Below are 62,444 nucleotides of genomic sequence, written 5' to 3' on the forward strand. Positions count from 1 at the left end.
GCTGCCAGTCCATGAGGGAGGCCAACCTGAAACCGAGACCCTGCCAGGGTGAACGGACATCAGCCAGGCACGGTCGTCACCTGTGCAGGCACCGCTCCTGCGGCCTCGATGGGCTCGGCAGTCCCGGGAACGGCTGGGGAGAGGCAAGCGGGCTCCCACTGCCTCCCCACCACCCCTCTGCCGTCCTGCTGGAGCGTTATCAGTGCCTGAAAAGAGCTGAACTTCAATTATTCCAGGGGGAAAAAAAAAAAAAAACCCACCACAAAACCTTGCCTTCAGATTAATCCCCAGACCTCCACCCTGAAAAGACCCTTTCTGCAGCCCCCCGCTGCCGAGCCCAGCTCCGGCACCTGGGCCCTGGCCCTCCCGCACAAGCTGCCCTCGGGGCTTGTCCAAGGGGCTCCGCAGCCCTCTGCAGAGCTTGGACACAGCCGAGGGGAATAAATAACATAGCCCCAACATGTGAAAAATAGGCTTTTCTTACAAAGCAAAGTCTCAAATAATAAGTGAAGGCAAAGGAAAGGGGGAACATGCCTGAGCAATCCCTCCTAACCACCTCCAGCGCAGCACAGCGTCATTCAGCCAAGCAGGGTGCACGGCAAATAATACCCTCTCTGCTGTCGCCCCCGCCCCAGCACTGAGACCCCACACACCAGGGAATGCAGGGGAACAGATGGATTTTCCATGGGAAGGAGCTGTGACTGCTCCTTCCAGTCAAACACATCAGCCCCGCAGAGCCATGTGTGCAAAACATTAAACCCACTGCCTCTGCCAGGACGGCAGTGCCGGGAGAGCGCTTCTGGGGCTGGAGAGTGGGAAATGCCCCCCAGCCTGGCACCGGGCAAACCAGCAGCAGTTCACAGGGGCCAACAGCTGGAGCCTGAGCCCATCGTTTCTACGTACCCAAACAACCAGGTTTTTCCTCTTCCAGGTGCTTCTTGTCGATGAGATGGAGCAATGGTAAAATATTAAATGGCATTGAAGCAGCAGTAATCTCTCAACACAATGGGCTGCCTTCACTAGGGCTTGTAAGCAAGAGCCTTGATAAGGTGTATCAAGCTTACAAGGCAAACACATTTAGGAGGTTATTCACACACAGTGCGAGCCACTGGGGTTATTTCAGGCCGAAACCCGGGTGAGCGTTGTGCTAGACACAGGGAGATCTCAGAGCTGAGGGTATCAGCCATTAATTAGGGAAACTGGCAATTCCTAATCGCACTGCATCAAGAATAAGGAACCTTGAGTGTCCATGAATTGAGATTGTTTGATTTAATTACAAATATAATACACGTCTCTCTCTCTTTATTAACCTTGGAAATTTAAATAGTTTAAAACAGACTGAAAAGCAGCCCCTGCTGCATCTGCTCACAGTGCTGCTGGGAGAGAAGGCCACAGCAGACATGGAATTTGTTTATAAGGGATTTCAGGCTTGAACTGTTGACCATTTCCCCAGTATCGCTGCAGAGCCACCAGCAGAGCAGATGAGGAGCACAGCAAGAAGCCTGAGGCTGTACCCAGGGGTACAGGCACTGCTGCAACATAAATCCAGCATCTCCCAGCCCCACCATGACACGGGGGAGCCAAGATCTCCCTGACCCCAAATGCTCACGCCCCAAACAGCCTTGTCACACTGCTGGTCCTCCCTGCAACGAGGCCGGCTTCTCTGGAGCTGCAGGGGTAGCTCTCATACACGTGGGCCTGCAGCTTGCAGGAAAGGATTGCTCATCCCTTGTTCTTCTCCCCAGGAAGGTTCAGCCACATCTGTGCTCTGCCAGTGTCCCATGCAGAATACCTGGGCTTATTGCTGAGGGACAGGGGTCACTTGCCTTGGGCATGAGCTGCTCTGTGAGAGGCTTGGAGTTACCTCTCAGGAGATGGGCAGCCTCGTGCAACAACAGCCTGAGAAAGGCACAGCATTATTACTAGCAGGCAGCGGGAATCTGAGACAAACTCATGATTTTTCTGGGTTTCATCCCAAAATGCATTTCTTTGGGCTGAGTGATACTCTGAGTTGCTTGGCAGACCAAGACTTGGGAGCACAAGCAGAATTCAGACCATTTAGAAATGTAAATATTCTAATAAACAACCCAGAAGACCTTCCTAGTATGAGAGGGAGGCATCTTGGGGGATAGGTCTCCACAAAAGCAAAATGTTTCCTGAGCAGGCTTTCCACTCAGACACAAGAAGAACAAACAAGGTTTCAAAGCCTAAAACACTGCAAGAGGTGCAACTCACACTGTGGCCATAGCGCAGGTGCCTCTCCAATGCCTCCCTCCAACACCAGCGTGCTGCGGCGCACGGTGCAGCTGGCTGGGACGGCGACTGTGGCCGGGTGGCCACTCTCAGGGTGACTTGGAGGCACAGCAGGTGTAAATTGGGGTGCAGGGGGTGCAGGGCTGGCCTGCATGCGGCGGCTAATGGCCCAGCTCACCTCCTGCCCCACTGCGACGGCTGAGAAGGAACACAGCTCTTCCGTGCAAATGCGTTGGACAGATGAATGAGAGGAAGAGCAGACACCCAAGTGGAAGGGTGCAGGAGCACATGGCCGCCAGCTTGCCCAGGCAGGGAGCAGCACTGCTGGCACCAGCAAGGCAGGGATCAGAGCACCCTCCAGCAGCAGCAGGGACACCAGCCTGGCTCCCCGCGCCATGCTTGCAGCGACGCCGAGGCCTGTGCGTGCGGGAGGCGGCACAGAGAGCGCAAACCCCGCCGGCCCCTCTCTGCCACACACACACGCAGCGTCGGAGCAGCGCCCGCGCAGCTCGGAGTCTGCCCGAGGTTAAACGGCCCCTTGCGAAGGAGCGAACTCCGCTCTGCGGGATGCGACACGGCAGGGAGGGATGTGTCGGTGCTGTGGCAGCGCCGGCCGCCCGCCTGGTGCCCCGCACAGGTTATCACAAGGGTCCCACATGTGTTCACGCCTCCAAGCATCCCCGCACGCCCCATAGTACCCATGCCGAGCATGTCCAGCTTTGTTGTTTTAGCCATACTGTAGAGACGCCTATTTACTTGGGAATCATATGTTTTCTGCCCTGGTCCTCACTGTATTCAGAACGGTTACTTAGCTTCAATAAGCCCCTTGTTAAAGCCTTTTCCCTTCTGTAATCTCATCAAACTAACCAAAAGGAGTTTGTTCTGAAATAGAGTCCCATTTTGTAACCTGGTTTCCTATAGGAGATCTCCCCATGCGCGCTCGGCCCCTCCGCCACAAAAGGGCTCTGCTTGTCCTAGCGCGCTAACAAAACACTGCGTCTGTTTGGGTTAGTCAGCAGGGGGTTAATGAAAAGCCCGGCCCTGGGGACTCCCACCTTATCTGCAATCATGAATTTATTGAAGAATGTGTTAATGTGCTGGATTTTATTCATCAGGGGTCAGGGCTTTTCAAATTCTTCCTCCCAGCTCCCCCTCTCTCCATCCCTCCCCAGCAAGCTCACAATGCTGTTTAAACAAAGGACTCCCAACACAAAGAGCAAATTTACACAGTAAAGTTTTCTTGCAAGCCCAGAGCAGAGTCTGGAAGAATTCCAGCTTTATAAAGAGAAAAGGGGGTGGGGGGGAGAAGGGGGGAAGGGAGAGGGGCATTTTGCAGAGGATAAAAGGAAATCGAGAAAAGTTCCCACCTCCTGAAGCCCAGCACTGAATATTCTCTACCAGTTAACCCCGCTGCATTACAAACCCTCGAGGATGTTTCAGCGGGACATGAGTGCTCATAGCACCAAACTTTTCAGCCTTCTTCAAGAAGGAGGCTGAAATCAATGTTTTAACATCAAATTTAGAGTGACATTTCAACAGCTTCTTTATCTGTGGACTAATAACATTAGAAGGACACAGCAAACATTAACCAGGGCTCACAGTTTTCCCCTTGTGCAGTTTTACAGGTGGGGATATAAGCACAATCCAACAAGAAATAATGAGTCCAAGCGAGGGCTTAGAGGCCTCACGGTGGCCATGTGGCCAAGGCCAAGTGGGCAGGTGAAGGAGCCCCTGTTCCCACCTCCCGCATCCGTCCCGGGGACGGAGGCTGGTGGGGCTCCGTGGGGAGCTCCCCTGTGCACCCCCTGCATGGGCTCTGCGGAGGCACAGACCCGCCACTGCCTGCAAGCAGTAGGAAAAGGTGGTGTAACTCCAACACCACCTGTGCGGCTGGCAGGCGCTTCTCCCCTTCCCTCACCTCCAACACTATCCCCACTCCACAGCTGGGGATAAAGAGTTTGTTGGTTGGTTGATTTTTTGTAACTAAAAGGTTAAGACCCCCCCACTGCTCTGTCAATTTTCGTTGTGCTGGTCAGAGCTCTGGGAATTAGAGGACAGGGAGCAATCCTGCACTAATTAACCAAAGATGACCTAAATGATTTTCTTCAGGTCTTGTCACCTCCACTTTCTGCACTATCATTAATAAGCTCTGGCAACGTCTCAGAAAGAAGGAGAGCTCAGAACAGCTATCACCTCTATTTACACCTCCACCCAGCAGGCACAGCGTTATGGAGTTCACCTGAGCAAAGAGTTTTCAGACATTTTACAAGCAAAGTATGTGTGATGTTATTGGCCATAAATCTAAAACTGCTGGGGAGGCTACAACCTCTGGCCACCAATCAGGAAAGTAACCGCTTCAGGCATGTAGCCTGGAGACTTTTGGAAATACTCAATTAATATTAAAAGAAACCCATCATAATTCCATTTTCTAACAAGTTTCTCAGCCCAAAGGATGTTGTTGACCCAAATTTTCATTCCCGTGTTTATTCACTTTGGTTTGTGGGGAAAACGATGCCGTCTGCCATGCTCCTGTAAAAGCAGCAGCAGTCTGTAAGCAGCTAGCACAGCCAACCATGCGGGAAAAGGGGGTTTAAAGGACTCTGGAGTCACACACAGAAGCCCACAAGCAGTGTTTCTGTCCACCTTTGCCACACGCGGCTCTGCCCCGGCTTGGACACATGTGTTCCTGCTGAGAGGGTGGGCAGGGAGGCTCCGTGGGCAAACGGCTTGTAATGCCCAAAGCCATCTGAGAGCCGTGCCCAGCTCTCCACCGCGCCCGCAGCTACCCCGCGGAACGCCGCGACGCCAGGGCAGAGCTGCCCAGATGCTCACGGCTGCTCCGTGTCCCGGTGTTGGCACGGCGGAGGGGCCGGGCAGATCTCGGGACACAGGATCCAGCTGTGCTGCCGATGGATCCCTGACTTCTGGACATACAATACATATTTATAGGGTCTCCTCCGTGACAGGAATGCCTAAGCCTCGTGCAGAAAATAACTCAAAGGACATAATTAAATCAGTTAAATGGCTTGGGAAAAGAGACACGGCTACAGCCAGATTTCAACTCTCGGCACAGTCTCAGGGCACAGGGAACAACGATTAGGGGAGCAAGAACTATAAAAGCTCTCTGACCAACTCCTTGCTTTTCTTTAGTTAATAAACTATAATCCCTGCTTAACACTGACACAGACCAGAAACGCGCCTCTGAGCACAGAGCACCGGGACGAAGGCAAGTGTTCAGGGTAAGCAAGCTCCGTGCCAGCAGCACCAGAGGTCACGAATGTTACCAGACGACAAGGGAAGGCAGCACAAAGAGTAGGAAATCAAAGATCAGTCCGTTTATTTTCATCTGTTAACGTGATGCACAGCGAACTGCGAGCTCCCACCGGCTCCTCGGAGCCAGGAGCTGCTGGCAGGAGCGAAAGGAGCCTTTGCACAGAAAATCTGGCTGTCGGGACACCGCCATCGCGCACCAGAGGAGCCGCGTGAACCCAACTATTAACAGAGGTGATGGCCAGCTTTACTGGAACAGCCAACGCAGTAAAAGGAGCCATGCTGTGACACCAGGGTGCCGGGCAGCACCAAGGCGGCTCCAGCCACGAGGGCCCGTTCCCTCCGGACACGCTCCAGAGCCAGAGGTGACCAGAGAACAGGGAGAGGGCACAGCGCGGCGAGCAGGGCAGCCTGGAGAATCCCAGGTTTGGGCAAAGCCCGACTGAAGCTGCACCGAACGTCTGAAATCCCCCGCAGCTGAGAGGGGCCTCCCAGGGGTCACCATGCCGCAAGCGTCTCTGGGGACGGGCTGGAGGAGGGGTGGGAGCCAGCAGCGGGAATGCGGAACACCAGGAGCTCCCGGCTGCTGCGCCGGGCCCTGGGCCCGCAGGGCACCGGCGGAGAGGGGAAGGTCTCATCTTCTGTGGGTTTCCACTGTGAAGAAGACACTGCACAGCTGCCACAAATGCTGCTTGTATTTCTCTCTCAGGATCAAAAAGAAGTCCAAGCTTAAAAACCACTGATACCGGAAAAGTCATTTCAATAATTTCAATGGCTTTGAGCTGAAAGTTGGGGAAAAACATGCACACTACTTACACAGCAAGGAGCAAAAAGCTGTGAAAATAGATTTATTTCTCAGAAGGGTTGCATACACAAAAAAGTAAAGAAGTTATTTACTTTTAAAGCTAGAGTTACAAAGTATCTAACATATAATTACCAGATTTAATAAGAGAGAATGTGTCAAAACAAAACAGCTTTTTATAGCCAAAGTTAACAAATTTCTGTCTGCTACCTCTATACCCAGCCGACATAACAAGAGGTGAGCTCAGAGATTACGCTTCTCTTCCATAGTTTTGTCCCTTCAGGAGTATTAAAAGCATGGCTTGAAAATTAAGCAAAGCTTTCTCCCTCAACGGACTTGAAACGGCTCTCAAAAGTTTCATTTCTCCATTTGTGCTTTCAACGTTGCAAAAATATGCAGAGGGATCAGATGGAATACAGTGTCTGGGTACTTTATTTACCTTTCAGTGCGTTACCTGTGAAGTTCCCAGCTGAGCTCACAGAAGTGCTGGCGGAGGCGGGTGCAGCACGGGGAGGCGCCGCGGCTCACCCTGCTGCCCTGCACCCCGGCAGGGGCGATGCAGCGCCGCCAGCGCCGCGCAGCTTCCCGCACCTCAGCGCACGCCGAACAGATGGGAAAAACACGTGAGGCTGAGCAGCGCTTCTGTGCTTCCCGCGTGTGAAAGATACGGAGGGTTGTTTCGTCAGTTCAAAAACAACGTGTTTGAACGTTGCCTGGGCTATTGCGCTTTTTTTGCTTTGGAAAATACCCTGCGACATTTCTCCTTGGAAAACTCGCAGGAACATGAAAGGAGTAAGAGTTTGAAATTGGAGTAACAGAGATGAAGGGGTTTTTAAGAATCTTCGTTAAGAGCTCTAACCTGTTTACTTCTTATTCATAGAATTCAGCTCAAAAATCTTGCCAGAAGTTCTGTGGCAGATCCAGCACTCTGGCTTACAACAAGGGCAGGAGGAACCTCCTCTTGTACCAGGGATCCCCCGAGCCCGGGAAGGAGCCTCCTCCAAATTCAGACGCGCTGCTGCTCCCGGGGGGGTTTGTCTTTCCTCCCCAAGCCCCGTTTACTGCAGACGGGGTGGCTCAGAAAACCTCATGGGTGTGCTGCCTGTGATAGCAGAGGAGAAATGACTTCACTAAGAAGATGTTTCCGATCGCTCCGCTTAGCTCCAACCTTGGCGATCTCCGTGTCGGTCCCTGTCGGAACCGGGGGCAAGGGGCTGGCTCTGGCTGCGGGGCTGCCTCCCCGGGAACCGGCAGAGCCGAGGAGTGCCAGGAACAAACCGCGTCCCCAGGCCTGCCCCGAGTCACCCGGCTCCGCGCCACAGCCCTGGCAGCGGGGAAGCCCGTTGTGGGTGAGGAGTTCCCCAGACAACCGGCAAAATCTGTCCCGATCCTCACGAGGCCCCGGGCTTACCTGTACATGGAGAGCATCATTTTGCTTCTTCACATCTTAGGGGGAAAAGGACTTGCTACAAAAATTAACAAACATGGTATGAAATATACAATAGCCACCATTAACATCATATTTATTGTTATTTAGTTGCTCAGTAAAACATATACAGATATGTACAATATGCATGAATACAGAAGACTGCACTTTACATATTTAAAAAAAAGAAAGAAAAATAACACTCAATTTCATGAGCTATTGTCACAGTCTTCCAACCAAGCATTTAAGAAATGAATTTAACAAGAATCAAAAAAAAAAAAAAAAGGATTACAGGATTGCCTAACACACAGCAGAGTCAAGTTTTCATATTTTACATGTGCAATAACATTTTTCAGAAGAGTTTGCTATGCAGTACGGATTACCAGTGTTTTGAATTTTTTTTCTTTTCCATGAACCAAATTTAGTACAAAGAAATAACATCCTTTTGCTTAAGGCTGTTTTAAAGCTGTAATATTCTTGGGTAGTGAATAGTGATAAAGTTATAACTGCCGGAAATCACAGCCTGCAGTTTCATCAGTCAGAATCTATGAGCGGATGGACTCAAACCAACAATTTTAATAGAGAATTTCTAAGACAAAATTAGACTATTTCCTCCATTAGCCTTAAGCAATAAAGGAGAAACAATTCTATAAAAATGGGTTATGCTCTTACACACCATCCATTGAACAGCTGTGAATCTAGTAGTTGAGAAAACCTTACACTGCAGCTTAACAAAAATAATCAAAATTTACCAGTTTTGTTTCTGTCTGCATTCCCCACCCCCCCACGTCCTCCCGCCCTCCCAGCAGCCGGCCCGTCGCACTGACCTGCGCTTGCCTTACCCCTTCCCTCCCCGCGAAAGCTGTGAACGTTTTGCCTTCCTGGTGGTGCCTGGAAGCCCGACACTGCCCCTGGTTTGGGAAGGCCAGCCAGCCTCGGAGTGACCGCCTAGACATACAGTCTCTGAAACAGTTCCCTCAACGACCCAGATGACAGATTTCTGATGCTCATTCCCTTCCACCCTAACCACACAATGAAATCCTTACCTATTTGATGAAAGTCACCATAACTAAATAAAAATGAGTCTAAACCCTCTCTCACTGATGCTCTAACAACCGAGCTAGAATAGCAGAGAACTAGTAACCCTAGGGAAAAGTGATCTGGAGAAAATTCGCAAGAGTATTTAATAAATAAGGCCTATTCTTTCCTTTTTTTGGCAAAGAAATGTTTTATCACTCCTCCCAAGTTAAATGCAAGAGAGATTTTGCTCACTTTGCTACTACATTTTGACTTGAAGACCAAGCACAGTTTCTTTTAACAGCTACAAAGGGAGCCAGTGAGCTGGGCCAGGAGGTCGGTGTCAGCCAGGCTCCCCCTCACCTGGCACCTGGGGCACGGGGCTGCCTGCGAGAGCCGAAAACACCCGGCGAAGCCGCGATGCGGCTGCTGTTCACAATACACAGCAAAGATTGTGCACCTCTTAACGGCACACTCACCACGGTACAACGTCCCCCCTCGGAAGCCCTGTAGTACAAGCAGGGGCGAGTTCACCTTATTCTGGCTTTGCCCGGTCATTCGGGGAACACATAGCTCATAACATTTCACCCTCTGGGGCACCAGCTCACCGTCCGAAGGAAGCGAGCCTTGAGCCGTGCAGCTCAGCAACAAGGGCTGCGAGCAGAGCTCAGGCCCCGGGGACAGCTCAGCTCTGCCACCGACGTGCCTTTGACCCCGCTCGGGGTGACGCTGCCCGTGCCTCAGTTTCCCTCTCCACAATGAGTGCAACTTACCTCTTGTACAACAGGCTTTTACCTACAGCTCTCAAACACGCTTCAGCTGGAATTATTTTTATTCAGAAAATCAAATCATTTCAGTTCTTACCACATAGGGCTATGCTGGTATTTTACCTACGTTAAAAAATAATCAGTGCATTCAGTGTCAAATTAATGGAGAAGATGAGTACAATGAAATTACTGCAGGCAACACAAGCTTTGCGACAAAGCTCTAGCCTTCTGCATACGCTGTCAGTACCAAACACACCAGGTGATGAGCATGAAGTGATGCTTCTCCTGGTCAGTCACATATACCATTCCTGTTCTGATCTTTGGCAAAAAGCAAAGAAACCATAAAAGCGCGGGCTGGTCCTGGCATTGCTAACAGCTGCCCCGAGTAGAGCTCGCAACGTCTCCTTCTGCTCAGTTGATGATGTCACTTAAATTAAGCAAGATCGAATGGATAGGAGGTTAGCAAAGGGATTGCCTGTGACCATATTATTCAGCAAAGCTACATGGACAACAAGGCCCAGAAGCCAGGCAACCACTGTTTTTAACTCCTCGATACCTAAAAATCCCGTCCTGCCACTGCACCCACCTTGGGGCCAGGTGGGAGCAGCCCCAGCAACGGCTGCAGCTCCCCACCACTGCTGAGGACACGTCCCCTGGCTTCAGTACAGCCCGGCCCCCTCATTTCATGGCATTTAAAACTGTTGGGATTCCATTGGTTTTCAAGGAATTACTTCCACTTTCTGTTTCTATGAGCAAGTGAAAAAGCAAGTCCCAAGTGGATGAGAACAACTCCAGGAGCGACGCACAAACAGCAGAGAGCAAACCAGAAGAAAAGGGTGGGCAAGACCAACTGAGTCACCACCTTTCTACTTAAAGGAGGATTTCTCTTTAAAAGCGATGATCTGGGACGTCTGATGCAGCGTTCACTGAAAGGTCTCTTCCTGGTAGCACAGGGTGTGCATCCCTGACCTCAGGAAGCCTGAAAAACCTGTTCTCCTCAATGCAGCATGAAAAACCAAAAACAAAGAGGTAAGCCATGAGGGCTGCACTCTGGTACAGGAATGCCACCAGGCCATGAACTCTTCCTAAATTTTCATCTCTAAGTGCCCAGACACAGTATCCTGTGTCAGGGCATGTGTTTCACTGGGGTTACCCCAAGACCCACCCAGATGGAAGGGGCAGGAGCTGTGCCCCCCCCCACCCCCCCCAGACACAGACCCCCCTCAGCCCAGCAGCCCCCAGGTGCTCTGCTAGGCTGAATTTAAAGATAAATCACAAATTTGGGTGAACCGGGACTTAAAGAAAAGGCAAAGAGGCATCTTCAGAATGGGGGCTGACAATTATTATTCTACCAGGAGATACCTTCCTGGGGATGGTGATGTTTATTCAGGTAGCACACACACCTACAGAAGGTACGAAACATCCCATCCTTCTGTTCCAAACCAAGCAGGCATGAGGCAGCTCCACAGCCAATTGCTCCAGGATGGGCAAAAATCCTCATCCTCATGGCAGCTCCGGCTTCAGTAGAACAAAATATTGAAAATCAACGTTCAAAACTATCCAAATTTATCCAAAGTCAAGTCACTGACCAGACCCATAAGAGGAAATCAATCCATGCATGGTTAATAAGAGCACATTCAACTAACATTTCCAAACACTGTGAGTCTCTCTGAAGCCACGTATGACCAAGTGAGGATTTCAGACCACCCCGTGCCATTGGCATTTTAGGCAGAGTTTCCTCTCCATTGGTGTCTACTGAGAACATTACTTCAAAATAATTCAAGGCCCAGCACAATCATCGAAGATAAAATACAAAGCAGTCTTCAAACTCCTTCCCTTGAGGAGGGACACATTTTGTGAATTCATGACAGAAGTAAAAAGTAACCCTAGAGAGGCCGACCTTTATTTCACAGCTAAAACCTAAATCTCTGGTGATGTTATTAAGCTTCAGGGAGCAGAGGGAAGCGAGCTGGCCTGAGCAGGGTGGGACGGCTCACACCCCTGTACACAGAGGATACACAAATAATGGACAGCATTACGTAAAACCACAGGAGTGTCGGATCATCGTGTCAGTCATGTTTTTATCTGGTTTGCTTCCAACTTTCTTCTCAAACGAGTATTATCTATCACAAGCAGGAAAGTATGGTTTTCCTTTTATTGTGTGCATCCAGTAACTCTGCTCTTCAATGCGTGGCAAAAACGGGGCCTCAAATGAGTTCGGGGGGGGTCTAACGTGGGGTCTCCCTGCCCTGGCACATTAGGAAACACTGACCCGGGACGTACAGCCCCCTGCGCCCCCCTGTCTGGGCCATCCCCCAACCTGGGGCACCCTGCAGACAAGCGCACGGGACGCTGGAGCCCGCGTCTGACCGACAGCATCTTCCTTCAGCTATAAAGGGGCAAAAAATGGGCACTGGCAGCTGGCAGGGCTCTGGGGACAGTGGCCACAGCTGGCGGCGGGCCCAGCCCAGCCCAGCCCAGCCCACACAGGGGGGCTGCAACGGCTCGGGGGGCTGGTTCTCTCCAGCGGTGATAAAGTGGGAACCGTGGGAGCATCACCAGGAGCAGGAGGCTGCGGCCACACTGGGGAGCATCCCCCGCTCCTCCTCACGAGCACAGGGGGGAGCCTGGGCATTTGGTGGAGGAGATAATGACTCTTAATTATTAAGTAAACTTCCTGTTAGACTTATTTAGAAAAACTTCTCTCTACCTTCCCCGGCTGTGCCTGAACCAGCCCATTCATGACAGAGCCCCGTCTCTGGGCTTCACCAGGGTAAACACAGGAACCAGCGTCCTCGCCTCGCAGGGGGAGGCGGAGAGCAAGTGAGGCTGAACGTTATTAATAACAGAACATCATTTTCTCAGAAAGGGCAGGCTCGTTGCCTGAATATTCAACAGAGCATTAACTGTTTGGTTTGTACGTGACTGGCAAAAGCTGGGTGTCAATATAATATATAATATAATGATGACCATTTCACTTTAACCGGCGTTTATTCCTGAACTGCTGTTCTTCAGGATCACCATTGTAATAAGCACTGAACAAAGCAAAACAAAAAAGGAAAAACAAAGCAAATGAGGAAGAAAAGGAGGAGGAGGATCTTTGTCTTATTATGACATACGTGACTTGGACATACGCTGAGATGAAAAAGGAAAAGGCCTCATCTATAAATGTATGCCAAGGTTACAGAATAATGGGAAAAAGTGGTCTAGCAGGAAAATCTTAAGCAAAAGTGTGCTAACTGCAGAAGGGTTAACACTGGTAACATACTGTGGCAGAAGATTAAAAAAAAGTTGAGGTTTACTTTAAATTAACCCTTTCCAGTCCATATGCCACTAAGCAGGTACCAACCTAGAAAAATAGTCCACCTAGCAGTAGCGGCCCTTTGAAATTAAAAAGAGAAAAAAAATAATTTCTTTTGTTCAAGTCAGGGCGGCCACAAAAGTCCCAAATCTGTTGGAGATGTCCGAGTGCAGGGACCTCCACGTCGGCACCGCAGTCCGGCCCTTCGCCTCGCCCACGTCGTCCGTGCAGTGGACTGAGAGGCACTGCAGGTGGCTGCCCGTCTGCGCCGCCGCCGAGGTCTTGCTCGGGGGAAGGTCGTGGGCTGGAAAGGGTTCACAGAGAGAGCGTTAGGAGAACCGCGCAGTGCCACCCCACCGCCTCGTGCAGCACAACCCCAGCACCTGGCACGGCCCCGCGCCCCTGCCGCTGCGCCCCGGCTCCTGTGCCCGCCTCCGGCTCAGCTCCCTCTTCCCACCCCACCGAGCGCCTTGCCGGCTGATTTTTCACTGTGCCAGAAAAACACCAAAAACATTCTTCCACATGCACTTGTTTCACAGTAAACCATCAATTCGTCTGAATGCTGGGGATGTATACACGACTGACTATGTGTGTCCTGGGTTGCAGCACTCCCTGCGCACCCTCCGCTATCTGCAATCGATGAAACTTCCCCAAGAAGGAAACCAGCCCCGAACCCTCCGTGTCCTCCAGGTCATTCCCACTGTCCATCTCTTACAGGCACAGGCCTCCCTGGTCACCTCTTTTAATGAAGCACCACGATAACATATTTCTTAGAGTTTCTTCATTTTAGGACTTTGTATGATCTTTAGCTACCATTAGTTTCTGTTAATCACAGAAATGAAAGAATTTAACTGAAACATCCTAAACAATGTCCCAGGTCTTTTCCCTCTGGATTTTCCAGTTAATACAAAGACTTAACTAAAATTGTTCCTTCCAAACTATACTACCATGTACTCATGACTCATTCCCACTGTCACTTCATTATTTTTCCTCGCTTCCATTCTTAATACTTTCAAGTAATCTTCTCTGTTGCAAATGTATTTTTCTCATCTTCAAGATGTGCCTTGGTGCGTGTGCCCTCTCCCTGCCCGACACAGCCAGGGACATCTTTCTTTCATCACCTTACTCGTCTCTGAAATCAATCACCTCTTTAGTTCTTCACTGCTCTTAGTCAAATCACCAAAAAAAGCCCAAAGACAACCCCCCCCCAACTTTATCCCTCCCCCTGTAAATCCCCATGACCTTGGCAGCCCCTCCATGGGGTCCTTCCTTCTCAGAGACCCTCTGAAACACTGAGGCAGCGGCCGGCGTCCACCCCGGCAGGGCTGGGCAGCCCAGCGCAGGCTGGGGCTCGTCCCCCTCGCCCCAGGAGGAGCCAGCCCAGGACACAGAAAACCCTCTGGGAGCTGAGGCAGCCCCAGGAACACCCCAAACGTCGCTGCTTCGGCCAGGGAGGACGTCCGAGCCAATGGAGACAGCCCCCAACCCCGGAAGGAGGGCTTTTGTGGGATAAAAACAGTGAGCAAATAGAAGAAGGGTGCAAGGCAAGACAAAAAAGCCAACAACATCCTGACAGGCAGCCTGCAGTTCCCCTCATCCACCATTTCGTTCACGTTCACCCAGCAGAGGTAAGAGCAGAGCCGCTGCAGCACTAGCAAACGCAGGGACCGTAATTTCTCTGATAGACCCTGGGACTTCCCATGGCGCAGGGCTGCGGGTGATGCAGCAGCGTGCCAAATATGCCAGAAAATGGCTGTGAATGTTTAACCTCCTTAAGAGCGTCCTTCACACCGTCTTCCTCATGCCCCACAAAGCTGAGCGGGGCGGGTTTACCACACTGCATGGAGCAAGTTGTATTTGTTTCACTTAACCAGCCACTACAGACACAAAACAGGAACTGAAAAGCCTGTTACACAATCACAGCGGTATTAAAAAATAATCTTAAACTAGTCTGGAAGTCCCTGGTTTAAACTGGAAAATGCTTTTAATGCTCGATTATGGGATGCTCGTATTCAAAACAGTATCAACACCATACAGAGAAACTAATTAGAACCTGGGGACAGGATACTATAAGCAATGGGAGAAGGAAGGGGCTCCCGAGCAGTGTGCTGCCTGCTCAGCCACATGCTGCATTAGTGCAACCATGTGCAAAATCAACACAAAGCCGCATTACACACCTCAGCCCAGCGCAGCCGCTGCTCCAGTAAAGAATCCAACACTGGCAGGTCAAAGACGCTCACGTTCTCTGAACTCCAAAGTGGATTACAGTCGCCTGTAGTTGGCGTTAGGCTTTTTCAGTCAGTTTTGATAAATAAGCAGCACCGAGGAGCTGAGCTGAAGCACAGAGTTGGCCGTGTAATACCCAAACGCAGAGTTCTGGCAGGCAGAGGCGGCGTTAGCACAGCCTGGCTTTGCTCCGTCGCGGGGAGCTTTTACTCTTCCCTCTGTCCCCCCCGAGCCCCATCACACCCCAGCCCCTCTCCCTCCCCTGCACAGTCTGCGCCTGCCTCTGCAGAGTAACAGCGGTTTTACCTCCCCGGGGGAGCGTTTCCACCTCGGCCCTCGACACGAGGGACACATCTGCACTGCAGAGCTGGTCACACAGGGCAGGGAACGGTACAGGCGGCGCCACCGACACTGGGCTACTGGCTGCGGTAGCGCCGACCAGTGAATCCCAAGCTGACATCGTGGTGCCACTTCAGGAAAATCACAGGGCAAAAAAAAAGACTCCCTGAATAAACACTATTTGATGAAGTGTTCAATTTAAACTTACTATCCTAAATGCAAATATACCTGAGTAACTTTTGGTTTATAAGATATTTAAAACTCAGATGGGATTGTGCAGAGAATTGAGAAAGGGAAACGTTTTTCTTATTTGTACTTGTTCACATCCCTTACAATGCACACAGTACCCAGTATTTTTTATTCTTAGGTCTCCCTGAATGTACAGGACATGCTGGTCTCGGTACCGGAAAAGCCAGCGCCTTGAGATTAGTCTTTGTGACAGCAGCTTTCTTCCTCTGCTGCAGAGAAAGAGGAAAAAGTCCCACTGCTGATCTGCTGTCAGGAGGGGCCCAGGGATCTCGGCGGTGTTTCTGCAAGGAGCGTTCGCTGCAGGGCCCCAGGAGAGCAGCCGCTTGGCCGAGGACACCGACAGAAGCGGCAGAGACAGCGCATCCCCAGAGCGGGACACGGCGCCTGGCCGGAGCAGAGCTGGGGCTCCGCTGTGCCGGCACCGACGTCTGCATTGGCCGTGCAGACACCACCGACACCAGCCGGGACCAGGTCCTCCACCAACGATTAAGTGAGGACGTTCATACACCACAAGCATCTAAAGAATGAAAAATCAGGCTTAGTTGCTTGTAAATCAGCAAATTCCTTCTAAAACGTTTGCTGTGGATAAAATTCATAAACAAGCACCTGACAAAGGAATCGATGCAAAATCTATCCCGGAGTGATGAACAGGATTTTTTGGCCTCAGAGGAAAACCCAAGTAAACAAGGTGAGCAGAAGCTGATCCTGAGTTTGCCACTGTCCACAGGATGCCTAACCCAACACCGCCGTGTGGGAGCTCAAGCTCCCTTGGTCTATTGTTAAAGAGCACAGAAAATGATACATTCAAATCCAAAACAAAAAGAGGATGAGAGCTTGCAGTAAGGCCTGCATTGGCACAAGTGTTCTCAAAGCCAATCTGGAGGGAAATATTCAGTGCAATTTACTTTTTCCCAATGTTTCTGCCTTGACAAAGCTATGCTGCTTTTCTGAAAAAACCCTTTGTATTAAAAAACTAAAGTTGTGCTAATCCACCTGATGAGAGTTACGTTCTTAAGCACGCGGTACAGCCTGGTGCTCGCCCAAAACAGTCACACTCTCCCAGCAGACCTGTTTCACCAGCCTTCCTCGCTGTCCCTCTGCCTCCTTCAAACCAGCAGCGCCCCAGCACCTGCCTCCCACAGCGCACGCAGTCCTGGGGTATTGTTAGTAGAGACTGATGGGGCTCAGCAGGTTAAAATTAGTCAGGTAATGCAAGATGGTATCATCACGTCAGTGCCTCACAGTTGCCAAGTTTCAGATAAATCACTGTCAGTCATGAAGTACGCCTAATTGAAAGCAAGGAATTTTCAAACAAATTATGTTTAAACTGCACAACTGCCTCTATTAGCAACTACTGCAAGAAATTTGTAAGTGTTATTAATAAAAGCAACACCCTTCTAATAAGAGCCGTCCTCCATACCCAAGGTCTCGAGACGGTCTGGGTGGAGACTTCCTCTCCAAACTGAAGGACATGACACAACAGAACCTGGGACAGATGCAAGTAAAAGTACCCGAATCGCAGGACAGCGTGTGCCGCCTGCAAACGGCAAACACTGAAGTAGAGATAAGAGATAAAATATCCTGTGTAAGCACAGAGTGTGTTCACATGGAGGGCACGAAACTCAAAGCGATAAAGTGACCAAAGACCAAAAGGAGTCTGGAAATGGCTCAGCTGTGACAGTGTCCTCACCCCAAAAGCTGCCATTAGCACACATCCTGGCCGCCACAGCCTCCGCCACCCCCGCGTGTGCTGGCGGGTGTTGGGGGGGAGGACACTCACCTGCAGAGCAAAAGCCACCGCACTGCCCCTGACCGCGGGGGCTCCCCCGCCCAGCGCACCCAGCACCCATCCCTCAGCAGCACCCGAGTCGTGGGGGTCCCAAAAGCCAGCGACTGCACGGAGCGAGCTCAGCTTTCCAGCACAGGAAACTGTTTCTGCCTTTTACCCTGATGATAATGGCCCATCCTACCACCATCCTGCCAGAGCAGCAACCCACACTCCCTAGTTCAGAGGAAGATAAAGGCGAGGAAAACCCAGCACCGTGTACCCCAGCCCACTGCGCAAAACTGCTCACGGCAGAGAAAACTCCTGCAGTAATCGCTGAATGCCCTGGAAGTTAACGTGAGGTTCAATTAATATTATGAGCTCAGTTTGCACACAGGCACTTCCAAGAGCCAGCCACAACATCTGGAAGAGCTGGGTGGCTATGGCAAAGAAATATTTGCAAACATTCATTGGAACATGAAAGTGAATTAAGTCCGTCCACTTTCACAGCCCTTACATGCTTCTGTTCAGCCAATATTCCAGCAAGTTTGTTTATTGCAGTTCAAACTGTATGTTTTAGGTAAATATTTCAAAGTATTCTCTGAATAGTTTGCTAACATTCATCCGTTACAACAACAAACAAAAGCAATGGTAAGGATTGTCTCGAGCAGTCGGGACAAGAACGCCAGGCTGCTCTCCTTTACGGCGGCAGATGCACACACAGACAGCTTCACATTCCCAAAAGACTAACAAAGCTTTTTTTTTTTTTTTTAAAATGAATAATACTAAAGTTTGCTTTTAGGTAAAAGCTACACATCAAGCTTTTGAGCAGGCTTCACCCACACAAACACATTTCAATCGTTATGTCCCAAGCAAACAAGCGAACAGACAGAAGCAGAGGCCGGGAAAGACTCACCCAGGCTTCCTCCCATGCCCCGCGTCCTCTACTCTGGCCTCGCGCGTTTAGGAAGCGGCTCTTTCGTTCTGCTCTACTTTGCAAAGCCATGCATGCCTTCAGAAAATGAAAGGTCGCTGTTTGTTTGTTTACACAACACTCATGGCAGCGTGGTGACTACCACAGGAGCCTGGCCAGAAGACTTGGTAGCCCGCAGCTGGGAGACAGGGAGCAGACGAGGAGTTCTGCTCCACCAAAAAATTCAATAGGCACTCTACAGACTGCTTTTTCACATCAGCTCAGGAAAAACACATTTCTCCCTAGTGAGATTAGATCCTGACACTCTCCTCACTCCCGAAGACACCATGTATACACACTTCCAATCCCTCCAGCTTCCTTCTCACTCCCTCTTTTTCCTTAGCCCACGTTAAGCTGCTATGTAAAGCCTCTTCCCTCATGTAGCATCGTCTTACGCATTTTTTAAAAATAAACATGTTCTCTTAACTGTGACAACCCCACCAAGCACTAAGCAAACCCAGATGTGTCCCAATTTTTAGGCAAGCTAATCCCATTAAAATGAGTTCACCTGCAATGCTAGCACACATGACGTGCATCATCTCATGAGAGATTAATTGGGGGAGGGATGGTGTGTAGTCAAGGCAACCGTGGATGCTACACAGGCACCGGGAGTTTATGCTGCTCTTCAGGTGCTGCTCATGCCATCCCTCTCATTTTTGCCCAAACCACCACCAACAAAAGGAGCGGGCGGCAGTGACAAGCAGGAGAGTGCAGTCACAGTCTGGTAGGGGTCTGGTTGGGAATGGGTTCCACCCCACATTTCAGCGTTCCTGCGAGATTGAAGTGACAAACAGGAGGTGAAGATCCCTGGAATGGCTCCTTGCCCCAGGGCTTGTCCCTTACACTTCCTCACCGGCTCTGACAAAGCCCCACTGCCCAGGGTCCGGCCGCCCGGCACAGCACGGCCCCGCCACCGCCGCCCTCGATGGCCAGCCGAGCGTGAAGGCCCTGGATTGCTACTGATCTTGTTAAGGCTAACTCAGAGGATTTGGCCAAAACCACTATATTCCCTGATCAGAGATCAGTTTCCCCTCTACCATCTGATAACCACCCTTACAGGATGCGTTAATAGGCTTCTGTTCACTCTGCGCCCGTTAAGCAGAGGCCAAGCTACAATAAGAGGGAATAGATTTGAGTAATGATCTCTTATGAGGCAGCAAACCTACATATAGTGTTTAAAATTATTCCCTTAGGACAAGATGTTTTTCACCAAATCTCCCACATGACAGTTTGACATATTGGTTCAGGCACATAGCTCTGCATTTGTATACAGTATGGAATCATCTTTTTCAGTTTTCAAGAAAAATAAGGTCTGAAAACATTTCATGTTTCCCTGCACACTGGACCTAGTCTCCACGGATTAATTTACTCCTAAAATTGTATTTTTAAACACAACCAGTTCAGTTGTGTGGATAAACAAATGAGCCATCTCCTCCCACACCGCTGTAGCGCTGACAAAATCCTGGACAAAGGCATTTTCTTGACCCCAGTACAAGCACATGTTTTGCATTTGTTTATAAACACAAACATGGCACCTGCCACCCACTTTCTCCATGAACTTGCACCACTTTCAGTCTTTGTCACCTCCAGCAACCTGTACCCCACTTTGGACTGGATCTGTTCTTCTATTTTATGCCAGGGGGCAAAGGCTGCCTCTGGCTTTGGACCCTGCAGCACCAAGCCCCATCTGCTCCATTGCTGAAACCTTCCTCTACTCTCATTTTACTCCTTCATTTACCTGCACAATTTTTAAAGCCCCTAGGATACATAAAGGTGCTACCCCCCCCAACATGAACAAAATTAAAGGATGTTAAGAAGAGTTTGTGGTTAAGATGAACAGCTGATGCCAAGGACTTGTGATAACGAGCACAGCTGAAACAGGGACCCGGCCATTCTCCTCTTTGCTGACCAGGAGCGCTGTGCAGATACCCCAACTCCAGGGTATCAGCCACATCTCATCGTTAACGTTTTAAGAAGTCATTTGGCCTGGTCAGTCCACAGATGTACTGCTGAGACCCAGCCAGCTGAGCTGCACTGCGGAAGCCGTTCTCACAAAGGAGGGAAGGCTCGAGTCAAAAACGTGTGCAGGGCACTGAGCGCTGTCCCACATCACCAATATATCCTGCGAACCAGGATTAAAGCGTTTGACTTTGCTGCATCTAACCAAGACACACTCACCTGAAGGCAAGGCATGGCCCGGCCCAGCACGGCCCGGCCCAGCCGTCCCCGCTCGCTCGCGGCCCACCCACCCTCAACGCTGAGAGCTGCCCACCCCGCCAGCAGCCCATCAGCTCTGGCAACGTCCTCTGACCCTCAAAGCCTCTTCCCCCACAGACAGCGTGATTAACTGGAGGTGCCTGCAACTCTAAAGGGAGCATAGATCAGCCCATGCTGCAAAGATGTTTATTTTGCTTTTGGTGGTCTCAGAGCTGGCACGGCACTCCATCGGTGCTCGCTGCTCGCACAGAATTTAGATAACAGGAGACAGAGAGTGCTTGCTGCGAATACATATTCTTCTTTTTTCTCCCTTGACCTCTTTTCGTGTTCCTGTTTTCACCGGGAGCAATGGAAGGATGTGCACACCACGACAGGGAGGCTGCCCAAACCCACGGCAGCGTTAAGGGTTTGCTGTTAGGGCTGTAGGGTTACAGTCAGACTGCAGCGTCCTACCTTGCAGCGCCAGCACCGACCCGGGGCGGGTATCACTTGAGGACAAACTCAGACTGTTAGCCACATGCCGGTGTCTGAAGAAACTGGTGTAAACACCATTAAGCAGGAAAAATGCTAACCCTATCAGTGGAAGAGTTGGCAGTCATCTCACACCTCGCATGACCTTGAAGACGCAGAATGAACGACGTGTGGATGAGGAGAGTGCCATCGCTGCTTCACAAAACGCGTTTCCTCTGCCCTGCCGGGAGGAGACAAGAAAGGGGAACACACAGTTCCCCACTTCACTGCCCACTGCCCAGCAGGAGAGCAGCACATCCATGGCTCTGCAGGGAAGTGTGAAACTGCCTACACTCTGGAAGCTGCTGTTAAATTACTGCTTTCCAGCTCTGTGACTCTCTGAGAAGAAATAGGAGCCCCGTGTCCGAGGGGGAAGCCCCATACCTTGGGACAGCACCAGCTCCTGTGCCCTGCCAGACAGCCATGGGGACAACGGACTGTTTTTAACTCATATCCTTCCTCTCTTTTGGCTACTTCCAGTTCCTCTTTTCAGTTTAACCCATCAACTCTTAGGCCAGCTTTACTGCGAAATACGCAAACCGCAGAGGGGAGTTCTGCCTGTCCCCCTTGCAAAGAGGCCGATGTCGGAGTTTTGGTTCTCACATAATAAAAGATGGTTCCTGCAAACCAGGTCCCATCATGACTACAGTGCTCTAGTGCTGTTTTCTGCTAGCCTGGTCCTGCCTTGCCCCATGTAGGCAAACCACAGCTTGTGTGTAACAGCCACTGAAAGCTGAGTTACTGACAGCCAAACTTTCAACCATGGTCTAAGCCAACCCAACCCAACCCAACCGCACAGCTCTGAACTGCCGGCTGGGCTCCCCAGTGCCATCACCAACACCGTGCTCTCCTAAGCTCTGAACAGTACAAGAAGCTACAACCCTGCCCAAGTGAGGAAAACTGACCTTAAAAGTCAAACCAAACAAACTGCCACCAACAGTCAAACCATTTCTGGATGTTTCCAAGGGAAAACAAACAGGAGTCTGGCAACTGCAGCCCATCCCAGCAGAGCCAACTCAATGCTCCTGATGTTCATATGCTGCCACCCGAGACCAGTGAATCCTCTGGGAGCTCTGAGTTATCTTCCAGGGACTGTCCTTCTCCCCCCACAAAAAAAATGAGCACTTCTGCTCATCTTGGAAAGGAGCTAACTGCTAAATCCCGCCCGCCAGCTCCATCAGATTTACACTCAGAGAGCATTGGGAAGAAGGCTGCAAACGGCTTCTCCTAACGCTCCCTCCAAAGGAGTGCAGCTGTCTCAGCCATGCCCCCACCTCTGCACCCAGCACCCATTGTGAAAAGGAGAACTCCTCGGTCGGAGTGAATATTGGCTGACTGATCCCCTGTTTTCTCTGCTGTTGGTGTACATCGCTCACTTGCACTAACTAAATGCTTTGACCCTATTTTCACCGAGGGTAACAACCCACACATCCATGATGAGTAAGGAAATGCTGCTTTTTGCACCCAATACTTTCAAATTTATTTCATATGTACGCAAATTATCACATGGCAGCTTTACGCACAACTCCAGCCCATGTGAAATCCATCTCTCAACAGCCATTATGTGCAAGCAAGTAAAAGGTTTTTCATAAAATCCAAAGTGGAATTTTCTGCCTGCACAGAAGTCATATGAAATTGTTCAATACACCCTCATTTAACTAAAACCAGTTCCTGGACACCGTCTAGAATTATTTCAGGACAGGCCAAAATTGAAAAAAGACACAACTTAAATGTTCTGCATTAAACTGCCACCTAGTCATTTACCAAGGAGCTACGCCGATCAACGGTGACTACTGCCTGCGTGGGACCGCCTCGCCGACCTGCCCTCTCCCGCTGGCACCACACAAGTGTCACCACAGGTCCACGCTCCTGAGAGCTGCCTTCACAGACTGTGTCCCAGGCTACCGGGTTTTATCGATCCCTGAGTTGGTTTTCCCCATTATGATGGAACCTTTTAATGCGTGCTAAATACTGAAAAATGGCTCAAGCTGGTCAGCCGCTGCACCATCACCACCAGCTTGACTCTTCGCCAGGGGATGGGGCCCAACAGAGCAATATTTACTTGAGCCATCAATTCATTCCATAACCCGTCGTATCATTTTAGTAGGTTTTGCTGCCACTCATTTCTTCTTGAGGACACACAGGTCAAAAGTCCCAGCATCACCTTCAGCCTAATGCAAGTTTCAGCGTGCTGAGCAGGCCTCCAAAAATAGCATGAAAATGCCCACTCACACTGGCAAGGGAAGTGGGTGTATTAATGGGGTTTGTAAAGGCAATGAATAGATGGTGATTATGCGCAGAGTGCAACAGAGGAGGAAACATGTAAATTCCAGCTTTCGCTAGTCAGATTTGTGCAAGAGCTTCTACATAATTGCTGGGGAAAAAATAGAAATGACAACAATAAGTAGGATATTTAAGCCCTGCATATTATACATGGAAATCTCTATTTTCCTTAAATGAAGTGAAAACAGAATGAAAGAAGAAGATTCCCTCCAAAGAACTTTGTTTGTGGTCGCTTAGTTTCAGGATGCAAATTAAATGAGTACTTGTTAGCCAAGTGTAAAAAAGGGAGTTTGTCTCTGAAATATTATCAGTCTCTTGTGAGGCGAAGGCTTGAATACAGCTGGCCAAAGAATTTCATGTGTTTAGTCGCCTTGTTCCCAAAGAAATCAACAGGAGCTGTGTGCTCATATCCCCGAGCCAGATCTGCACCCAGCTTGACTGCCAGGGCCGGGGATCGAGGGTGCTCCGGCTGCCCACCCCTCCGTCCCCCCGGCTCCCCGCAGCTCTCCCTGCAGCTCCGGGAGGTGCCTCTGTCCAATCTATAACTCACAGTTACGAGACCGTAACACAAAACTGCCGCAGGCAAAGTCAATCTCTCCCAGGGGCCTCACGCATCTGAGGCACTTGCACACCAAGAAATGGTGATCACGTGCATTAATGCTCTGGGTTAAACCACGCGAGTTCAAGGATATTCGTGAAAATACAACTGGAGTTTACCAAAGGCTAACAGTAAGTGAGCAGGAACAGCATCCAGGAGCTTTAGGTCTTTTATCCCATTTATTTGTAGCATTACCTTGAAATACATCCCATTCCTCTTTAGTACACCTCCAGCTGCAGTTTGCTGTCTCAGAAGTAGCAGCTTATATGAGGGGACCTTGGGAAACAACCTCTGAAATCAAAAGGAGCTCGAACAATTTCACTGCTCACAGAGCAAGAGAAAAGCAAAAGCAGAGACCCCAGAACAAAGCTGGGTCTCATCAAGGCACCCGCAAAGACGCGGTCAGAGACAGACACCCCTCGGCCTGCTCTGTGCTGAGGAGCACAGAAAGCAGAGGCACGACGCTCCAGAAACAATGGTTTAAAATCCCAGTTTGTGAGTCCCCAGTAATTCATGTCTGAAGAGTCTACGAAACACAGAATTGTCAGGAAGCCTGAGCTTGTTAAAGAAGGGTCAAAATCTCTGCTAAAAAACATTTAAGTGTTTGCAAATCAGACTGATACCTGATGCTATCAACCCAAAATGCACTTTCTGGGTAAATTCTTGCTAGGTCTTTTCTGCTATAGAAAAATCCCAAATTCTGGTATACCCCAAATTTTGTTTTGGCTACAGAAAGAGATGGAAATGTTGCTGCCATATAATGGATTTGGTACATTCAGAAACATCCCATAAAGCAGCAGAAAGGTATGGTGATTCAGCTGGGGGTCATAAATCTGACGGAGGACCAGGGTTAGTTTGAACAGTGTGTTTTAAAATTAAATCTATCTGAAGGAAAAGAAAAAAGATCATCAGATAGAAGAAATATGCAACCATGTGACGGAAGAATGGCAGCAAGGGAAATTCACCTTAAAAAAAACCACACAAAGAAACCTGGCTTCCTTAGGTACATCTGTAAGTGCCACTATTAGGATAAGAAAAATATAAGCTCATCTTTTTCTTCCAATTGTCACATCACTGTGGAGAGTCTTCACGAAATTCTCAGAATAGCAACGAATCAGGAGCAAACAGCTGTTCAAGCAAGAATGTCACGGGTAGTCAGACTTTCACTGCCTCAACAAAAAATTAACTCTAAAGTTTCACAGGTCAGTAAATCAACAAAATGGGCCAGCACAACACAGGCCGGACAGTCTCATCTTCAAACCCAAAGCTGAAATATGGGCCCGTGTTCCCTTTCTAGCCATATGCTCATGTGATTTATGACCACAACAATCTCAACACCCCTGGAAAATGAAAAAATGGCAACGAGCCCACCCCACCATGCTGGCGGCCATGTGGGCTCTGCCCTGCGGCACACGGTGAGGGGACGCCCTGAAGCACCGGCCCCCCCCGGCAAGGGCAGGGCAGCGGGGAGAGGGCCAGGGCCAAGCAGCACCTGAGTGCCAGCACAGGGGAGCAGAGCGTGTCGCTGGGGACCTCGCCCATGGGAGGTGGCAGCTCATTCCCGTCCCACACGCAACTGCGCTGCCCTGGCTTGGTCCGTCAGTGCAGGGCACGGTCAGGTCCCTTTGGCCTCGCCTAAGTTATGACACAGAAGTGTGCTACGGCACATCCATCACCCCTATACAAAGCACGTAGCACAGAATATTGTTGCAGGGCTGAGCTGATTAGGCAACAGCTAAACAACCTTCCATGCACGTGGTCTGCAAGACCTTTAAAGCTTATGGACATGTCCATAAAATCAGAAAAAAGCAGCGAGACTGAAACCCTTTTGTGAAAGGACTTTGTTTGCAAACACAACCCCAACACTCACGGGGTGACTGCCACCCCGCGCCCCCACCCCTCCTGCCCCTGCAGAGGCCCGTTCGCAAAACGCGTGCAAGTCCCACACAAACACCTCACTACCGAAATAAAGCCAAATACAAAGAAGCTACCATGCAACAGCGTAAGGATTACCTTGTAACCTCCGCCTGCCGCTGGCCCAAGCAGGGCACTGTTTGCACTCTGAGCTCTGTCAAACTGGGCAAGACTTGGCCCTTCAGAACACACTTCACTACCACAACACAAATGCAAAGGTGGCACCGAACAAAATCCTCCACCCCACCACTGAATCGTGCCTTTCACTCGCACAGGCGGGGCGAGATGCAGGTAGAACAACTTGAGTCATGCAGCCAAAACCCTCACTAACCCCCCGCTACCACTGCAGCATCAGCCAGGGCTGCTGCACGTGTCAGCCACTGCCCTACACGCACCTGAAAGCCTGTGAGATACCCAGTCAATTGGCCCAATGTCAAAACTGGTTATTCTGCAGGCAGGGGCATTCAGACTGCTCTTTCGGTACCCTCTGAGTGGCAAACCCCGAGCCACGCCTCTGCTCAAAAATGTGTCTCCAAAGAGCAGCATCGTGCCCTTCGTGGATGAACATTTTGTTTACTGGCCAACACTCTGAGAAACACAGGGATCCATAACAGCGTGGCAACACATGATGCTATCCCTGTCCTTCGCAGAGGTTTGGATCCACACAGCCTCGTCCTCCAGTGGCAGAGCTGCCAAGGCCGGGGAAGTGTTGGGGCTGCCGGGCTCAGATAAGGGGGTGAGTGAAACGGGAGCAGGAGCGCCCGTCACCATCGGGGCCGCAAGGATACGTGCACGAACGGAGACTGAACTCAGCGTCTTCACACACCCACCTTGCCCCCAGTCCTCCAGGTCTTCTCCGGCAGAAGGCAGCTGTGCTGAAAGAGTTAATCTCGCCTGGAACAAACATATCTCCGGTTTCTCAGAAAGTCAAAGGCTGCAGAGGAGCTGGGCTGCCTGCTCCCTGCCTGCCCTGCCTGCAGCCTGACCCCTGACATTTCCACTCTGCTTCTCCCTGGCATGGAAAACTTAACTGTACACAAACAAACAGGTTGGGAGGACAGATAAATGGAAGACAGAGGAGGGGAAAGGGAAGATTTTGCAGATTCCTTGTCACAGCCCTGATTAAATAATAGCAGCCACCACCAGATGTGGGTACGGGGCTGGTGTTTATCAGTAAACTCTGAAGTCTACAGCAAGACATCTCTGTTTAATTAATCCTGAAAGGGTCCCTTCCCCCTTCTACATCCCAGGGAGGTTTGAGGACTGGCAAGTTTAAAGATACAGCGAGTCCTTTTTAGCTCTTTTCCTTACAAAACCCAAGGGCAGAAAGTGCCTGTTTAAAACCACAGCCAGGATTTGCAAACTCTATGGCAAAGACTTCCATCGCATGAAACACGCAGGCAACCCCCCCTGCGAGGGTATCTTTGATTCAGTCGTACTTAACCCTCTGATGCCATATACCCATCAAGTAATACAGTTTCACAATGACCTGCTGGAAGCGTGCACACACATACTCATAACCAGATATGGGTCTGCAGATTTTACCTGGGCTTGGGGTCTCCTGCCATTCTTACCGAATACCCATTTTCCAAGGGATAAACCTGTTCAGTGCTTGATGCAGTTCTGCTGTCCCCCGGTTTTGTCCAGTTTTCCCATTACCCTGGTGGCATCAACATCACTCAGTGATGGAAGAGCTTGCCCATACACACGGAGCAAGACAACTGCAAACACTCCTGCCCCTGGGCTTTCACTTAGCATGGGGAGCCTGGGAGGACCTTCCAAGGCACCTTCCCCTTCAGAAGGTCCCCTGCCCTCTGATCCAAGGTGAACATTGCTCTAGTGCAGGACACCACGATTTAATCCACCAACCGTGAACAGTCACAAAGCTGGCAGGTCCCTCCACGCCTCAGCAGCGGTGGGAGAGGAGCTCCGCTTTCACCCCACCACCGCACTCCGAGAGCCTCAGCGTGCCAGCGAGCACCCGTCACAGCAGCGAAGGAAACCCCTGTCCCTGGGAAGCGGACAGACCGCCAGTACACGTCACATAAACCAAAAAACAGTTTCCGATGGAAGTGGCCTTGGTAAGCGCTGGCCAACAGACAGCAGTCAGGGAGGGTCTGGGAGCAGAGCACTCGGCCCCGGCTCAGACAGTTGCCTAAAAACCACCCACCCGACCAGCGACCGAGGTGCTGGCAGCCGTGCCACCTCCTCCTCCTCGCCCAGCCACAGGGACACCAGGCAGTGGAGCCGGCCGACAGAACAGCATCACTAACACAGCACCTACTATTGGTACAAATAGCTGTTAATTTTCACATATATTTTTTAAAAGTTGGCCATGAGAGTTCATCCTTTCCTCTCTTCCTTTTCCTCAGTAACCATAAAAACAAGCATTAACGTTTATTTATCTCCCCCCATTTTATTTTCCAACATTTCTCCAACTTCAGAGAATAGGGACACACTAAATGGAAAAATCCAGTTTTTCACATTCTTCTTTTTGGTAAGAGAATAAGCATTATTTATTTTTTTTAAACTCTCTTTTCCATTATCTTTCATTTTTTTTCCCAAAACTTGTCTAAAGCTGAAGAAGCTGGCGGTAGAATTACAAAGATTTTTTCTTTTTGTGTGGCGTAAGTTGCAAAACCAGCAAATGACAAAGTGGAAGAAAATCTCTGAAATAATGATTTCTGGTACAGTCACAAGCAAAAAGAAGAGTGGGGAAAAAGGGAAATTTTGAAAGTCTAAGTTCAAGTTGTAAAAGAAAGCTGTATTTCACATCAGCTTTATAAAACTCCCAGGAAAATAAAACGTCAAAACCAGTTATTTTCTTGAAGATCTATATTCTTAAATACCTGTTTTCAACACAGTCTCTTTTTAAAAGAAGTATTGGGATGGGGGATGAACTGTGATGAACTGAAAAATGTCTCTGTCTACCCAAAAAAAAAAATCATTATGCAATGACAAGAGACAATCCAGTATATAATCAAAGACAAAATCCTGACATGTTCAAAGAGAAAATTATTGTAACAGCAGTGACTTTGAAGACAAGAAGGGGTTTTTTGACAGAAACAATGGCCATCAAGATTTTTACTGTAGCAACCAATGCTTAAACGCACAACTTAGTATGCAGTGTGCCCGCCAGGTACACAGCACCAACAGCAAAAAAAAATATAAATAGTGACGCATAAGAAATTCACACCTAGAGCGGAATCAAGCAGCACTCTTTGGATGGTTCACCACTCACACAGGGTCGCAAACACCTCTCATGACACGCAGCCTTGCCCTAGGGCATGAAACGGCCAACGCACAAGTCTGAGAGCAGCCCACAGTTTGGCAATCGTGTTTTCCTTCTCAGATACAGAGTTTTAAATTTCCTAACAATACGATGGCTCCACAAGACCTGGACACCCGGGTTCAGTAGGATCTTTTCACCTGAAGAGCAGGGGAAGGGCCAGTTCTGCACGGTGACAATCCAGACCTCTCTATCCGCCTTGTGGTTTTGCCCTGCAGGGGCCTCAGCATCCATCGGGATTGCAGAGCACTTCTGAGGAGTAATAAAAAAAGCCCCTGGTGTAACACTATACACTACACTGCACATTTTCAATGCCACCCATGAGAAAGCAGACTGTAACTATCCAGAAGTGTTTGCCTTCCAGAGTTATTTCAAGCAATCGTTTTTGTAGGCTTTTTTAAAATTTCATTTTACACAAAAACTTGAGAGTTTTTGTACAAGTTTGTGTAACATCCCATTAATACAGAACTTGTAAGTTACAAAGAACTACACTGAAATATTTAAATTTTCAGCCTTTGCTTCCAGGGAATTGCATATTTGGCTGTAAAAGTCGTGATTTGCAGTCTTCGCTGAACTACTGTGATTCACAAAAAGTGAATCACAAAAGGGAAATTTTGTGACTGAATAAATAGCTATTATGTAACCCATCTAATGAGGAGTATAGTATTTTTCTGTTCTTTGATTGGAAGACTATCGGAAGACGACTGTAAGTAGTCAAAGCCTCACTGGCTATAAATACCCCTTTCGAAAGCAGAATTTGGATTAAGCTCAGTGTTAGTTCGGAGTAAGAGTCAGAAAGAAAACAAACAGATGCCAAGTCTCTTAAGGTATCAACCCAAACGGAAAGTCACAAATGTATATGAACTGATAACTACTTGCTGAGGGAGCCTGAGAACGCATTTTGAATAATGAATCGCAGAACTTCGTGGTCCGTTTCGCAGCAATCTGCAGATGGGTGGGAGGGGGAACCCGCTGAAGCCCTCCGCTCCCTCGCACAGGCAGCGGCCGGCGCGGCGTGTGCCCACTGCACCGGGCTGCCGGGCTCCTGCCGGGGACCGTCCTGGCCCCGCCAGCACACGCGGGGCTCCAACCTGCCAGGTTTCAAAAAGAGGAATGGTTTGAATGGGTCACTGCTGTCCTCCCAAAAGTAAAAACTCTGCCAGAACACGAGCTGCCTCTACCCCGGCCCAAACCTCGCTGGGCAGCCGCTGAGATGCACCCGGGCCAGTTGAGCACTAAATCCCCCAGGAGTAAGTGCACAAGGTGATGTTCAAGAGCGTTTACTTGGCAGCTCCTCCCCAACTTTCCAAACAAACTAAGAGATGTGGACTATCTCCTGCATTTGACCCTGCTCACCCAATGGGCAAGGCGGCAGCAATACTCCTCTGACTGCAGTTGTGCAGGTGCAGACCCTTTGAACACAGGCAGGGAAGCAACGTCTGGGTAAAAAAAGCCACTAAAACCCCAAACAGGACACCTGCAATAGGCCAGAGAGATTTTAGTTTCAACCACTGACTCCAAAAACCACATTTTCAGACAGTATCATGGAGACAAGCTCCAGAGTGCTTTTACAGGCATCAGAACTGCTTTGAGACAATAAGGCCTTATGTTTCTCCCTGTATTTCACGTTTTGGGGGTATCCCAAGCACAGAGTCCCTTGAAGAGTAGTTTATCACAAAAACGATGCAAAAGGCTGCTCAGCGCTGCTGCCAAAGGAGATTTTTATTTTGAACATGGAGACTTTGAGTGGTATCAATTCTGTATCGTATTGCTTATACATGGGAACCATTTTACTAACACTATGAAAACACCAAACAATTTATTTAATAAAAGCATTTTTCCCACTGCAACTCAGCAGTGAATAGCTGCTTCAAGCAGGAATCTATTAGCCCTATTCCTACAGTACTGTTTTGTTCTCACCTTCACATTAAAACCCTTTTATTAAAAAGGAAACCATTAAAAAGCATGAATGTATGTTTTGGTTTTCTGTTGCCTGGGACTGGCTGTTTCTGACTACGGCACGTGCGTTGGAAAGGCCGTGACAACCCCAGCACACTCGCCTGTCCCACGAATGCCTGCGCCCAGGGCAGGGCCAGCATCACCCGCTGCTGCTCCTGCTCACCCGGGAGAGGCTGCTGGGAGGAAGGAAAAACCCCTCGGCTCTCGCATGGACGAGTGAATGACCCTCGGCTGCCCAGAGCCAGAGCCACCGACCGGCGCCTCTTTGAGATGTAATTGCTCCAAAAGGGAAACAGCAAGGAGGTGCCAACGCTGCAGATGGAGGGGAGTCACCGTCACCAAAGCTGGGCAGGCGAGTGCTCCGCGTCCCGCCGGGACTCACCCCGGGATGGGCAGCTCTTGCCGCTGCTCCCACCCCAGCGCACAGAGGGACGGGCACGGAGGGACGTGCCATGGGACGTGCCCACCGGCGGGCTTGGCCCCGGGGCAGTGGCAGCACTCCTCCTGGGGACACGGCCGAGCCCGGCACCCCACGCGTCTGCCCCAGCATCCTCCAGCAAACCACGTCTTCTGGGGGCATCTCCACGTCGGTTTCACTGCCACCGCACAGGATTCCTTCCTTTTTTTAGGCATTTATTTACTTTTTAGAGAAAAGGGACATATTAAAAATAATGGATAAAGTCCATGTGTTTTGGGGAGCAGCGGCGTGGCGCTGCCAGGCCATGCCACATTCAGGCTCAGCACCTCTGCTCCAGCTGTGCCACAACAAACTCGTGCCAGGACGACGCAGGAAAAGGCCACCCTGGGCTGGGCCATTCTTCCTTTTGGAGTATTTCTGGCAAAAATGACCCGGTAAGTGACATATTCGTGTCTCTGTTGCGTGGTGGCCACAGGCCGGGTAGCAGAGCCAGTCAGAGCACAGCTGGCGCGCACACCACAGCTCACCCCATCAAAAAGCACAGATCCAGATGTGAAGTCACACGGATGAGAAGTGCCCATGACGTACGTGCTGGGAAGGGATGGAGAGTCAAACTGCAACACTGACCTTGGAACCCAACATCTATTTTCCACAAAGTGCCCAGAGAGCCCACAGTCATTGTTCCAGTGAGACTTACCTAAAGGGGGGGAGCACTGAGGATAAAGACAGATCAATTTTGCTCTAAAATTTTAAATTAAACACTCCTGTTTTGGAAAGAATTTCATTAAGGTGAAAATATAATATAGAAGTCCCCATTTAGGAAGAATGTGCTATTAATTCTTAGCAGTGTATGCGGACGGGAAAATTGCATTTTTATCTAAATGGTTTTTTCTGCATAACCCATTTACAGTATTCTTTTACAGCTCAGTAATGGGAACTTTTCACATTTCTATTTGGGCCAGACCAAGGCAGCCTTCAAGAACATTTCAAATATAACCCCTTAAAACAAATTCCAAGAGAAGCTCCACAAAAGGGAGGAGAAAGGCCAGTACAGCTCATCTTAAAAGACGGTAAGAAAAGGAAAGGAAAAGCACCTCCATCTTAAAAGATGTAAGCCAAATTTTTGAGGGAGAGAGGAAAAAGGATGTGTTTTAGGGTTTTTTTTTCCTAAGGGACAAGAAAAGGTTTGGTCTTCCCCCTCTTCTTCCTTGTGTGAAGCAGAAACAGCTCATCTTCAATGCAGTACACAGTCCCAAACGCATCCACAGAGCAAAATGGTGCCGCGCCGTGAACTGCACAGGGATATTCTGAGCTGCAACAGTTGCTGTTACATACAGTGAAAAAAAAGCAGGCTATGAAAACCTGTTTTTATCATCATAAACAAATGCTCATTTCTCACTACAAATAGTTTCATTCCATTTGAAACTGAATATAATCTAAACAATAATTTCAAACAATTGACACTGTGATCCAAGTTTGCCTGATATACTGCCATCAGGCAGCACGAATAAAGTCAAGTAAAAGCAAAAGCAGACTCAGAATTGACTGAACCATGTTTTACCAGGTTTGCCTAATCTAGTACAAATAAAAGCAAACATAAAATTCAAAGTGTTTAAAATTCTTAATTTTATCATCAAATACCTAAAACTCAAGGAACACAAAACAAAATAGTATACTGGCCTTGTGTTTCATAAACAAATCAACTGATTCTCCAAATAATGTAGCAGGGCTCACAAAAGAAGTTAAAGCTGTATGTTTTCTAAGCATTGTGCATTTGACATTCTTCACCTCTTTTTCCCCCTCCCCATGTGTTGGCTTTTATTAGCTTACTTCCAAAAATTAGTATAACAAAAAAATTTTCTCTTTCAAAACAGACATTTAGAAGTGCAGCAGCTATGGAAATACAATTGGACAATGAACAGTTTTTACTCCCTTTACCTAGCCATACTCCTCACTGCAAAGCAGTAATTACAGGAATCTACTTCTGTTTTAAGCTTTACAGTAAGCTCTTTCCAAATTTAAGGCCAGCAACCAACCCTTCATTATGCTTAATAGGTAGACATAAAAACGTAATTGTATCACAGTCTCTCCAACTGCATGTTTCTCCAGCTCCTGAAGCTCACACTTGACTGATTCAAGGAAGAGATTTTTAATCTATTCTTTTCTGTAACTGAAATATTTCAGCACCACCGGCATAAACCACTCTAGAAAAAACTACACAAGATACAAGACGATTTGGATAATTATTTGGAGCAAAACTCGATGGCTTTGTTACCCCCCCGTTTCCAGCGCGGCGTTTGCCAGCCGGCCGCAGCCAGCCCCCCGCACGGCAGCAGCAGCCGGCGCTCGGCGGCGTGGCCGGAGCCCTGGCAGAGCCGGGACCCCCGGGCCCCCCCCGGGCCCCCCCCCCCAGGCCCCAAGCACCCAGGGGCCCGACAGCGGCCCACAGGCAGCGGGTCCGCTTCTGCAGTTCCGCTCAGCACCCTGGCAGAGCAAGGAAAACCAGGACGCAGCATGCTAACTCGACCACCTACAGGAGAAATCCCTTTATCGTGGGATCTATAATACTGCTTTGCACGCACCAAGTTTAGAAGTAAAGATAATCCAAACAGCCAAGGCTGCCCCCGAGCTCCCTGGAGCTTCTCCTGCGACAGTCGCCCCAGTCCCCCAGCTCTGGAGCCCTCGCGATTCCCACCCGCTCTGCAGACAGCCACAACCAATTAACAGACGATGGTATGAAACTTCCCATGGCTGGCAAATAACAATAATAATAATAAAAAAGAACCAGAATGAAGAAATGTTTTGCTATTCTCTCTTTTTTTGGTGATGTGCCTATCTGAAAATAGCTAGTATGAGATTTTAATTATACTTGAGACGGTCCTATTTTTTCCTCTGCCTCTAGAACGACAGCGTGGTAGAGCGAGCACGGGGAGTTGGGATGCTAGCTGCTTCTCCCAGCATAAAAAGAACAGCATGTGCCTATATTTAGAGGTAGAGAAGGGAACTACAGCATCCAGGAAAAAAAAAAATCATACTGATTTTATCTTCAAAAAAGCACTTGTGTTTTTGGTTTGTTTAAATGAAGAATGTGTTGCAAGTGTTTGACCCTATATCCAGCAACAATAAAATCTGTTCCATCAAAAAATACCAGCTGCTTTGCACTTTGAATGATAATACTATTTTTAAAGTGTTTCAGAATTATTGTCTCATAGATTGTGGTAATTTCTATTACAATTACTGGGAAATTCCCTTTTTTTTTTTTTAGAATACAAACAATAGGCACATTTATTGCTTCTTGCTTTTAAAACTGTATTTAGTCTGAAATTTGGGCTACTCTTTAGACTAGGCAAAAAAAGTTTTTCAGTCTAACATTTTGGTTCAAATTAAAATTAACAAAACAAGCAAATCAGGTCAAAAATACCTGCAACATTAGAGGCAAAAAGTTGCCCGACTGCCTTACACGTCTAAGGGATACCCCATTTCTAACAACATCCCATCAGTCCCACTGTGGGTTTCAGCCACACCAGGGTGCTGTGATGTACCGGACGGCTCAAAGCGTGGGGTCAGGCTGTGGCAGGGGGAGGATCTCCCTCTCCCCTCGCCCGGAGAGAGGAGAAGCCCACCCGTGGTGACGCTTCCATCCCTGGGCGTCTGAAGGAGGTGAAAACCCACCTCGCATCACACTACTTCTACATCATTTTGGTTTCTTTTCCTGCTGCTCAGACTGAGAAATTAATTTAGAAATTCACTCACATGCAGGACCAGAAGTGCCATAACTGAGGGGTTTTTTGTCTTCCCAAGAGAGGAGAAATGCTGCACAGTGAGGGCAGTACTGTCCCCACCAAACACACCGGAGGAAGAAATAATCGACGCAGAAACGAGATTGCCAAGTAGGGCAAGACACTCTCAGCTCCTCGTTTCCCCTGCCTACACACACCTCTAACCACCCCCTTCAGGCCCCCGGCCGCACGCCCCATCCCGGCACCGTTCAGTCCCGGCGTGCCAGCCTTGGTTGGGCACCCAAGTGCCCAGACTCGACCCCGGGGTCCCCCCGGCCCTGCCAGCGCGGGACCCCGCTGTGCGTGCCACAGCACCCTCCACCGAAGCCCCGGCGGCGCCGCAGTCGCCCGGCCACAGGGCCGCCCGTTTACCGGGACTGGCGAGCCTCCGGCAGTGGCCGAACGACATCTGGTTTATCTCATTTGGACTGTAAATCTTTAGCAGTGGGAACGTCTCCCAGGTTTCTAAAGCACCGTGTCAATTTATGATGCAATAAATATGATCTTAAATAATAAAAATAATAATAGAGCAGGACCTGAACACAGTCTCTACTGCGATCTAAATCAAACACAAACCCAAGTATCCATAAGTGCGATGGTAATGACTTGACCGACTGTGCCATCTAGCCAGGAGACGGGAACACTCAGGCAGGCAGACGTTCCCTCTCCGCCTGTTTTCACCCGACAGACAATCGGAGCATCACCTCCAGCAGTGGATGGGAGGGAACGCTCAGCCCTGGTCCCCAGGGACCCGGCCCTGCTCGCAATGCGTTCGCATCTGCGTCTCTCAGACATCCTTCATCTACAGCATCCTCTGCTCCACGTGACTGCTCCTACCCAAGACCAAAGGGCTTTAAAATGTCACTATAGGGGAAGATTATACACACTCCCCCCAAAAAAATTAGTGGAAGATTTTTCTAGGAAAGAGAGCCTAAAATTCTGACCAGATAATAACCCCAGCCCAGCCTTCATTTCCTATGTTAATAGATCAATTTACATCTTTCTAGCAAAATGGTTTCAGGCTACATTAAAAAAAAAAAAAGTCATGCCTTTCTTCTTAAACTGCATTTTGGGAGAGTATTAAGAGGAGGAAGGAAGGATATGACTGTTTCCAGGGTTTTTTAGTGTATTTGCTTCACACAGCAAATTAATATTCTCAATTTTAAATCAGAAGTATATTCTTAATTAGGGTATGAAATGTTTTAAAATTTTCTTCACTTTACAAATGGCTGCTTTTTCAATTAACTGTGCTTCCTCAGCCTCAGGATGATCTTTCTATTAGCAATACAAATGCTTTCTAATATTTTGTGAATACTAATTCGCAAAATTAATTAAATGCAGACTTAACTCTGAAAACATATATTTTACCACAAAAAAATGCTGTCTCCCAACTACTGACTGATTACAGGCTTTTCTGTGATCAAGAGTATCAAGTCCTCAAGGGCCAGTGGTCAGAACTGAAGGCAAGAGGGTCAAAAGAAACAAAGGCAGCAACTCAGTTTCCTCATCTCACTTTTTAAATGCTCCAAACGGGGTGGGGAAAGAAAAGATAAATATCCAAAAGTTCAGACAAACTGGCCATTGGAGCGAGGCTGCAGCACCATCCCCAACACAACACCGCACTAGAGAACCAGAGTAGCCCTTCAGAGCTCACACACGTGTTGTCTGTGTTTAAACTCAAATAAACTGTATTTATTTTTATGTAAAAAATCTATCAAAGCAGCACTTAAACGTAACCAGATTTCTGCTTACCAAACCAAAAAAAGCATCTTTAGACAAATCTTAAAAGCTAATAAAAATTTAGACGGCGCAGTGTCATGCACTGTGTTTTTATGTTAAAATACTAAACTGACATAAATAGATTTCCTAAAATTGAAAACAAACAGACGTAAATTGCACAACTAAAGGCTCCCAGCAGAAGTTAAGCATGCAGATGAGAAACGGCTCATTCTCAGGAGCTTCCTGTGACTGATGCATACGTGCATCCTGGGGAGTGAAATCATAAGATGTGATAAAGCAGTTCTCGTCTAACAGGGGCAAGACAAAACTTGGAAAAACTTTAAAAATGGCCAGCATGGATCAGCCCCAGCCCTACGGGCAAGGGATGCACTCTAGGTTTGAGTCAGGTGTCTCGACTGTGCACGAGCCCAGAACACAAATACTCTTGTGATAACGCTTGTGCTGTTACAAAAAATGAGAACTCAAGTACAAGGGAGAAGACTGCTAGAAAAGCAGTAACCACAATATTTTTTGCATCAGTATATAGATGAAAAGCGCAACACAAAGAGGGTACATTTGTAGATCATCAAGTCTTACAGCTTACTACATCAACTCAGGAAAATGCATTCCCTGTGTACATATGCTTTTGTCATTTGCCAGGAGAAGAGCAGAACATGAGGACTTAGAAGAGAGGGTGCTGGGGGGGAGAGGAGAACAAGGGGTGCTGAGGAGGGGAGTAGCAAAGCAGTATCATCTCAGATGTTCTCTTTGAAGTATTAAGAAAGTCAGCTTGTAAAAATTAATGGATTAGACCTCCAGCTGTTCAATTCTCAGCTTTAAATTTAAAAGTTATTTGACTTCGGAACATTGGCACATAATCCATAACATATATTTAAACTTGTAAAAAAAAAAAAATAGCGTTAAAAAAGGTCACGAATAATTCATAATGTTTTAACTGCACCAACACAAAAGTGTTTTGCAAAGGAAAAGTAGCTAACTGCAAAAAATATCAGTGTTTTCACATAAGCTAGTCATGTTATCACTATGTGCAAACCGAGTCTGTCTACAGAAGAGCAAAAAATTCAGATTTACATTTTAAAAGTTGAGAAATCTAACCAAGATCAGGAAAGTCAGGGCAGACCTTGAATTTCCTGGAAGATTCCGCAGCTTCACCTATTTAATTTCGATGGGGTTCCCTGCCCTGTGTCCCTCACCCAAGAACTGGTGCCGAGGAAGTGCACGAGCAAGTCATGTTCTAAATATACCTCATGAACGGAAGCTCTCTCTTCTAAAAACACCCCTCAAATAAATGAAACAAGACTAATGCTGTGTTTAAAAAAACCCAACAGATCAATCTTAAAAACGTCCTGCACACTCTAAGGTGTATTTACAGGTGCCAGCTTTGTTCTGCTCCAGGGCTTAGATTTTTCCGTGGGAAAGCCAGAGCAGTTTGACGGAAAGCGGGCAGCGGGCTGGGCAGCGGCCGCGGCGGCCAGGCGGGTGCCCGGTGCCGTTATCGGTGCCGCCGCATACCGGGCGCCCCGGCCCGAACACGTGAAGGACGATCTGCTTCACGCTGGCGGCAAAACAGGAAAGGATCCCACTGCCCCCAGTGTGACTGGTCTCGCTATTCTCAGTGTGCTCTAGGAAGTACGTAATCAAACTGTTTATGGTATTTCAGTAAATTTAGCATTAAAAAAGCATATGTGTTAGGCCACCTGAAGATTCATTTTAGAGCCGGCTTTACACTTTCTGTGGATACTCTACTCACACTTGTATTTAATAGAATACACAAGAAACCACAGACTAAAAATGTACAGTAATTTGTCTAGTACTAAAATTTTATATGGCCACATAAAGACATTTTGCTGTACCAAAACCTCTCCCTGGTAAAGAACATTGCAGGAGCTGGGAGTCAGCTGTTACAAATAAAAGCAGCCTGTATCCTTTTAGGTTAGACTTTCCTTTAATGCCTTACCCTTTGCTCTATACAAGCAACAACAAACTGTATCTGTAGGTATTGCTGATTAATAATGTTTTTTAGTAAAAAATTATTTGCAGTTTTATGGCTGAGCATTCCACTAGGTCATTGGTAAAAAAAACAGGTATTGCACGTTAAAAATTAAGAGCAGACATGGTGTCAGAATAAATCTATGCTGTCACCTAAGCTCATTTATAAAGTCTAATTCATTTCCTTTTACATCATATGTAAAGATCTGAAGCACATTCACACACCAAGTTCAAGAAATGTATCCCCCAAAGTCTGTCTCATGCACTCTCTCACACTAAGCGTGCAGAAAAACAAACCAGTTAAAACGAACCTCACAACTAAACGTGCCACTATAAAACAACAGACTTTGATAAAAAGTCGTCATGACGCAAACCAAATTTGTGATTTGCATTAATTCAAATACAGCTAGACTGTCCACTAAAATGAGCAGAACTGGTAAATCTAAAGACCTAAAATTCATAGACAGACAGAAGGCAAACAGAGTGCCTATGGTAGTTACTGAAATGCCAATAAATTCACACACTTTCTGCATTAAATATCTTCGTGCATTACAGCAGCAATAGCAAATACTATTGAAAACTCTGTCCCTTGCCTTCTCTAATATTTGCCATAAAGGTCTACAAACACACTGCTGCAGAATGTTTATAAAACAAAGGAAAACATTTCTAAACAGGACCATTTACTGCTAGAAAATATTAAAAATGATAGTCGGTCAAAGTAAACAATAGAGTATTACTGTCATTCACATGAAGCCAAGTCAAGCAGGGGCAACCTCTCGATTTATTTTTTTTGAACAGGTCAAAAGAGTTTAAAAGATCACGTTAAACCCAAATGCACACTGAACTCTCTCCTACGATATGCAACGGGAGTATTCTTTCCTCATAAATCTGCATGCTAATCCAGATCATTTATTAAAGATGTGTATTTCATATCTGTGGAGTGTATCACATAACTTCTTGGCAAAGGCAATAGCATTTTTTTCAGTAACTGTTAAAATTCCTTGTGTAAGTTTAAACATCCCTTTCAAGCAAACAAAGCAGCATGGGGAATCACAGCTCCATTGCTGCAAGTGCGCTGAGCTTCATCAGTGAACTCATTTCCAGCAAGCCTTACGACAGTACAAACCCCTTCCAAATCACATATTGCTTTCAACGATATGTAAGTGTTTGAAATACCTCACAAGAGGTCTGACAAACTCTGTCTCAGTAAACAAACCTAGTCCCTTGGTAAAGCCTCTAAAAGAATTTAGCAGTATTTAAAATAAAAGCACGCAGCAGAGCATACTAGGAAAAGAAAGAAAACAAAGGCTCCTAGCCGCATCTGGACCAAATTTGACCTTTGTTAATGTATTTGGTAGTAATTTGCAGATGTTACATACTGCTTCATCAAGAGTTTTGGCCTGCTGGCTAATTCAAATGATAGGTTCAGTGTTACGATGAAATATTAACAAAAACTCAAAGATGAAAACTAACTGTGCTGCACTACACGTGCCCATCAGCTTGGACAGACGAGCCCAACGGCCACCGAGCAACTGAATATGTTCTCATTTTTTTCCAGCCAGCACCTGCATGGTTCTAGGTTACATATTGATGTCTTCACCTGACATCTCCAGTATGGGACCTTCAAAATCTGAATTAAAAACTAAAAACAAAACCCCACCAGCACTTAATTACTGGGTTTCTAGAGAATACTAATCAACATTTCACTGAAGGGGAAATTGTTCTGGTTCAGTCAAACCAGGCAAAGCAAAACCCCATTAAACTGGCCCTGGGTTTTTAAGTGAATTTGATCTGGTTATTCTTTGTTAGCTAGAGCTGCAGTGTTGGAAGTCAACACGACCTCTCTAGGCTCAGTATTACTGTATCTCCCTCCCAGCTCTAGCTGCATGGCAGGGGAAAACATTAAATTCTAGAAAACATTTTTGGGGAAAAAAACAAACTCTCAGTTGCTTCACATGAAACACAATAGTACAAGATGTACAATGCATCAGAGAAAACTCGTTACGGAAAATCGCGTTACAGCGACGAGCAACGTCCAGCCAGCATTAATAATATTAAATTCAGAAACAAAATGAGAACACATGCACAGAACTGGCTGAAGGCTATCACTGAAGGCTGTGGGTGTGTACGTGTACAGCACAGGTGCCTGAAAGAACGTTATCTGCTCCCATCTACCTTTAAAACTCAGCTCACACCGACCGCTAGGTACTAGCAAATCATTTTAATGCCATTATGAAAAAAAAAAGAGATGAGCTATAAGGAATCGGACCAGCTATTAAAACAACTCAAACAAGTTGTTTCCCCCAGTAATCTGGGCAATAACAGAGTATTGGAAAAGTTCCCGATTCCGCTGCGTTTTGGGGAGCCTGTCCCTTCCGAAGCTGCCCCTCCACGGCCGGCAGCAGAGCTGGAGCCTCCGGTCCCGGCATGGGCTCCGCGGCGCGGGAGGGGGCAGCGGGAGGGCGGCCGCCACGCTGAGGGGGAACGGGCCCCCGACACCCGCCACCCCCCCTCCGCCCTGCCTGGAGCCTGCGGCGCCGCGGGTGCGGATCACGGCGGTGCCACAATGGGAATAAATCACCCAACGCCTCCCTCCCATCGCGGCAGGTGTAATTAAGAAGCCCACCAGCAACGCCTGTGTGTCGGTGGGGGAACTTGGGTCTAACGGCTAATCTCCCTCTCAATAACACCACGCAGCGCTGCGAAATGGTGAACACTCCCCTGGCACAGCGTTAAGCACATTTAGGAACTGCTTGAAATTTGGAGGAGCGCTGCCTGAAGCCTGCGCGTTCACCCTGCACGCGTCCACCGGGGAACTGCCCCAACAAACACCACAGATGCAAATCCCAGTCGGCTAAACGGTTTAAAATCTCAGTCACTGGATAAATAAAGCCTTTTCTTAAACACAGTTTCAAACATTCGGGGGTATGGCAATGTGAAGTTAAATTATTTCTACTAACCAAGGAGAACAGCTTGTTTTGTCTCACCTATTGTATCTTTATCACTTCCAACAACAGTTAAAGTAAATTCTCCGCTGGTCTATATGAATTTCCTCATCCGAAGAACCAGCCCATTCAAACCCTTCAAGTGACTAAAGTGTGAAACAAAATGAGTGCCTCTATGCATTGTTGTAAAACTGGTTTGCTATTTTATGTTAAGCCTCTGAAATACTAAAACATATCCTTATATAGGAACGCTGATTAAATGGTTTTCCTTCCAAGTGATGAACTGTTTTAACAGCAACATTGTGGTTATCACGACCAGAAAGCAATGACTTATTTCACTAGATGTTACTAAGAATAGCGGTGATCAAAGTCAACGTAGGAGTGCTGTTAAAGACGTTAAAGAAAGCATCGCTCCATATGACACATATACACAAAATATACATAATTTTAAACCAAACTACGCTTTTAATAAATGTGCTGTTCCGGATTAAATCACTGCTCAGGATTTTTTTTTTTTTTTGATCCATGAAATTAAGATCTAAGGAATAAGTAACTCTTTTATAACCGATTTCTAAATACAGCACGGTGTGTGGATCTGCGTATCTGTATGCGTGTGTGTGTGTGAGAGTGCACGCAGAACGGGGGGTGCGTGTGTGTTGTGAGAGAACGTATATATGTGTTCGAGTCTGCCAAGGTAGAAGTGACAGGAACTGTGATTTGTGCTAACTAGCTATTGATCCAGTCAGATCTAGATGTTGTGTACAAGAAACAATAAAAGAGAAGGGGCCAGGAAGGATGCTGTGTGCAACTCCATTTAAAAATGGAAAAGAAGGGCCCCAAACAAACCAATTTATGTCCTTGCCTGGGTGAAGCATGGAGAATGCTGATGGGCTTCATAGAGTCTGCTGTGCATGCTAAACACTCCCGCTTGAAATGAGAGTCTCCTGCGCTGGGCATTAAACATGAACAAAGAGACAAACCGTGGGGGCTAGGATTCACGCTTCAGAAAGCCAAAGCTGGAAAGCCAACCAGAACTGGGGGTAGGAAATTGCTCAGTTTTCAAACCAGCTCCCTTTTGATTCTCCCAACACCTTTCTTCATGAAATTACAAAATGCAGAGGACTGTAAAAAGTCAGTCTGTACCACCAGATGTACTGAAACCGATTTCAAACTAGCTAGCGGTACCAAAACATCAACTTTCCTAGGCACAAATAATGAGTTTATATTGCATAAATTATACACGTGTACTTATAGCACATCAAAAAATTGCCTGCGTGCATTCATACGGCAGGTACCTGCACGTGCATCTATTGTAATATTCGCACACAGGGTCAGGCAGTTTGGAAAATACGCTTTTGATAAGATAAAATAGAAACCAATTGAATCTATAATCATCTTTATCTTAAACAGCTTTTATAATAGAGGGCTTTCCATTAAAATATTTTTTCCTGAGCTTGGGGAATTATGATGCCCTCTAGACACGGGGAAGGATCAAAAATGACAACTAATGTCGAAATTAAACATCTGTCAACTAAGCGAGTTTTACACCAGTAGACCCAGAGCCTTATTTTAAATTGACTTTCTATTAAAGGAAAAAAAAACACGTTAAGAGCCTTTCAGTTCAGTATCGCGCTGCTGGTAGGGAAACACCTGGAATCGGGGGGACAGCCCCGCTAACAAACGCATTTTCAACGTTAAATCTCTGTAACAGTTTGGGCGAAATGCCTGGCAGGATCGGCCGGCACGGGGCTCTGCGGGCGCCCCCTCCTCGGCACCCCACGCCCGGCAGCCCCCCTCCACGGCACCCCAGGGCCCAGAGACCGGCTGGGGCTCCGCCGGGAGCCCCCTGCTCAGCACCTCGAGAGCCCTCGGGGGGCCGCTCGCGGGAGGCGCGATGGGGACGGGGCACAGACCGCCGCGGGGCCGCCGTCAGCCGCCGCTCCCTCCCCGCCGCTGGCCGCGCCGGCAGAGCCACCCGGCATCCCGCAGCCCCAGCCCGGTGCGGGCAGGCAACCGGCACCCACCGAGGTCACCACCGGCGGCGGAGAGGGTCCGGGGCCAGCGTGTGCCCGGCGTCCCCTTCCCCGAGCAGCCCGCTCCCCCCCCACCGTGGGCCAGCACCCGCGCGGGACGACCGATACCTTCTTTGCTGGGGTTCAGGGGCTTGGGCTTCTCCCAGGGCGCCATGGGCTTGTCCTCCTCCTGCCCCTCCATCAGGGCCTTCTCGCCGGGCAGGTACCAGGTGGAGTTGTGCTCCGCCATCAGGGAGTCCAGGTCGATGGTGCTCATGGCGCCCTTGACGCCCTCCGAGCAGCAGCTGCCCAGGTCGCTGTCCCCGTTCTGCCCCGCGCACTCCCCCTTCTTGCTCTTCAGCCCCAAGGGCTGGTCTTCCGAGATGCTGAACTGCTGCCGCTGGAGCTGGATCTGCGCCTGCAGGATCTCCAGGGGGTGGATCTCGTCCTGGGCCGAGGTGCTGGTGGGGGTCCGCACCTGCTCCATGCTCGGCGTGCCGGGGTGGGCGCCCGCCGTGGTGCTCAGCCCGTAGCTGTCGGGGGTCGAGGTAGACGTACTGAGGAGGCCGAGGGCCAGGGGCTTCTGTCCGTTGAGAAGTGCGTGCTCCCCGCGGGGCAGCTTGGGCGAGCCGCCCAGCAGCGGGCTGCGGGTGGGCTTGGAGGCGGCGTTGTCGGAGCTGGAGGACACCTCGTCCTCGTTGCCGTAGCTGGTGCTGACCTCGTCGGGAAAGTCCACGTGCGGGGAGCTGCCGTCTGACTTGGTCACGCTCTGGATGCCGCTGTCCAGGGAGGACATCAGGTCGGGCTGCTCCCCCAGCAGCAGCTCGCCGCCCTTGCCCCAGGAGGGCGAGGTCAGGGGCTTGTCGTGGGGGGTGCCCCCGCCGCGCTCCGCGCCCGCGGCCCCCGGTGGGCCCCCCGCCGCCGCCGGCCCCGCCGGCTGCCCTGGGCTGACGCCGGCCCCACCACCCTCTGTGGCCGAGAACTTCTCGAAGAAGTTGCCGGGGCTGACGTGCCCACTGTCCCGTTTCCGGCGGCCCCGCCCCCGCCCGCCACCCGCCTTCCCCTCGCCGCCAGCCGCCGGCTCCAGCGCGAAGCCGGGCGAGAGGCTGCTCTCGGCAGGCAGCAGTGGGGCAGCACCCACCGCCTTGCCCGCGCCGCCCCCGCCCGCCGGCGGCCCTGCCGGGAAGTAGTCCGGGGCGGTGGGCGGCGGCGGGTCGGGCTCGGCCTGGCTGAGCTTGCGCTTGGCCTCGGCCGGGCTCTTCTTGTTGAAGGTGACGTTGAGGTTGGGGGCGCCCAGGCTGGCGATCATGTTCTGGCAGGCGGTGGAGAGCGCGGCCAGGCAGCTCTGCCCGAAGACGTTGTCCTTGCTGGCCGGCTTGCTGAAGGAGCCCAGCGAGAGGGCGCCCAGCTTGCTGGTGGCGGGCCGCGGCGGCGGCGGCGGGGGGAACTCGGGCGGGGGTGGCGGGTAGGCCCCCGGCGAAGCGCTGAGGGCGGGCGCAGCCCCGTGGGCCGCCGGCTGCCGTGCCGCCGCCGCGAAGGGGAAGCCGGACTGGGCGGCGAAGTCGGCGGGGCCGCGGCGCTCGGCGGGGGCGGTGGGCAGCGCCACGCCGCCGCCCGGAGACTGCAGCTGCGAGAGGCCGCCCATGGCGGGGGCGAAGGGCGGGTGGACGCCCGGCGAGGGCAAGGCCTGCGCCGGCCCCTCACCCGCCATCCGCAGCGGCTCCTGCAGCCCCAGCCCGCCGGTGCCCGGCCGGAACAGCACAGCGGCACCGCCCGGCTGCAGGCCCAGCTCGTGGGGGGCCGCCTCGGCCGGCAGCCCCGGGGCCGCCATGCGCCGCGGCAGCAGCTCCCCGGGCGGCGGCGGCCCCGCGAACCAGGCGCCGTCGGGGGCCAGGTGCGACGCCGGCGGGTCGAAGCCGCGGCCGCCGCCGCCGCCGGCCTCCCGCTCGAAGGCGGGCGGGGGCAGGCCGCCGGGTGGGCCCACCTCGCCATGGTGCCCCAGCTGCTGCAGGCTGGGCGGCCGCAGGCGCTGCTGGCTGCGCGAGGCCATCTGCTTCATCACCAGGGCCGCGTTCTGGCGCTGCGCCAGCGCCGGGTGCTCGGGGCCGCCGTGTGGCAGCGGCCCCCCGAAGGCCTCGGGCGCCGGCGGGGTGAACTCGCCTGGCAGGCCGGGGTAGGCCGTCGGGGAGAGGTGGCTCTCCATGGCAGGGCCGTGCATGCCGCCGCCCCAGGAGGCGCAGCGCTCGACGCCGGGGTTGCCGGGGAAGTCGAACCGTGGCCTCTTGGCGACACTCACGTAGGGGGCATCGAAGTGCTGCAGTCTTTGATTTGGTGGCTGTTGCGGAGGAGGGTGCTGCATATTAAACACGGGGTCGGTGTAGGGATGCATATTCCTGTTCTCCAGTCTGTGAATAGGGTATTCAAACTGTGCATGCTGGTTCTGCATTATGGGCCCATTGTCCTGCAGGTTGGGGTTGGGAGCGTTGGCTTCTGTTTGCTGTTGCCTAGGGATGGCTGGCGGGCAGGAGTTCTGTCTGGCCAGCAAGCCCGGCGGCTGCTGCGGCGGTTGCGGCGGCTGCTGCTGCATCAGCGGGTGCCTGGCGCTGGCCCCCGGCTCCAGGCCGGCCGACATCTTCCGCGCTCCCCCGAAGCGCTCGAAGAAGACCCCGTGCTGCTGCGGCGGCGGGTGCGCCTTGGCCACGGCCATGCCCGGCGCCCGGGCCAGGGCGGGGGCCCCCGCGAAGCTGCCGCCCGCCGGCACCTGCCGCCCGCCGCCATAGTGCGGCAGCTGCCCCTCGGGCTCCGACGGCGAGAAGACGGGCAGCTCGAAGTGGCCGGCGGCGGGGCCGTCGCCGGAGTAATTGTATTCCAGCGAGTCCACGCCGCCCTGCGCGGGCAGCCGCCGCTGCTCCAGGCCGTGGGGCTCGGAGGAGCCGGCGGCCGGCAGCCCGTGGAAGGAGGCGGCGCGGTTCGGGGACTGGTCGAGGGGCAGGCAGGGCGCCGGCACGGCGTGGCCGGAGGCGCCGGCGCTGTGGTGCTGGAAGTCGGGCAGGTTGCCGGGGCGCTGCTGCCCGAAGCCCTCGCCGCCCTGGCTCTCGGCCATGTGCTCGTAGCCGTCGGCGAACGCCGTCTGCCCGCCCAGCGCGCCGCCGTAGCCCAGCAGCCGGCCGCCGTGCACGCAGGAGGCGCCGGGGTCGGGCCCGAAGTTGCCGCCGAAGGGCGGGGGGTGCTGGTGGGGGTGGTGGGCGCCGCCGGGGCCGCCGTGCGGCTGCTGCCCGCCGAAGAAGCCGTGCACCGGCGGCTGCATGCCGGCGCCGTGCAGCTCGGCGGGGCTGCGGCCCGGGAAGCCGTAGGCGTCCCCGGCCAGGCTCATGTTCATGCCCAGGAGCGGCGGCTCGCCCAGCGCGCCCAGGGCCGGGTCCACGGCCGCCGGGCCGCCGCCGGGGAAGGCCGGCGCCTTGAAGTGCGCGCTCATGCTGAGTCCGGGCTGGCCGAAGCCCCGCTCCGCCTGCCCGCCGCTCCGGCTGCTGCTCTGCGGCTCGAACTGCTCCAGCGCGAACATCCTGCGCGGCTCCTCAGAAGGGCATGGCCGCCGCTCCGCGCCCGCTCCGCCGCCCCGCTCCGCGCCCGCTCACATCCCGCCGCTCGCCGCTGGCTCCGGCCGCCCGCCCGCGCTCACCCCGGCGGCTCCGCCGCTCGCTGCTGCCCGAGAGCCGACGGGGCGGCGGGCCGCCGCTCATAGGCTCCGGCGCCCAGGAACTGCGCGCCGCATCGCCGGCCCGCCGTGCAGCTGCCCGCGGCTCGCAGGGCTCCGGCGGCGGGGCCGGGGCCGGGGCGGGCGGCGGGGCCGGCGCTGCGTGCGGGCGCTGGGAGGGCTGCGCCGCGCTCCCTGCGCGCTCCCTCGCTCTCACCCGGCGCTGGCGGAGCAGCAACAAGTTTTGCATTTCAGCGATGAATTTCAGCCATCGGGGCTGCGCCAATGAGCGCGGCGCGGCCCGGGGCGGGGCTCGCCGTTAAGGTGGCTCCGCCGCGCCGCCCGGCCCCGCCCGCCCCGCGGATGGCTCCGCGCCGCTCCGCGCCCCGCCAGCCTGCGCGGGGACCCGGGGCGGGGATGGGGGGTACGGGACACACACACATGGCAGCGGGGCTGAACCGACCGGCGGGACCGGCGGCCCGTCCCGCAGTCCCGGGCCGCCGGGGAGAAGCCTCCCCCCCCGCGACAGCCGCGGGGCTGGGAGAAGGGGCGGCGCTGCCCGGTGAGCCCCGAGCCGGTCCCTGGGCAGCGCGCCCCGTCGGGCCGGCAGCCGGAGCCGCGCAGCCCCGCCCGGGCGTTAGCGGGAGCGGGGGTGTCGGAGCCCGGTCGCCCCGGAGGGAAAAAAAGCCGTCCGTCAGGTCCGGGGCGGGGGGGGGGCGGGGAGCGAAAGCGGCCGGCGGGATGAGGCGCTTCAGGTGCTCACGGCTTGCGCGTGTCGATAGTTTAAAAAAAATAAAAATGAAAATTGCTCCCACCAAAAAAAATGAGATCTATAAATAAGCGGCCGAGAAGTATTTGTATATGGCAGGAGAGTTTTAAAGGGATTTTTTTCTGCAGGATCAGGATGCTGCGCTGTGATTAAATATTGATTTTGTGTAATTAGTTTTCATGTGAACTATCCTCCTTGCTGATGGCTTGGAGATTTCAGAACTGGAGAAGAAATGGAATTGGACATGGAAATTATTACTTAGCAAAGTGACAAGGGGGGGCGCGGGGTGCGGGGCTGGCACCGGGGCAGAAAATGAAGTACGCGCGGCCCCAGAGCGGCACAAAGGAATAAAGGGAAAGTCCCGCTCGTTCGCGACGGGAACGGCGGCGAGGGGAAGGGGGGGGAGCCGCCGGCCCCTGCGTCCCGCAGAGCGGCCCCGGCCCGGCCCCACCGGCCAAGGCCCCGCACCCCGCCGAGGCCCCGGGGCTCCCCCCTCCCAACCCCCGGCCGCCCCCCGCCCCCCTCTGCGCCTGCGTGCGCGCCGTCGGAGCCGGCTCTTCCGAACGGGCACAGCGCCCCCTGGCGCCCGCCCCGCCGCCCCGGCCCGGCTAAGCCCGGCCTGGCTCAGCCCAGCTCAGCGCGGCCGCAACCCCCCAACCCGCGCCGCATCCCCCCCGGGGCGCCCCGATGGCGGGCGGCCCGGCCCGGTTGGGTGGACCCCGCCGAGGAAGGACGGGGCCGGGTCCCGGGGTGGGGGGGCGGCGGGCTCGGCTGAGCCACCGGGACCGCCTGCCCGGTGCCGTCCCGGGACACCGGCGCCGCGGTTCTCCCCCCACACACCGCGGTGACCCTCCCCGGCCCGTCCTGCCGCGGCCCGGGGGCCGCGGGCGGGCAGCCCCCCCACCCCGGGGTACCACCCGACCCGGTTCTGGGGGAGCCCGGGGTGCCGGGTCAGCCCCACCGGGCCTCGGGAGAGTCCCCCCAGGGCCCCCTCCCGCCGCGGGGCTGCACGCGCCTGGGCAGGACGGTCACTAAGGTGATTAACGCGATTAACGCCACCCAGGTGTTGCCCAGGTGCTGGGTTCTCGGGGCGGGGGCGGGGCCGCTCTGGCGTCGGGGCTCACTCCAGTGCTGCAGGCTGACTGGGGGGGCGGGGGAACCCGAGGGCTCGCCTGCCCCCGGCCTGTCCCAGCTCCCCTAGACCCGTTCCACACTCAACCCACCTCTTGACTCCCACGGGAGCCAGACCCCAGCCCAGCAGAGAAACGGGAGCCTGGCACACACGAGGCCCCTTTGCTGCGCCGTGCCCCGGGGAATGCGCCCGGAACGTTCCCTCAGCGCCTCGTGCCTCCCCCTGCTCCGGCCGGGGTCAGGCGAGGGGTGCTCGCAGCGCAGGAGGCTGGGGGTGCCGGTGTGGGCCGGCCTTCACTTACTACCCAGTAGTTTTCTGGCCAAAATGGCATCTGATTTAAAAACTGCATTATTTTTAATAGAGGAAGAAAGCTGGATGCATTTTAAGAGTGCCAATGAAAACGGTAAGTGCAACAGAACAAGTGAGAGCACCATAAACCAACACAATATCGGCATCTTAACACCCATCCTGCCAGTACAGAACCGCACAATAAAGTCTGAGGCTCTCTGGCTGGTCAGGCCTGTCACAGCCACCTCCTGTAACGCTGGCTTCCACGGAAGAGACCAAATGTTTCAGAAAAGACAGGTTTTTACTGATTTAGATTTACCTTTCATTTCCTAGAAGATTCAGAATCCATTTGTTCCTCAAGCAGGACAAGCGCGGTCTCTCTGGAAGAGCAGAACGATGCTGTGCAGGGGGATACGATTAGAGGGATGGAGACTTCCTTGGGCTGACCACCCTGAGCGCTTCTGGGCAAGCGTTATCCTCCTCTGCCCCCTGTTCAGGAGCCACAGGGGTCCCTGCCGGGGCCAGCGCGAGCCTCGCCGCCACACCCTGCTCGCCCCTTCTCCGGACGGCCTCGCCAGGCGGCTTTCCTGCTCCCCGCACCTGGCCGAGGCATCGCTGCCTTCCCGGAGCAAATCTCAAGACTGAAAGTTTCAGCCCGGTAACGCGCCAGCAGCGCTGCCCGGAGCCAGCTGCAGCTCGGGAGAGGTATGTGGCTGGCCATGGCAGATATGGCAATAATACCAGCCTAAATATTTTGACAGTAAAAGCAGCGAGTTGACTGAAAGGGTAAGGTCCCTTCCCAGCTGCCGTGTTCTCCAGGCTTGTAGTGTAAATGTTCGCTGGTTGTTGGGTGTCAGAAGGTGGCTCAACCCTGGTTTCTAACCGGGGACGTGTTCTGGGCTAAACAGGCCCTGGGGCTGCCAACCTGCCGTGCCCACCCCCCCCACCCCCCCGGCTTCCCAGGGCGATGCTGGGGAGCGCTGCTGGGAGGGTGCCCCGGACTGCGACCGGCGCCGTCGGGAGCACCTCGGTCGCAAGGGTGACAGGCGCCCAGCCAGGTAGGAGGAAGCCTCTCTCGAATTGTACCGAGTAGTGAAAATGTATTTTATAAAACATATTTTTACTTTCAGTCTTTGGGTTTTGGTCATCTTGGGGGAAGCAGGGAAAGGCATTATTTAAATAGTTGTAGCTGAAGGGGATTATTTTCTAAATTAACAATAGTAATTGCTCCTGCCAAATCCAAAGTTGAGGGGATTCATTTATTTCGACTCTCAGGACAATAGCACAATTTTGGGTTTCATATTGCAAGCTCTGAAAACCAAATGGTGGGGCTGATGTTTTTAAAAAAATAATTCAAACAACATCAATTCATCAGACTTGAATTCAGCTCTTTCCACTGTGCCAGTTCAACTTGCACTGAGAAAAGTTGCTGCTCAGCAAAAAAAAAAAATTCCTTTTTAACAAAATGAATGCATCATACATAAAACATCACGAACCATACAATTAGTAAGCAAATGTAAGAGTTCAGCTCAGTTCATAATTATTCAGCAAACCTATTCAGAATGATTTTTTTTCTCCCTGCAGCAATCAACTGTGTGGGCTCATTACCACTGAGCATCTAACGAAGAAAACCACCACATAAACTGTACAAAACAAGCCCGTATGCTAGAAAAACTCCAGCCCAGCTAGCCATTAGCAAGAAGCCTTTTAAACCCTTCCATCGAGCAAAACCACATCTCTCTTTTCTGTGGTGTTTATACCCCCAGCTCTATAAAGAAGCCATTTCATTAGTATGTCAGGCTTCAGGTGTATAAATTGTAGCTACTAAATAACCTCTACAGTGTTTGGTAGTGCGGCCATCTGGAACAATACAAAAAAGCATTTGGTTGCCGCTACACGTCGCGTACCAGGCAAAGTGATGAGTCCTGTCTCTGGAGCACGGGCTCCCAACAGTTACTTTGCAAAAAAGCTGATAGGTTTTTCTTGGCAGTGATTTCCACTCCTAACAGGGATATTCAATGAAAGGAATTTGAATATTTTGAAGGACAGGTCTCTAAGTCTGGTGGTTGACATTATCGGGAAGGTTTTCAACGTTCCTGCCTGGAACAGTCAGGGAAGCTCCTGCACCCGCTCCCGCTCAAAATTGCAGCGAACACGGTGACTGGACCAACTCAGGCAAATCTGTAAAATCATGAGATGAGCCTGACAGAGTGCGGAGCAGGATCGCAGGGAAGGCATTCCTCCAGCGATGATGTTTATTTGTGTGCACCTGCTCCAGTTCCTCAGAACGGTACGGAGTTTTGGGTGCAGAAGTGCCCTTTTCTGGCAGGGCCCTGCGAGGCGGGGGCTGTGCCCACTGTGGCCAGACGGGGGGCTGGCGCCGGGGACCCCCTCACCGCCAGCCCCGAGCCGGGCGGCACCGGGGATCGCGCTGCACGGCGGCCTGGAGCGCTGCCCGGGGATCCGACCTCCTCTGCCGCTTCTTGTCCTTCCCTGCTTGAGTGTCTGGAGGTGAGACACTGAGACCGAAGACAGTTTCATCTGTAAAACCTGATTTGCATTCAGAATTTCTAAAAAGTTCGCCTACCGACGTAAATATTTCATGCTTAGCTTTGCTGACAATGTTGTTTTCTGGAAAGTTTGAACCAAATTCCTTCAGACACTTGACTGCTTCCCATTTTAAAAAATGCATAACTGAATAATAAGAGTTAAGGGACTAAAACTGTTCCAGTCATTTCCCACAGAGATCAGCAGCGATTTCGGAACTCAGCCCTTCACAAGGATTTTCCTGTTTGTTTCTCCTGCAAGGTTGGTTGGCTGGTTTAGTTTCTTTGCATCTCTGCAACCTTAAGCTGTATTTTTTTGTTTGGTTGTTTTTTCGGGTACCTCAGTATGGATCATGATATTTTCACAATACCGGTATGTTCTTCCACTGCTGCAAACAGCTTTTTTGCACCAATTAAGTATATTGGGTACCATTTATGTCAGTGAGGTGAAAAGCTTTACAGCATACAGGGCACTCAGGTGTACACGTTGAACACATTTAAATTTTTCCAATTCAGATCACTAAAAACCAGGATAGTGCTAAAATTATACAACACTGAGATTGTACGGTTAGTGAAAATGCTAGGAAATGCTAAAGCACATTTTCCTGCCCAGGATAACTGTACTACAGTATACCTCTTGGGCTTTTTTTTCCCCTTCAAATTCACATCTCTAAAACATAAACCGTAGGGTTACACATTTGACTGGGGGTGGGGGGAAGAAAAAAGAAATTAGATCATCTATACAGCACAAAAGAATTAGTTTGGCTGCAGGAACAGTAAAAGTTTTATATTTCCTAAAATAACTCAGTGAAACATAAATAAAAAATAGTACCTCTCTATATGGATAATCGGTATTTAACTCTCCTCAGTATTTTATGATGGAGTTTGTATGATTGACTTTGTTCTGTTGTTTTCTTAAACTTGGACCAGGTGGGAATTTGTGTAAGCTTGGTGGAGCAGGACCGATCTTTGAGCATCTGGAAAGTCCAGCTCACTGTGGGTGATGCCAGCAAACCACTAACATTAATTCATTTTTCATCATCTTATAAATTGAACTATTGTGAACCAGAGGCTATTTTGTAAAGTCCCGATGACTTAATTTTCCCTAAGTGTTAGCTTCACAAGAGGGTTCACCTCACTGCTTCCTCCTCACATCCTGCAATCCCGTGACGTTTCACACGCTGCGTGTGCAAGTCCTTCCCCTCTGCACTTGCAAGACAGCGTCTGTCTGCCCAGGCAGAGCGGGGCTGCGCCGTCGGATGCGGGTTTAGATGTCGCTGCTGCTCAGGAGCTCACCCAGCATGGACCAGACCGGCCTCTCCTGGAGAACCTCCCACGGGCCCGCACATCTGAGCATCCCCCACTGTTCCCTGGTGCCTAACGCCTGCTGAACGCTGCCCCTACGATCCCACCACCAACCCACGGGGTTTTGGGTAACGCTCTTGTTCCTGCTGCCCCCCGCGTAAGGGTGCCAACCCCCCGCTCCGGGCTGAAGAGCAAACTGCACGTCCTGTGGGCGAGAGGAATGGTCGAGGACGTGGCGCCCAGAATTCAAAGCCACCAGGCAAATAAAGATGCTCCTGCATTTATTATTTCTCATGCTACTTCACAAGATTTTACAGAACAACTCATGTTTCTGAGCCATTGGTGAACCTTGGCCCGTAGCCCTGATTTGTCCTGTTCAAGACAAGAAGTGCCTCTGCCCGCAGGAACCGGCGAGGAGCCGTCCCAAGGGCCGCGAGCGCTCGGTGCGGTGGCAGCGCTGACCGGCCGCCAGCCCCGGGAGGCCGGAGCAGGGGGACCCGGTGCTGCAGGAGGTGCCCGGGCAGCCCCTGGCCGGGGCTCCCAGCTCCGCCTGGGCCTTCACGCGGCGCTGGATTTCAGCCACACCATGTAAAGCATTATTTGCTTTTTCAACAGGAACCACTCAGGCGCACCGACGATGGGGACGCGCAGCAGCCCCGGCCACCCCTGCGCCGCGCCGGCCGCCGCCTCCCCTGCGAGCAGCAAACCCTCCCCGGCTCCCTGCCACAGGCACAAAGGGTTAAAAATCTCCTGCCGTCCATAACCATCCTTCTCCAAGATCACATGGTCCCTCCGCATCTCCTACAAAAGGCCTGATTTAATCCCAGTTGCAGACGACTCACATTGTACTCGCAGACTTCTAGCGATGTCAGGCTATCGGGTTTCCAACTAATATCCAAGGCACAGCCCAAGCATAGAGCAGGAACAAAGACTTCTTTGTTGCTGAAAAAAAAATCCCCTGAAGATATTAGCAGTGCTGTAGAGTTCAAACTGTTAAATGATTCAAATATTATTTAATGAATACATTTGAAATGAGGTCTCACAACCCAGAACACTTTTTAGATCATCATTTACAAAGAGCCCGCCTCTTCGTTTACTTCTTTATGAAGCCGCTGCTTTCAGGTTTTAATTATAGCCATTCTGCTTCCAGGCTTTTCCAGGGACTTCACTTGTTGGCGTAGCTCAGTTCTTTTTATGATATGGTTTAGCTGGTGACTACTGGATCTTTCACAAGTCTTTATAGGCACGTTCCCTTAATTTACCCTGGACTGCATTTCTGTGGCGTAAGAAACAAGGGAGACAGAGAGCCCGCTGCAAAAGAAGCCACAGCATTAGGTATTGTTCTAGACGGTGCTAAAACCAAGCTTTTAAAATTAGGAAATTTGTTAAATTAGTGTATCAGGATTTTAACTGGGATTGGAGAAGCACTGCAAAGTCAAAATTCAACAAATACCTTGAATTTCTTTTTCAGGTCTTGGCTATGCAATTCTAAACCAGAAAGCCATATAATTTTAGAGAGAAAAATTAAAGAAACTGATTAGATGGGGTTCTAGAAAGAAACATGTCCCCAACCTGAGGAAATAAAGTTTTAAAATTAAATCTGAGTTTACTGTGCTTATAGCAATAAGAAATCCACGGCTGCTCTGAAGCATGGAGGGCAGATATCTGGCCTAAGGGGTAACACTAGGACCGCGCAGGTGCACGCCGAGATTCGCGTTTTGAAAAAATACATCATATCTGGGAAAAATGGGGGAACAGAGCAACAAAGCTGAGTAAGTGCAAGAACAACTATCAAAACAAGTAGAACATGTACCAGAAAATAAGGCATAGGGCAATAGCAGAATGACTTCCAGATCCTGTCAGCAGAGTGCATTGCAAAGCAAAATGTAAATACGTACCCTTATACCAGCAAATCATTCTTGTCTCTATTGCCGGGGGGGTGTGTGTGTGTGTGTGTCTGTGTGTACAAATTAAAATAGCCACTTCAGGTGCATTTCTATGGAGGAAAGGGGAGGAACATCAGAACCAGAACCACTATTCAAACAGAGGAAGCGTAAGCGATACAGGATCCTGTGTGTATCTGAACTACCAGAATTTCACACAAGCCAAATTAAGGGTCCAGCTTGTCCTCACGCAGGCACTGCCTCAGGTGGAAGCCACTGAAAATATGCCTCCAGCAGCTGTTTTTGACATACTGTTCTTTTAAATTACTGCAAGTGCCAGAACTTTGTCCCTGGTCTGGTTTGTGCATTGAATTCTGCCCGCAGCAGGTAACGAGGAGGAGAGGAGGCTCTCGAGAATAACAGTGGATAAAATATCCCCAGTGGCAGGCACGGCAGTCATTGTCCCATGGATCATCTCCATTTCATTTCCCACTCTCCTCAGAGCTGAGACTCCCTCTTTTCCTCATGAGGGACGCTTTCCTCACTTTACAAGTTTCTTTAAAATTGTTCATTTCCAGGCCAAGTGGGAATAAGGCTTAGTCAAACCTTGCAGGGCAACACTATGGTCTTGACAATTAGTTGCTGTTGATTAAAATTCATTTTCCATATAAACTCAAGCAAGTAGAAAGTCTTTCATAAACAGAGTTACAAAACTACAAGGAAAATATTTTTCTGATGTCTCTATTGAGACATAATTCAATAGAGAAGACTCTACTGAATTGCATGCACTGAATAAAAAAATCACAGTTACAGCCCCAAGTTTCAGCCTTTGCCATAAAACCACAGCACCGTCCCAGGCGCACGTGCTTGCTCTCTTTTTCTTTTTTTTTTTTTTTCCCCCCTCTGTGGCCGATGTGAGAAATAGCATTCCCAAAAGGAAACTCATAGAAAGATTAATTAATGACAAAGGCATAAATAGTGCATTTGCACGGCATCTGAGTGCCCTCAGTTTTACGGTAGCGACCCGTAAGCCCTGCCTGGGGCCAGGGAGCAGAGCGGCTCCCAGGGCAGGGGGTGGGAAACGGGCAGAGGGGCAGAGGAGCCTGTGCTCGCCCAGCAGCACTAAGCTTGAGCTCTCTTTGCAGAAAGCCATTTATTTTCTCCGGCCACCATGTTGGTTGGGACCAAGTCCTTTGTGTAGGATCTCAGAACAACCCTAAGTTTTGAAGAATCTTTTGAAAAAATTTAATTTCTTTGTCAGATTAATATAAAAATGATAATAGCAGCCACTGAAATCTTTGCAGTGGTCAACAAAAGGAGTAGCAATCACTACCACTACGTTTTATTGTTCATTAAAAAATTTTGTTAAAATGAAAATGTGCAAATGGAAAAAGTCGTTCAAGTAATTCTAGCACACTTCCTAATTAAAAAGACCCTTGGGAGAAATGTTACTGCTACAAAATGTGAGCATATAGAACACAACAGATTCCTACGTCAGAAGAAACAAAGAGATGCCATAAAATTATCCACAGCCTCTCCACAGATCATCTGATCCCCACCACCAGATCCACGGGCTCTTCCCCGCTCCCCCCCGCCACGTGAGCCGTCCGAAACCGAGTGTCACATCTCGGTGGACACCCCGGTACCTGCTGGGAGGCCGCACAGACAGAGCCAGGCTCTGGCGGCGGCGCAGAGTCCGCGCAGGAAGGCTGTCGGCCGCGGGATCCCCGGCTCGGGGTGGCGTCCCCCGTGGGACACGGCACTGGACCACCTGGTCCCGTTTGGAAGCTGGTCCAGCTCCAAGCGGGGCTGGACCCCCCGGCCGCCACCTGAAGCATTCGGTGTGTGCATAAACGCTCCGTAAGCTGCCAAAATATCCTCTGTCAACTGAGAAAAGGATGACTCGGTTGAGACGGGGTTGGTTGTGCGGCCACCGGCACTCCAAAACCATGGAAACACCCAGAGGTGTCTGATCCTTGCTCGCTTGACTCTCCTCAAGCAAAGACACCCCCAGGACGTCGGGGCTGGCGTAGGAACTCTGTGAAAAAGAACAGGACGGCTTGAACTTTCACAATGTGTCATCATTTGCTAAAGCTAATGTTAACTTCAGGAGACACCATTATCTACAAATTAATGGAAAGTGAAAATAAATGTCTGCTTTAGCTAATTGCCCAACACAACTACTGCATAATAGAGCAAAAGGCGCTACAGATAAGGCTTTATTTGAATGTGAAGACTGTGTAACAAACGCTCAGTTATTTTTCATCATCTAGCAGAAGTTGCAGAATTACAGCCCGTATTTCATTCTGTCAGCCCTGACTATTTGGAAATGCTGGAGTCTGCCCCGACGAGACACTTGTTCCTAAAACCTACATCTGAAAGGGTTTTAAAATGTTTTCTAGCAATTAGAAATATATTATGTGCAGTGAGCTAGTACTTCCTGGTTACAATTTAAATGCTTCTGAGATAAGAAGACACTCTAATTGACGGAATACTATTTATATTTCTTTCTATTGTGCTAAAAGTTTATGATGCAGTCTCAAAATTGGAACAGCCTGACTTCTGCATGCTCTGACTTCTGATACAAACACACGCAGAGAGGGAAAGTTACAACAAAAAACTAATGACAGATGCTGTATTCATAAATGTAACTTAGTTAAAAACACATGGAGGCAACTCAGAAAAATGGCGAGTAGCTGCACTGAGTGGTGTGTATACACACACACACACACACACACACACACACACACAACCCCCCTTATTTTTGTAATTCTGATCAGCAAATACATTTCACCCAATTTTACCAGTTTCTTCTAAAACAAACAAAAAAGCAAGTTTAGTCTTCCAGAAAAGAATGTTAACACATTTCCAGAGAAATCTGGAAAAAAACAGATACTACTTGTTTATTTGTATGAAACATACTGAATCCTGAGACACTCAAAAGTGTCTGTCATGTATGACCGTTCCAGCAGTCATATTAGGAAATTGTCTAATGCTTACCTTCAAATCTTACTACTTTCAGTTGCTAGAAACTCATGGAGTATATCATGCTTGTTCCTACCTCAAATGGAGCAACAGAAATAATATTTTTTACATAAACAGAATAAGAGAAATTACAAAAAATATTGTAAATATTGACTCTGCTACCGAGAGTTTCAAATTAAAGACTATTTACTGGTATAAAGCTTCAGGAATCAAATTTTTAAAAAGAAAGGATGCATTGCAATGATAAAAAGAATACATGCTGCAAAAGCTCCTGGGAGCGATGCACCGCTGCCTGCTGCTGTGCCCGAGGTGCTTCAGCTGGAACTTGGGCTTTTCTTTTACTTCCTCGGGCATATCTGCATTTATCTTAAAGCACAAGCACTTAGCAAACATTGCACCCTCATTAATGTCTACAGATCCTTTTCAAAGAAGCTGGCAAGTTATCAGACATGTGAGGAAAAGGTTTCGCTGGTGGATTTATGGTGATCAGAGTGTTCTGATTTTTCTCCTAAGCCCCTATTCCAGCTGTAAGCCGTTGGTACTTCATAGCAGGGACTGGGGAGGGAGATATTTACTGCAGGAATTGTGGGACCAAGATTGAAGTTTAAATTGTGTGTATGAGTGATTCAAACTAAAAATTTTGTTCCTTTTAACATGTTTCCCTACTAAAACTTGATTTAGAGTATGTTGACTGTGACAGAGCATTTTGCATTGCAGAGACTGACGCTGGCAGGAAGCAGCAGGAACAAAATACCCCTGTCACCACAAACATCTGAGGTGTTTCTTTTTCACTGCAGCAAGTTTTACCAGACAGCAGAGGAAACGGCAAACGGGGTGGCTCTGCAGCTGTAGCGATGCCGTTAGCAGTGTGGTTACACAACCAAGAAGCGAGTGGACCTCAGTGGTCTTCGGCTCCACGAAAGGGGGGGTTGCATCTGCAAAATAGAGAACATGCTAGAACTTTTGAAAAAGGAAATACCTTTCAAAATCTCATGAACATTGCAAACTAAGTTAAACAAATACATTACTAGGTAGCCTTTTTCTTAAGGAGCTTTGCCCTAACAAATACAGGCGGGCAGTGACACCTGAGAGTGGCGAAGGACAAAGGAGCCCAGACAGCAATGGGCTTCGCTCCCAAAAGCTGCGCCTGAACCCAGCGGGTCACGGGCAGCCGGTGGCGGCTGCAGAGCTGCCCCTGAGAGCTTCTGGCAGCCTCTGCCCGAGACTTTTTCTCCTCCAACCAGCCACCGCAGGAAGGAGGCACTCACGGCTCAGCACCTCCCAGCTCAGCCTTTGCTCAGTGCTTTCCCAGGCTGTCCCGCTCGGGGAGCTCTGCTCCTCGTAACCTGGAAGACAGCTGAACCCTCCGTACTCCAGTGAAGGCATTAATACTCAGACACCACAGATCTGACAGGGAAGAGCAAATAAAAGCGATTAGGACCTCGTTCACCAATACGCAATTGAACCAAACACAGTTTTAACATCATCAGGCTTTTCCATGTACCACACGGGCCCAACCCCTCCCAGGCCTTTGCAGAGCTGAGCACCAGCCACGTGCAGCGCGGCGCCGCCCACCGGTGTCACCAACACGGGCACTGAATTTTTAATGTTCAATCCCTTCCGACCAGGCGATTATGATTTAGCGATACATAGAAGTGTCAACTGCTCTAACCACAAATCAGCCAGCAGCTCTTCCTCTCAGCCAAAAATAGGATGAGAGCAGCTGAGAGCAGGAGGTGGAGGAGGAAAAGCACCCCGGGGCTGGTGCTGGCATCCACAGGCGCCTGCATCTGCCCCAGGCAGGGCCGAGCCGCCGCAGCCTCCCCCGGACGGCCCTGGGGACACGGGCTCCGGCCACACACGGTATTTCCAACTTACTGCAAACCTGCGGGGTCTGTGCTGACGGCAAACAAAAGGAACTGGGACCAGAGGAACATGGCATCAGCTAAGGAGCCGTTCCTGCTGTTTGGGACGGAGCCTGGCTGGCAGCCACGGGCACCACACACCCACCTGGAACGGAAACCTCTCCCCAAGCACACCCAGGCAAACACCAGCATTTCTTCTAAAATCGCAAGTGTCAAGTGAGGATGACAGCGTCAAGATTTAACACGTGGTGGCCAGCGTCACTCAAGGCTGGTTTGGATTGCACCCGCGTCCTTCGGGTGGCTGCAGCGCGTCTCACCCGCGCCTTCAGCCCATGGTGCCGCTTCACGGGGCAGACTGTGGAGCTCTCCATGTGCCTCCTGACACAAACGAGGCTTTATCCCCACAGATCCTCTGTAGACGCTCATTCTGTGGGAACCCACCCCCCTGCAAACGCACCCAGCTCAGCCCCCTGGGGCTGCAGCCCCGCCAAGGGCACAGACCGCTGGGGACCTCCCCGCTCTGCTCTGCGGTGCCAGCTCAGCCCCGCGTGCCGGCTGCCCGTCGGGGAGCACCGGCAGACCCCAGGCTGCAGTCAGCATCCAGTTCCCTGCCTGACCAACCCCGAGCAAAACCTGCTCCTCCTGTAGCACCTTCTCGCCCCAGGAGAGCGCGGGAGCTGCTGTGCAGCGTCACAGCCAGCGCCTCCAGAGCTAAGCACTTTGGCAAACAGGTTGCAAACTTCTGGTAAGTTGCAAAGCTCTTTTATTCTTCCTGACAAGCCTAATCATACTATTTCAATATTTAAAGTGGAGCATTTACTTAGTCCAGGTCTTTGAGGAGAGGTCATGATGTTAAAATCCATCTGTCAGGCACAGTTAAAAAGAAAAGTAGGAATAAGGCCTTAAGGCAACTCAGCAGCTCTGGGGTTCAAAGGATGCAAAGCAAAGCGATAGCAGCTCTTGCACATCACCACCAGCCCCGACACGGGTTTATCCGCCCATCCGACACACCGTGACCATCCCGAGGCGCCTGTCAGTGCCAGCCTGCTGCCGGTCGCGAGCTCAGGTGCTGCAAAGATGAAGGTTTTGAGTGACGGGAGCAATATTAATCCTCCGCTGTTGCCGGTGGATGTTGGCAGGTAACAGCAGTGCGCTGAGGTGGTAAAACTACAAATCCAACAACAACATGGAAAAGAGGAGCGACGCGTGGCAAGGGAACACCTCAGGCCGGTGTCATCGGCAGCTGCAGGAGCAGCCCCGCGTCAGAGGGCCGGCGGCGCCGCGGGCAGGGGCTGTCACTCCCGCCTGCAAACAGTCCATCACCGCCTGACGTTTATCCCCGTTGTTTACTGAATAAGACGAGTTTTTAGGTATCTCAGCCCCGAGCCACTGATCGCAAGTGCTGACCCCCGTGGCGCTGGCCGGGCTGCCCAGACCCGCGCGGCCACGGCGCCGAAGCCAACAGCTCGTTATTTCTGCCAGTGGGCTCGTTTGCTGAAACTGCCAACACGGGGCACAAAGAGCTTTAGCGCAGTTCACCAGTATTGAAGGGAACCACACAAACCTCTCTGGAGAAGCTGTTCTGCTCCCATTTTGGGGGACAGGGGCAGGATTTGGTCTTGCAGAACTGTTCTGGAGCAGGATTTTGCCCTGCGGAGCACTAGTGTAAGCACAACAGGAGCTGAATTCATTTCAGTTTTTAGAAATGCTATGGAAACGCAACACAAAATCCTTCACAGCTATTTTTTCCCCTCATACTGAGCGTTTCACGTGGCCTGTGAGAGTCCAGCCAGAACGAGTGCATTTCGACACGCAGCTAAATAATCCTTGTTAACTCACTGGAGAGATTTCTACCATTGCAGTAAACTGTAACAGCCAGGCCGGGTCCCTCTGCAATTCCAGCGTTCCCTGCGCTCGTGCTCCCACGCTGGCATGT

At 50.7% G+C, this 62,444-nt stretch overlaps 2 protein-coding genes across 2 annotated transcripts; both read right to left on the minus strand.

Moving 5' to 3' along the window:
- Positions 1-7,831: 7,831 nt before the first annotated feature.
- MN1 (MN1 proto-oncogene, transcriptional regulator) lies at positions 7,832-47,868 on the minus strand. The gene is made up of 2 exons (XM_074886959.1): positions 44,171-47,868; positions 7,832-13,140 (listed from the first exon to the last, which is right to left on the minus strand). Exons 1-2 carry the CDS (start codon positions 47,601-47,603, stop codon positions 12,956-12,958), a joined length of 3,618 nt encoding a protein of 1,205 aa, XP_074743060.1. The 5' UTR covers positions 47,604-47,868; the 3' UTR covers positions 7,832-12,955.
- Positions 47,869-54,039: 6,171 nt separating this feature from the next.
- Positions 54,040-60,700, minus strand: LOC141951124 (uncharacterized). The gene is made up of 6 exons (XM_074886957.1): positions 60,529-60,700; positions 60,100-60,238; positions 59,729-59,790; positions 59,451-59,578; positions 57,305-57,696; positions 54,040-54,717 (listed from the first exon to the last, which is right to left on the minus strand). Exons 1-6 carry the CDS (start codon positions 60,698-60,700, stop codon positions 54,555-54,557), a joined length of 1,056 nt encoding a protein of 351 aa, XP_074743058.1. The 3' UTR covers positions 54,040-54,554.
- Between the last annotated feature and the right edge of the window lie 1,744 nt (positions 60,701-62,444).

Source organism: Strix uralensis, chromosome 17 (genome assembly GCF_047716275.1).
Source record: "Strix uralensis isolate ZFMK-TIS-50842 chromosome 17, bStrUra1, whole genome shotgun sequence".
NCBI classification, from domain to species: domain Eukaryota; kingdom Metazoa; phylum Chordata; class Aves; order Strigiformes; family Strigidae; genus Strix; species Strix uralensis.

What these genes read in the sequence shown, in the direction of transcription:
- MN1 (XM_074886959.1), bottom strand. Translation starts at nt 47,603, where the DNA reads ATGTTCGCGCTGGAGCAGTTCGAGCCGCAGAGCAGCAGCCGGAGCGGC. An exon ending in CCTGAACCCCAGCAAAGAAG is followed by an intron (nt 13,141 to 44,170) that starts GTATCGGTCGTC and finishes AACCCTTTCCAG; the next exon opens with CCCACGACCTTCCCCCGAGC.
- LOC141951124 (XM_074886957.1), bottom strand. Translation starts at nt 60,700, where the DNA reads ATGCTGGTGTTTGCCTGGGTGTGCTTGGGGAGAGGTTTCCGTTCCAGG. An exon ending in CGTCAGCACAGACCCCGCAG is followed by an intron (nt 60,239 to 60,528) that starts GTTTGCAGTAAG and finishes TTAAAAATTCAG; the next exon opens with TGCCCGTGTTGGTGACACCG. An exon ending in GCCGTTTCCTCTGCTGTCTG is followed by an intron (nt 57,697 to 59,450) that starts GTAAAACTTGCT and finishes TCTTTTTCACAG; the next exon opens with AGTTCCTACGCCAGCCCCGA.